This window comes from Glossina fuscipes, unplaced genomic scaffold (genome assembly GCF_014805625.2).
Source record: "Glossina fuscipes isolate IAEA_lab_2018 unplaced genomic scaffold, Yale_Gfus_2 121, whole genome shotgun sequence".
In the NCBI taxonomy this organism is placed as follows: domain Eukaryota; kingdom Metazoa; phylum Arthropoda; class Insecta; order Diptera; family Glossinidae; genus Glossina; species Glossina fuscipes.
The window spans coordinates 2009066-2081154 of NW_023998464.1; the positions used below are offsets into that span (position 1 = coordinate 2009066).

General features: G+C 34.4%; 3 protein-coding genes across 9 annotated transcripts in view; 2 read left to right on the forward strand and 1 right to left on the reverse strand.

The window, feature by feature from the left end:
- The first annotated feature begins 3008 nt into the window (after positions 1-3008).
- On the forward strand, positions 3009-24113 carry LOC119640431. 7 transcript variants are annotated; one of them, XM_038038470.1, is made up of 7 exons: positions 3009-3190; positions 13762-13978; positions 14044-14263; positions 14383-14444; positions 16117-16270; positions 16399-16613; positions 23248-24113. In XM_038038470.1, exons 3-7 carry the CDS (start codon positions 14244-14246, stop codon positions 23937-23939), a joined length of 1143 nt encoding a protein of 380 aa, XP_037894398.1. In that variant the 5' UTR covers positions 3009-3190; positions 13762-13978; positions 14044-14243; the 3' UTR covers positions 23940-24113. The 7 variants fall into 7 exon arrangements, with proteins under 7 accessions (XP_037894398.1, XP_037894399.1, XP_037894401.1 ...); XM_038038471.1 differs by lacking the exon at positions 13762-13978; XM_038038473.1 differs by lacking the exon at positions 13762-13978 and having other exon boundaries at positions 3009-3137.
- A 2904-nt stretch (positions 24114-27017) lies between these two features.
- Positions 27018-28028, reverse strand: LOC119640495. Its single transcript, XM_038038581.1, has 4 exons — positions 27998-28028; positions 27763-27941; positions 27522-27694; positions 27018-27462 (listed from the first exon to the last, which is right to left on the reverse strand). The coding sequence occupies exons 1-4, from the start codon at positions 28026-28028 to the stop codon at positions 27018-27020; spliced, it is 828 nt and encodes a 275-aa protein (XP_037894509.1).
- A 28097-nt stretch (positions 28029-56125) lies between these two features.
- LOC119640384 (semaphorin-1A) overlaps positions 56126-72089 on the forward strand; it is a 338686-nt gene continuing 322722 nt past the window's right edge. The window contains exon 1 of the mRNA XM_038038370.1: positions 56126-57456. The gene's annotated coding sequence lies outside the window, so the exon portion shown is untranslated. The remainder of the gene's footprint in view (positions 57457-72089) is intronic.

A 72089-nucleotide genomic window follows, 5' to 3' on the forward strand; every position in this document is an offset into this window, starting at 1 on the left:
GTGAACGCGAAGTTCCTCGTGCGAATCTTATTATTATCTCTATACTGCCACTTTCCCAATCTGTCCAATAGAATGTTTGATAGGAGCAATATTACAAAAGATGCGAAACTCTTAAACCCATGTGTAGGAAAAATATTCACCAACTTTCGCAACCGTCTCCAAAAAATGTTTACAGACATATATAGGCTTGGTAGAGCAAATAGTCGGCAATACAATATTGCAAGTGGACGTCATGCCAAATGATGGGATACCCTACCTATAGCAATTTTTAAAGTACGATAAACTTTTTTTGGTATCTTGTTGACATCAAAGGCTGCAAATTTTTTTGCTAGGCTTTTTGAATCATGCAATTTCATGTTATATTGAAATACTTATTTTGCATGCAAGTTCAGCCAAACTATGAATTAATGGTAGTCGAGTGAAACAAGTAAGTAAATTAATAATTTTGGTTACTCTGATAAGGAAACACAATACGACAGAAAGCAGCTTTGATGAGCGCCAAAATTACGTTCCCTTCGCAGCCCTCACGCTTGTCCCTCTAGAAGTGCCATAGTAACATCAACTCAAGACTACGGTAAGCAAACACCACCTAATTTCCTTTTGTAACAACGAGAATGTTTTTATTTTTCTCTCTGATGGTATTTGTTATTTGCTGTTCCACTAAAACGAGAGTTGCAGAATTGTCTTTGTCACAAATGTTCATAAACTTATGTGTAAGTAATGCTTCAACTTGATTTTTTCTTCCCTTTCATTCTCACCCCTAAATCTGAATGTGTCTACGTAACATTTGTAGTGTTCATATTTTTTATGTTTCGCCTTTGCCATATCGTGAGCAATGGCAAGAAACACTCACCGAAGTGTTCATCTCAGAATATTATATATATTTGATCTCTGCCGTCTTTTGTTGAAACTTTCAACGTTGCAGATATGTCTCTACGAAGCAAATGCTGTTAGTGTACATTCATAGATCATCCTTCAAGGCATGGAGTGGTAAAAACTTAAAAACAATCTGTTCGGATATAGCCAAGGGTTTCACCTTGATTGGTTTGGCCTGCTTTGCCGCAATAGCATACGATTCTGTTGTGGGGAAAAAAATGCCGGTAGAAAAATCTTAATGTGCTGGGTATTTAATATTCGTTGCAAAGCGAACGTATCTTCTTTACTTGTTTCCGAATGCTTTTGTGCAAAACAGGAAAGCTTTTAATTAAATGTACATATAAGTGCAAGATATGTCGCGGTATTTTGCATGCTTTATATTTTTGCGAATGTTAATAACCTGGGATGATCTTGAAAATAACTGGATTGAATTTGTCCCTCTTAAAAACGAATCAAAAAACAAGTTTAATGTAACTTTTGACAAAAACATTCATAACAGTTCTATAAACATATCTATTTGTTTAATTTAAAGAATGAGAAAGGCAAACGGAGAGCCATCAATGGTGGTTATTTCAATTCACTGGGTTCGAGTTTGAAGTCAACTATTAGTTTTATTAAGAGTGCAAATAATTTATTGGGGAGAGCCATAAGAAATTGATTACTTTGAAATCTAAAACAATCTCTGCAGTAAATTCATATTTTCCTCCAGCTCAGTTTGCCATTTTTTTTGCAAATTTTCAATTGCCTTCTTATAGAAATTCAGGACTCCTGAAGCAAAATAAAACTCGAGATGCCTGCTTCACGAGCAAAATATGACTCAAGATGCCTCTTTGACAATCTGCTTTTAGGGAAGGTATTGCGATATGATTTGCTTGTGCTTTATATTATATTATCAAAAAGAATCTATTTTTTATCTTCGACAACGATTACTCTAAGAAATGAATCTTGGCACAATCTGGAAAGCAATAAAGTGCAAGTTGAGCGACGAATATTCCTTATGTGCTTATACACGTATATTGCTTGTAGAGCTTTCCAATTCCGTGTGTCTTTATTTAATTGACTAGTTGGATTCAAGGGTTCTCGATAATTCTTCTACATTTAGTCTCCACTAGATATTTAAGGGTGTCATTGTTAAATTCAATTGGTCGCGAAATCCGAGGGCTCTCAGAGAGATCATAATCATCGGTAACAAACTTTATGAACCACTGGGCGACTTTGAAGACATCTCCATAAACATCGTCAAGTCTCTTCTACTACATGGTACTAATAAAGTTCTAGCAGAATTTGGCCTAATTTTGAAAAGAAACACCACGGAGATGCTCCTTGATTTTTATTCTGCTTGCCTATTTCTCTCAAGTGAATTCCCTGTTCATCTTTAATGGAATGACATGAATATTCCTTTGGTTGAATTCGTCTGTGGCTCAATTGCTTTATGCCGACTCGTAACAACTTTTTGACAAAGTCTTTTCTGCAACATGAACCGTAAAGTTTTTTAATGGAGTCAGTCAATCGGCGGTAGAAATGTTGCATCTAACCTGGCAGTGTATCCGTATCTCTTCATTACCGCCGCTGTTCTATTAAATCCCACATGAGAATGAAAATGTTTGCAATGATCTAAATCGCCATTTTGTTAGAGCGTTGGACAAAAACATCAGGTCCTTTAGAATATTTTGAATACTATGTGCTTTACCGACAGACAACATTAGATCCCGTCTCTATTTGAATTTCTTATTGTTAATCGAATTATTGTGTGGTATGAATAGAAATGTTGCGCTATTTTTTCTACCTACATTTTGTGATTGAAACAATCATGTAAAGGAATCGAGAGGAGAATAAATATTGGGATACGGAGAAAATCGATTAATTTTGAAAGTTACACTAACCATGTGCAACAAATCACAAAAAGATCATTCGTTCCCAACTCTGTAGTGCTCATCCATCGAGTAGTGCAAATAATATATACGCTCTCTTTATTGTATCTTAGCACAACTTGAAGCAGCTGGTCACCTTAAATATTGTTAATATCGAAATATGTGTACACGAAAGATATTTCTGGCCAAGTCAGTCTGTCGCTAACAACAGCAACATCAGTTATACGACGACTGTTAAGCTCATAAGTGATTTAAGTGATTGAAGTGGGAAAATAAAAGTTAATACTTTAAACTTTATTTCCCTTTTATCGAGTATTAAATTAAGTAAAAAAAATTATAGTGATCGAGACAACTTATTTATGGCATGAAAGCCTAAGCGTGCATGTGCGTGTACGTGTGTTTTTTCTTTAGTGGTCTTTCGCATTGAAAATAAACATTGAATGGTGAAGATTAGTATTTAGAGAGTAGAATGAGAAAAATAAATAAAGCAAAACACAAATAAAAAAAAAAAACAAATGAATAATAAATATAATGAATAGAAGCTCGTGATTTTACCGTTAATAAAGCATTGATGATAGACAAAACAAAATCGAAAACAAATAATTCGTCAGAAATATTTTCTCTAATGATTTATTATTTAATTTAATTTGAAGTGTATAAGCGTGTGTGTGTGTGTGTGTATGAATTTTTAAAATATTTGAAAAATCATTGGAGTTGATTACATTGAATAAGACATAAAAATAAATTGTAGACAACAAATTGTAAAAAAATGACAAATTAACGATAGAAACCATCGAAAAACAACGAGAACAACAAATCATTCAGTCATATCTGCTGCTCATGCGTAGCACATTAAATAAATCTTGTGGAGTTCAATACTTAACAAATTTGTGTTGCAAGGAGCACGCAACTTTGCCATAAGATTCATTACAGTGCAAAATTGGCGAACATGTATATGTTTTTATTTCGGTCGGTTTTTTTATTGTTGTTAATTGATTAAGCCTAAAATTTCCAAGGATGGACTTATTTTATCCATATTATCTTTTATGTCTTAGAGACAGCCAAAGACCAAAGTTAAGTGCGATCATCAAGTCAACTTCCGCTGATTCAAATCGCAATACGGTAGAGTTCACTTTGGTCGTAGCTATGTTGAGTGCTTAATCGGTGAAGGCATAACAAAGGCATAATACTTGACCGATTGGAAACACACGCGTCAGGCTGCGGTCACCACCATTCCCTTACTTCTTGCTCTTTCTTCATTTCTTTCTTACCGTATTGTAGACATATATATATATATATATATATATTATATATATGTGGCCAGCATGTTTTCATTAATAAATGATGCTTTATAGCAAATAACAATCGAACATTGTTGATTGATGAATGATTGATAGTTTGAAGATTTACTAGAATCCTTCATAGGGACGCAGAGTCAAATTATAGCGGATAGAAGGCAAGAATGTGTTAGACGATAGAGATCTCGTCAAGCTCATCTTTCCTTGAGCAAAGTAAACGGTTGTATACGTATTTCTCTCTGCAGTGTAGAAGTGAACTTCGTTTTTTTTTTTTTTTTGAAAGTTCGCTCAACTTTACACGCATTGCATTGAAGCACACTCTTGCAATTATGAAGTTACCCTGTTTGTGCATTCATTTACAGGACGTGCGAGTTGAGTCTTTGCATTCAAAATAATCACACACACAAGTGAAACGCCAATGCAAGTCACCTCTTTGGTTTGCTTTCTCTGACACGTACAAAAGAGTGTGTGTATAGCTTACGCAATATGCATTTTTTTAAATCATTATTTTTACACGTGAGAGCTATTGAGCGCAAAAAAAAACGATATTATGAAATGTCAAAGTAAAAGTGCAACTTTGGCATGCATTCAATGTCATTCACGCAAAGCATCTGAAATCTTGTTTCCCTCCACTACCGCAATCATAATCTTACATCAAAATTGAGTCTTGAGCAAATGATGGGAGTAATTCAAATCCGTTTCTAGTAAGAGAGAAGGTATACAGTGCTTGAATTGCAACGTCTAAGGTTTTTTTTTTTATATTTTTAATAATCGCATAAATCAGAATCTGGACGTTGTTGCAGTTCGTCAAGTTAATTAAATTGATGAAATTTATTCAAAAAAAAAAAAAAAATATAGACGATTTTGAAGCTTTATTTTAATGTAGTCACGCCGTTTATGTAACTGTGTATAAAATAAATTATAATCAACATTCGAGTGGCTGTATTTCTACAAATACACCCAACAACACTTAAAGGGGACAGACCGATCATTGTAAATTTTTGAAAAAATCAATATTTTCTTTTATTGATTTAACAGCATAAAAGATAATTGTAGGCGTGTGACAAAATTTTACATCATAAAAAAATTTAATTTTTGTTACGTAAATGTGTGACAGTATACGGACACTTGAAACTGTAAGGAAATTTTTTTCGAAAACGGCAGGCAGCGTAACTTGCACAATTTTTATTTTTTTCAAATAAATCCTTAATGAAGTACGTATGAAGTACCTAAGATTATCTTATAAAATAATTTAAACATATTTTTACGCTATACAACTCATTGTATAAGGGCATCCTAAGTTTGTGGGTATGAATGCAACACTCAGAACGATTTGAGATACATCTATTCATTTCACTATCTATTCAGAATTATTTTCTGATTGTTGATCTGTCCGTCTTTTCTTTCGTTCACCCTAGAAGTTGAAATTGTTGGATATTTTAATGATAATTTGCGGCACCGATAGGTTTTGGACCAAGGGCGAACGCTACTGAAAATGGTTCGGATCGGTCCACGTTTTCGTCTCCCACTTATATAACACCTTGTTTTGAAAATTACCGGAGGGTGATGCAGTGTATTTTTTGATGGACCGAGTCCCACTAAAATGCGTTGTCATTTGTTTATTAATAAAAAGGGTTCCCTGTTTTTGGTTAAAAAGAGAAAGTTTGGTTCATTGAAATAGTCAGTGCCACTAAAACGAACTACGTATTTCGCTAGACATCGTGATATAGATTAAAGGAGTTTTCTATTATTTCAATTTGCTGCAATACAAAAAACCTGACCTTAGAACAATAAACATATATTAGAAAGTTAAAACAAAATTATTGCACAAATTATAATACAAATGCAATAAAGAAAAAAAAGGCAAAAAATAATACAAATGTAAAGAGATCAAAATAAAAAAAATTGCAAAAAAAACGTCCTAAAGAAGCAGCTACAGCAACACGGCAACATTAAAAGTTGGCTTTTTTTTCTCTTGTTCTTCTTTTATTTTTTAAAATTCGCATTTGGACCAGTGATGCTGCTTGTCCCAGAACTTTCTAAATTAGTAATCATCATCGCAAAAATAGCTTTAGTTGTACCTTTTTTTAAGATCTTCCAAAACCGTTTTTTTTTTTTTTGGATACTTTAATATGAGCCTGCCTTATAACCTCCCCAAATATTATTATTCTATTACCTTTTCTTCCACCCAAACAAAATTGCCAAAATAGCCCTTTAATTTGGTTGCTACACTCGTCGACCCTTTAATTAATCAAAGCGATAGTGATATTATCTGCAAAAGTTAAAGTCAGATAGTGCAAGAAACTATCAAAAATTGTTTCACAAAACGATATAATGTGGTTACGTATGACCACAAACGCAAACATCATACGATGAAGAATAAAGAGGGTTGAAAAGAAATGTAAGGCAGCCACAGAATGAATCTTCCTTCGTTTTCTACTACCAGCTTCAGAATACTTTCCAGGTACTTTGGATGATATGTAATACTAATCTTTATTAGTTTGATTCGCCACTGAATTCTATACACGTTATCCAAAGTGCTGTTCTACGGATACCTCGTTACCATCGCGGCTTTGTCTCTCATTTTAGGCAGATTTTCCTATAAAGACACTCCGTGTACTTGCACGATTTAGTGAAGTGAATTATTATTTTTTGGTATTTTCCGTTTGCTGGAAATGCACCTGTTCCTTTCTTTGGCTTTATATATTAGTTTGGGGAAAACGAAATCCATTATTTGTATATGAACTTCAAGACTTTATTTAACATGCTCCGGATTGTCCGATTTGGGTCAAATATGCACCGTTTTGTTGTACGATTTGTTACCATTTTAAAGGTAACTTCAAAATGCCTCTCTCATAGAAGTCCTCGTCTCTATTTGCAAAAAACTCTAGTAGTTGATTTTCACAATCCTCACTAGATTCCAATTTTTTATCATTAAAGAAATTTTGCAATGCAAGAAAAAGATGATAATCGCTTGGTGCCAAGTCCGGACTGTATGCCGGATGCATTAAAACTTCCCAACCAAGCTCCCGAAGTTTCTGGCGAGTCACTGCAGATGTGTGTGGCCTAGCGTTGTCCTGGTGGAACACGACACCTCTCCTGTTGGCCAATTCTGGCCGTTTCTGGTCAATCGCTATCTTCAAACGGTCCAGTTGTTGACAGTAGAGATCAGAATTTAGCGTTTGGCCTTATGGAAGCAACTCATAATAAATAATCCCCTTCCAGTCCCACCAAATGCATAGCAAAACCTTCCTGGCCGTTTGAGGTGCTTCACCGCTCTTTGACCACGATCGTTTTCGCACAGGGTTATCGTCTGTGATCCATTTCTCATCTCCAGTCACCATCCGTTTAAGAAATGGGTCTATCTCATTCCGTTTGGCCAAGGCTTCGCAGATGGAAATTCGATCCATCATGTTTTTTTCTGTTAATTGCTGTGGCACCCAAACATCGAGCTTCTTTTTGAATCCAGCTTTGTGTAAATGGTTTAAAACTGTTTTATGGTCGATTTTTAGTTCTTGGGCGATGTTACGACTGCTAACATGCCGGTCAACTTCGATCATTTCTCCGATTTTATCGACATTTTCGACGATCGGCCTACCTGTGCGAGGTGCATCTTTAACATCAAAAATTCCTGAACGGAATCTACGAAACTAAAATTGCACATAATTGGCTGTTACAGTATCGGAACCATAAACACCATTCACAATTTTAGCCGCCTGGCTTGCATTTTCGCCTTTGTCAAAGAAAAACTGTAAAATGTACCGAATTTTCTCTTTGTTCACTTCCATTTTTAACACGCTGTAACTCACAACTGAATGCACCAAACAAAAAACAGCAGGAGAATTTTTTTCACTGCGAAATGTCACCTTTCCAACGAGCATAAATCTGAAATTGTTTGATCGATACTTTACGAGAAATCTATCAGTGCAGCTATCTACCGAAAAAATAATGGATTTCTTTTTCCCCGACCTAATATATAAGCCTGAAATAATTAATTAAAAATCACTTATTAAGTAAAAAGGCTTTAGAGGGTATTTACAATTCAAGTTAAATCGAATATAGATTTGTCACCGGTTTCTTAATGTGTTGATAAATTTTAAAGTAATGACTTGTCATTAATTGATAAAAAACAAAAACACATTTTCGAAAGTATTATCATGTGCTAAATGCTAAATGATTAAGGTCGTTATTGACAGCTGGTTTTGAATCTTTCTATCATATTGCATTGAGCACTGCACTGCAAACAGATATTGATTTGAATTTACTTTAACGAAATTGCGAAACAATTGGACACTTTTTTGCGAAACTAAGAAAGCTTTCACTGAGAGAGAAGATCTTCGACAAGCATTTATAAACAAACCATTTGGTTGCGTCTCGGTTTATTTTCAATTTATAAACAACCATTTGGTTGCGTCTCGGTTTATTTTCAATTTATAAACAAACCGTAAAATAAGAGAGCAATATGAAAAAAAAATAGAAAGACAATGTTGAGGAAAAATTTAGAAGAGGAATTGAAGGGTTATAAAAATGTAGTTTAAATAAAATAAATAAAAATAATTTAGTTAGATTATTGTTCAAGTTGTTTGATTATTTGCGTTCTGCTTCTTCTTCTTCGTATATATTTGCATGTATATTCATTCCTGTTCACGTGCCGATGATAGAACATATGCAACATTGTTGACATTTCTGTTGAAGCACTTTTTCCGATTCGAGTTGTATAAACTCATAAAATAAAATAAATCGGGAATGGTCGTCAAAGCCAGTTGAGAACCGTAAACCGATCCCAGACCTAAAACTTATATTTTCCTAATAATAACAGTAATAATAACGATGATATCAATTGACACCTTTAGTTGAATGAAGGAGCGTTATTTGCTTACGTAGAGAAGGGTACAATGATGGTCAATAGCACTTTGACTTATGAAAACAATTGTATTTAATAAAGCAGACAGGAAATTATTATTGCAGGCAATAAAGCTAACAAAGTGATGACATTTTAAAACTTTTAACTGACTTTCATTTTTTTGTTTCTCACAAAATTATTGAAAAAAACTTGAAATCGCAAGCTTTTGTTATATATCTTTTCCTTTTATAATAGCACCATTAGCATCCTACTCCCAAGGCGTCTAGGAAAGAAAAATTAAATGCGTCAGCTCATCACTAACGTCGGAAAATTGTGAACTTGCACTACAAGTCGTAATAAAAAGACTTCTAAGAACTAAGAACAGGAAACTGATTTTGATTTTTTAATAAGTCATGCTATCAAACGCTTTTAGAACGTACGGAGCAGGGGATAGGATCAGAATTTTCTTACTGATACGAAATGTCTGATAAAATTTAACTTAAGCAGCAATACTTTCTCTGACAAGTTTTGAAGGAACTGGTAAGAAACCTTGACCTTGACATGTTTGCTTGAAAGTTCTTCCCCGACATTCTTACCTCAGCTTAATAGTATTTTATTTTTTTTCAATTTATTCTTAAAACAACGCAACAAAAACAGAAAACCAAACCAAAAACCACGCTCAGCCCACGGAGGGAAATTGTCGCTATTCTCCTTTTCTGTTAGTAATTGCGTATCATCATTGATAATACGAGATATTGCATCTAATATAAGCGTTTGCAAAAGCTTTGATTTGAAGTAGAAGCACAGGCATAATGCTTATCGATTGGCCATTCATAAGCCACTAATCTGCGGTCACTGCATGCTCCTTTCTCTATCCCTCCTACTTTCTGGGTGTAATCGTGTTGTACGTGCAGGAGGCATCCCTTGAGTGATGGGCCATATTATATAGTATGAATCTAGTATCCAATGGAACATAGAACGGCCGAAATGATTGGGTTTTTTGAATAATGTATGGGGAAAGAAATTAATTAAGCCTATCTTCTGTATATATGTTTATTTTCTTCAGCGATACATGCCGTAACCCGGTCTACTGTGCCTACACCTTGAGCTATGCAATGATAGATATGAAAGCTTTGCCATCTGACAGTATCATAGCTCTCTCGCTGGGTTTTTCTTCTCGCGGTCGTTGTCATAAATAAAATTTTTAAATATGCATTTCGTTTACGCTATAGATACACTAACTTTTTCAATTTCTTTGTAACATCTGAAAAATCCTATACAAATTGAAGGTCGAAAGAAATAATAATTCTCTTGCGTTGATTTAGACATATTCCAACCTACAGAAGTTAAACCCTGAGACTGGCACTCAGGAACTGAAAAATGTTTTTAACAGATATTTATCTATAATTTTGTGGAAATATTGAACAGAATCATGGAGAACGGAGAACGGTGCGTAGGCAATCTTCCACTTAAACAAAAATGGAACATTTCGGCGCATACACCTTGATGATAGGTATTCAAAATTCGCTCAGGAGCCAGCATACATACATATTGCTCGTTATCTAAACAAAAAAAAATGTACGTTCTTTTTTCTATAATCTCCTAAACCTGTTATTTGTGAAAACAACAAAATTGTTATCTGCACAATCTTTAGTAGCTTAGAAAGTCATGTTTAGCTTAGAGCGAACTTCGAACGACTATCCGTTAGATGTTTGTGTCAATTTTTTATCAAAATCTTTGCAGGAAAACACACTTCTCTGCAAGATATTGATGATTATCGCTGCGAGATTATCACTGGCATTGCTTTTAAATATAACTCAATTAATTTACAATCATCCAAACATCAGGACAATCGCAGAAAATAGTTAACAAGGCTTTGATTATTGTTTTTTTTTATTTTTATTTTGAATTCCCCTTAGCATAATATTCGTTCAATTATCGAGCATTTACTCGATTATAAGCATAAGTTTTATATCCCATCGTCAGTAATCATGCATTTCTCATCATCATCATCACTCATACTAATCAGTGCAAAATAAACATTTTTCAACGAATTTGTTTTTCTAAATAACAAGAATAGAAGAAAATCTCGATGTTGCAAATGGCTTAACAAACTTTGAGGAACCTAAACGTGAATCAGAATAGCTCGTGTGTTATTTCATTTTCCTTTGGTTTTGTTTTGTTTTTGTTCGTTTTTATGAACTATTGCTGTTTATTTTAATCATTTTTGAGAAACCGTGAATAAGAATAAATTACGATATTTTTTTCTTTTAAACAATTTTATGGAATCTTTCTACAGTTTACTTTAATATAAACTTTGTTAAGTGATGTAAGCGTGAGAGCTTTCTCGTCAAGAAATAATTTTTTTACTCTTATTGAGTAAGTACTTTTAATAACTTCGCAAGGCGAATCATATCTACGGGTTCTCGTAACGAATTGTCAACTTTCCCATATCGATGAAATGTGCAATTAAACAACTTCCGTATGCGTAGAGAGAGAGAGAAAAGCTATGATTAATATTAAACAGTGTACGCTAACTACGTCTGTATACGTATGATGACGACGCACTTTTGCACTTTTTAATATAGCGTAGTCCTTTGCATACAAATATGGAAATGATCGGCGACATTATTAATGGAGTTCTCAATCGTATTTTGATACATTTCATTAACGACATTTTTGCAACATTTTGTATTTAGTGTCTTATGTTTATGCAGAGGGATACTTTGGCCGAGTTTCGCGGTGATAGGCCCAGGACACAGTAATGAAATTAGTTTTTTCTGATAGGTTTTAGCCTCTTTTTAAAACATATCAATAATCTGCACTTGAAGAAATTCGTTCCAAATTTTTACAATTAATTTAGTACGTTATATATATGGAGAGGGCATATTTGGAACAAGTTTGGCGGTGATGATCATAGTAATGGAATTGGAGTTTTCTAGTACGTTTCAGCATTTTTCACGGCATATCAAAAATCTGTAGTCACGTAGTGTCTCTGCAAATTATCGAAACTCGATGTGGACATTGTATTTTTCCCGCATTTGTATTGTAATTTTGTATGAGAATTAGTGGCAATAACTTAGCTTTTTTGGTTTTGTGATCGTAATTAAAGGCTTAGTTTGTTTTATATGTGCATTGTTTATTGTTAATATTGTTTAATTTTAGTACATATTTTATCGATAAATCGTAACTTAGCAACGAGCTAGCGAGCACATAACCCTTCAAATGTGAGTTTTCTAAGCGAGCCATCTTCACGACGGTAATCGAAGAATGTTTACCACTGATACTATACTATACAGTTGGGTAGACGGCCAGATGGACAAACGGTAAGACAGGCATGCTTGGGTGGATTCCGAATTTAAAAGCGATCAAAAATTTATATAGTTTATGAGAGTTATAAAGGTTTTGAAAAAAAAATTAAGCACTATAAAATTGAATAGAGAAACAAGAACTGCCAATATTTCTGCCAAATTTGAAGTTAATTGCTTAATTTTTGCAGCCAGGAGAATGTTTGCAGCAGGCATCACGAAGACGGACAGACGGACATGCTTAAATCGGTTTAGAATTTTACCCTGATCAAGAATATATATACTTTGTGGGGTCTATGATGTTTCGCTTTGAGCGTTGCAAACGTTTTCACAACACGAATACATCCCTGATCGTCTGGTGATGGGTATAAAAATGTAGTGGCACAAACGACGTTCACTTCTTCGCACTTTGACATACACTGAATGGTAACTTGTAAACAAGTGTAACTGATAACGTGCAAACACCAATGTCCAAGGTATCTATACCTAAAATTTCGAAAGAAATAAATCAATCAGTGCGGCCCGAAGCGTTTGCCTCACTTATGTTATATTTGAAATAATTTACTTTACCTAGGACAATACATGACAAGAATTTTTATGGCCCGTGAATAATATATGGTTTTTTCCACCAAAGAGAGATTGAGACAAATGCCTGAAAATTTGTCACTTTTGTTCCATTCGTTTATCGTATTATAGGATTCATGCGAGCCTCTTTTACGGTCACAATTTTTTCTGTCGCGTTAAAGGAAGCCTTCTTACATGAACACGTGTTATCGGGAGGTTGCATGTGCTATTGTTTACATTTCAAAACTGGTTGTTGCAAATTCTAATTTTTGTTTTCATAGTTAAATTGTGAAATCCTAAAAGTATGCGTAAATAAATTTCTAATCTACTTGATGTTTTGTTATCTACTTGTGAAAACATGAAGGTATACTAATTTTTCTGCTCCCTAACCCCTTTATATGTAAACATCTTTCTACGGTGGCAGAAAATGAGATAAGAGAATGAAGTTTGTAGAAAAAATGGAATAATGCGTTTCTCGTCGGTAGACGGTGGACGGTGTTGTCGCTTCACCGTTTAGCCTTATTCTACAGAAATGTAATTGTACAGAATACAAAAAGGCAAATTCAGGTAGAGGTAAAGTGATGAATAACTTTCTCTCTCTCTTTCTTTCTCTCTCGCGCTCTTTAGCCATACCTCTCTCTTAGATCGTTACTTGCAAAATTGCAAAATACACAGTTTTAAGTTTTTTGAAATGTCAACAACTATGTGGAGTGTACCGAAATATTTATGACGGATTCTCCCCCGGACAAAACCAACGAGCAGAATATGAAAAGTACACAAAAATCGTTTTGTTGTTTAAGTTGTTGGTAATTGTTGGTAATTTTTGTTATATGTATAGCTTATCAGTTGGGTGTTAAATATTTAGTAGTAGTCAGAAAAGTTATTATATTCATAGCTTTAATGATTAACTTCGTAAGCACAAGCATACGCACACAAAAGCACTCACATTAATACCATACAATATATCGTTAATAAATAATAATAAAAAAGAACATTAACAGTAGGAGCCTACAGTTTTTGTCTATATCGAACGAAAGAAAAAGGAGAATAAGAATTTTCACTTACCATTCACCTCAGATTCTCTCACTTTACTTTGTACAAGTGAGCTGTTAAGACAAACTTTGAGGAATTAAAGCTCTTGCTAGCTCGACATACAGACGACTGCAGTTTAAATGTATAAGAGATCAGAAGCAAAAACGAAGAAAAGAAAAAGCTAATGTAAATAAAAAGTTGATTAAATTTTCAAATTTATTGGAAAAATATTGTTTTCCGCTTTTGCTTAGACAACAAAATATTTGAAGTGATCGTTGAGCGGGAGACAACCATAAAACGCATAACAACAAATTACTTGGGCATTGAGAGGGTATCACAGTGATATCTAAACGCTTCGTGGGTGTGTGCATGCGTTGGTGTTTTGCAACTTTGTGTTTTTTTGATTCGGCTTGTTAATGTATAGCACTACAGCATAGAGATTAATATAAAAATGTGTCGTTGCTGTCAAATGTAAGTTGTTGTTGTTATTGTATTATTACTTTAGTAAGATTTAATTTTATGTAATTACCATAATATGAGTGTTATAATTACATGCTGTTTGTTTTTAACATCATCATTCATTCGAACAGCTGCTGGGAGGATTTTTATTGGAATTGCTTTGAGGAAAGGTTTTGCTATGACGAATCCATTGGTAAGTACTATTAATAAATTACCTATTATAATGAAACAGTTTTTCCACGAAAAACAATCAACCGCTTAACTTATGCAATATCGAGCTTTAGCAGTTGATCAGAGATCGCGCAACAATTTCTTCTAATATCACTTTAGTAACATAAAATTTTAGAAAATTGTTTGTACATGTTTTCTACTTAGTCAAAGTTACCGTTAATTTGCAAGTCGTCGTCGTCTTTTTTCAATTTCAACTATGTTTTTTTCTAAATAGGCACATACTAAGCTTTGTAGCTCGGTCTAATGTAAAAGCGCGATAGAATAACTCAAAGTTTGTCAGAAAGAACTGAAAGAATGAGAGGAGATAGGGAATGATGGCAGCCTGGGGATGTGCGTCCAATGGCTTTATTAACTGAGCGCTCACTATACCAATAACGCTGTGCAATCCACCGCTCTGAGAAAAAGGTAGTTTTGCGAAATTCGGTTTTCTCAACTCAAAGGCAAACATTCCTAAACCTATATTCCTTTAGTCAATCTTGCTTCTTAAGCTTGTAAGGAAAATCCATGTGTGAAAAAAATGGTTCATCTTTAAAATTGGAGGAAATCAAATTTTGATATTAAAATAATTATTATTCTGATTCGCCTGAGTGGCCGAGCGGACAAGGCGTCTCGACCACCAACTCTCAATAGTCGTGGGTTCAAATCTCAAGTGTCGTAAAGTTTTCAATAAAGCCGATGGCCTTAGTGCCTTAAGACTTCAGTAACAGAATTTATTTCTCTTGCTAAATTACTTACACTATTAATAATTTTATAATAATAATTTACACTTTTGCTGAAATAATCAAAACTTTGTAAAAGCAATATGCCCTTGCTTATGGGTTTCCGCAACATACTCTGCGGATATTTGAATAAGATCATTGACAGCAGTTTGAAGTTTTTCGACTTTCCATGGTGCGTCTATCTCTTCCAAGGCTCCAAAATATTTCTTCGAAAAATTCATGGAACCTTCATATTCATATTCTCGACAAGCGTATGCATGCATGACGATTTCACAAAGTCCGTTCCATTTCTCTATTTCTAACTTGTTGGTATTCCTAAACCTGAAAGTTTACTCTTTAGCGGTAATTAAAAAATAACCTCAGTTGAAATGGAAACGTTCAATATATTTATTCAATAACTTAAGATCTATATAAAGCTACAAAGAAAAAAAGAAGGTAAAAGAGAGAAAGAAAAAAGAAGCTTAGTGGAAACTTATATCAAGGCCTTACTCAATTATTTAGTAGCAGAAAACATTGTCTCAAAGATTTTCTTATTTTATTATTATTATTATTATTATGACTAATTTAGCCAGAGATTAAAATTTTAAAGCACTAATATTTAAGGCTATCGGCTTCACTGAAAACTCTGCCCCACCTGGGATTTGAATCCATATCATCATTGAATTGTTAGTCGTGAACGTTTGACGAACAAGACGAATCTAGCTTCATCACTTGCTTAAAGTGAGAAAGAAAGTGATGCAAGAAATATAACTACATGTAAGGAGCAATATACGCAAATAAGTTCAAAATTTTGGGGTTATAAAACACGTCTATAGCATGCTTTTGTCTTTCCTGCAATTGCTGGCAGAAAGGGGAAAATTGTCTCTTTGAAATTAATTAAAAATTCTTGATATGATAATTTAACGATCTTTTTAGCTAATTATAATCCCGAAGATGATGAAGATTACATTGTCTCGCAGAAGAATGGCAATATATTGGGACAGATACAATCGGCCGATAATAATAATTTGAGAGTACCTGCAATCATCTGTGATCAACCGATACGACGCAATCATTCCAGTATTTTAAGGTATAATTAATAAAATAATTTAACTGAGACATCATGTATTCATTTATTTATTTATTTTTTGCTTTTATTTGAGTCTATATATTAATTCCATTTTTTTCCCGTTGTATATTCACAACTCATTAACACAGTAATGCTAAAATTCATGAAGAAGATTATCGCCGTGAGACACAAACAAATATGCCAATGCTGGGACCTGAAATACTGGCTGTTTTCGCCAACTCCCAAATATTTCAAGATCATCAGCCAACGAAACTGACGCGGATTAGTACAACAAAATCGAACATGATCGGCATACATTCGCCAAAAAGCGAACAACAAGATCGCCTAATGAGACGACTGGAAGGTAATGTTGAGTCGACAGCCTTCCTAAACAAAACACAAAATTCATCTTTCACGAGTAGCAACGGAGGCAGCAGTTGCAATGATAGCACAGCGTACAATAATAATAATGTGCCGCAGACTAAAGTCAAATTTTATTTAGGTTGAAAAGTATTTCGCTTTTTTTTGTTTTCGTATTGTTTATAGATATTATTTGCTTATTTATTTATAACTTCGATTTCCGGTTCGAGAAAAGTAAAAAAAGTACCGATTTTCATTGAGTGCTTCCTATCCGGAATATATATTTGTACATATTTGTAGATACTTGTAGAGTAAGATAAACCATGCAGGGATACTCAACTATGCTAGCGATAATTAGCTTTGATCATTATATCCTGTGATTTTTACACCGCGAACGGATAAAGATCTACGTAATAATTGTAATGTTTTAATGTCTTATAAAGAAGTTTTTAATTTACCTCAAGAGAGTTCTTCGTTTAATTGTTTTCCTTTGTCTGTCTGTCATCGGTATTTCGCAGATCTCATACAGAATGCTAGAAAACTAAACGTTTAATCGAATCCTTAGGTTAAATGTGATTCGCATATGAGAAAGCCGGAAAAAATGAATATTAAACATCAATATTTGCTTGCGATCTATAGAGAGCCTAATGAACACCTGCTCGAATTATTCGATATATTCAGATTGATTCAAGTACGGCTTTGTTCCGAGTAGGCAAAGGATCTCGCCTAACAACACACTGGTCGTGGGTTCAAATACCAAGGGGCATAGGATTTTCAATAAAGCCGGTATTCCTAGGAACTAGTTCCTTGAGACTCTAATCTTAGAATTTATTTCTCTTCCTAAATTAATTATAATAATAATAATAATAGCCGCTTGTTAAAATGCTCTGAGTTTCTTCACTCATGTCCAAAATTTCGATTGATAAAACCTTTCATATATAGTATACAAAAATGCTATATATCGTCTTGGGAAACTTGTCGATGAAAATAGTAAGTGTGCATAACTAATTATTAATACGTACTTTATGGGTTTAAAACTCATTTCTAAAATATTTCAACTCAAAAAAATATAAAACTCAAATCATTACACCTTACAAAAATTGTGGTGCAGGGGTACATTGAGTTTGTGCGGATGTACACAACACTTAGAAGGGCTTGACGCAGACATATTTTTTGTTCAGAATCATTTTCTGAATTGATCTAAGCTTTTCTGTCCATCCCCGCTTTCTTGCCTTCAAATTGAAGGCCACAATTTCTGAGATAGGTGAACGCCGTTGGAAATGGGAATTGAGATCGAACCACTTTTCCGACTACTTCCTCTATATAAGGCCGTATATTAAAAAGTCAGTATATGTATAACTGTAGGGGGATGAAGGTTTTTAATGGTCAGTCATGCCATACTATAGTGTTTTTGCTTGCTTTCAATATAACTCCAATGTATTTTTCAAAAGAAGAAGAAGAAAAGGAATGGGAAGCATATAAGGTATGGAGACTTTGCAGTGAACCTCATATGCCTCTCATCTCGAATGATTACTGAAAATATTTGCCGTATTCTTCTGATATGTCAGTTGATCTATCAATAATTAGAAGATTTTCAAATTATGCCAGATATGTTTTTTTTCAATTCCCCGCAGTTTTTTTTGAATATGAGTATTCTGGATTTTTTAACCAATGTGACTCTGCTGCAGAGGTACGCAATTGCTTTAAGAATACTATTGTGTTTAAACTATAGTAAGACCTTTTCATTTGTGTTGTCTATCCAACACAATTAGGTTTCTCTTTCTTACGTTCCGGTAATTTACCAGACATCTACGCACAATTCGATGAAAATAATTTCAGTTTTTGCAGTAGTGGTAATAAGACAGGTTTTTTTTCTCTCACCTGAAAAAGCTCACTTCCGATTTTTAAATTGAGTGAAAAAGTTTAGGAAACGATGCCCGAATTTTACTTCATGTACGTGGAAAAGTTCAATAAAACATATTCCAACTTTAATTTTGTTATGGAATTCGGTTTACAAAATATTGAAAGAAGCTTTTTGTGCCAATGCACTGTCCATTGTTTTAATTGGAATAACTTGTTTAAAGGAGACGACCCACATCCACCCAGGCTGACTCGATTAAAGAGATAAAATCGAATCGATAATTGTGTTTGTGCACTGGATACTGGTAGATGGAAAAGTCGTCCAATTGTTTGGTCATAGCCGCACATCCGTAGGCTTTCAAGGAATTGAGATTACATCTAGAATTTTAAAAGAGACATCGATAAGTTGACTGATATCGACATGCCTTATTAAAATATATCTTACAAATTATATGTTTCTAAATACTTTCCAACCTGACTATGCTCGTTGATGGTCGCAACTACGTCTATATCAGTCGAGATGAGCTAAAATAAAATCGGTTTTTTATTGTCTCCTCTGCAATATCTAAATTCCTTTAGAAGCTAGCATTTACATGTCTGATTGACCTGCAGCGATCGGCCTAGTTTCCCCACATGTTTAATTTGCGATACTTTTTAATTCCGACCGATAAAGCATTGTTAACCATTATTCGCTTTCATCACTTCATCACACCCGCGTCTTGAATATTTCGTTGTTAAGAAACATTTGTACGCTATTTTTATATGCATTAATCTTGTAAAATATGTTATTTCTGTGGCAATATAGTAATAATATTCCGCAAAAAATTGGAATCGCCGTTCAAGGCCTATGGGACACATGAAATTCAAAACCAATGTATTAAAAAATATGCTCAGTAGTAGTAGCAAGTATGAAAAAGAAATTTAATTCAATACGAAGCATTGCGAAAATACTTAACTCTATTTTAATTAAAGGACAATAAAATACGTTTTTCGAGCACTTCTCTTATACAATACAAGAAAACAAGGGAAAATTTGTATTCATTGTGTGTCAACAAGTCTGTGGGACCTTTTTTTAATACTGACTTTCTAAGAAATATTTCTACCCTGGATTAGTTTGATAGGACCACTTTTCAATTTCTGCAGTCGTGAATGTGTTACCAATATGAAGACCGGACGGATGGACAGAGCTAAGTCAAACTAAAATATATATATCTTATATGGCATGTTATCCGTATTTCTGAATGTTACGAATGCTATAACAATTCTAGTGTGTTCCGGCCCTGGAGTGATGGATGTAAGCAGCGAGACTTAAATGCGTTTATTTAGAGAAAGACTGTAAAATATATTATCAAAGAATAGAGGAGAAAGCAAAAAACAAGCGCAATACCAAAAGATAACATTGCATATGATAAGGGAAAAAATTCGAAATATTTTCTTATACTAAGCGTATAGGCAAACCGTCTATACACTACATAATTCCACCTCTTCCCAATTTTTATATATGACATCATTATTTAGACGTCATTCTTCAGGTGTTAGCATTCAAGATATTCCACCACCATGTGGTACGTAAGTAATTGAACGTTCGCAATGTATACGAAATACGAATATGCGAAATAATCCTAATGGGAGTTCAGAGTAAACATATGTCTGTATGAAATTTTAATATTTTCCAACATTGTTCAGCTATAGTCGCTATTCTTCTTATGGATCACGCACAAATCAAAATTCGATCGATTATATTCGCTCAAGTTTCAGGTTTCCGTCCCAAACCTATAATGTTGTGAACACCACATGTAATTGTACCTATGGACATATTTATATCGTCTTAAATTCCCAAGCTAGGCGCTTGCATTGTCTGCATTAAACATGACAAAAGCATTAGCGTGCGCTGAAAGGTAACAAATAAGAAATTTATATTCGGCTATAAGCGAATCTCTTACCATCTTTCTCGTAACAAATACGAAAATTGCTGTTCGACTGTAACCGAACTTTTTACACCTGCTACCTCGATTTTAACAAAAAGTACAAAAGAAATGAAAAAATGAAAAACAAAAAGTAAAAGGAAAAATCATACACATTTTAAGTGGCTAACAGCATTACGGAAAGTTTTCTTGTGTGTCTGCTGCACTGAAAGTTGAAATGTCAAATTTGAAATCGCTCTCTTGATTTTTACGGCCAGGCTTATTTTTATCGCAGGTGGACAGATGGACATGCTTAAATCGATTCGGGAATTGATATTGATTATGAATATATATGAATTGTGGGGCCTCTGAAGCTTCTTTCTATGTGTTGCAAACATTTGGACAAAATGAATATGTTCACTTTCGCATTCTTCGGTGGTGGGTACGAACACATTACGCTCGAAACTCAGCAACAGCCTTCTTTAGCATATCTAACAACCTTTTGATCTACGGCTGAAGAGATCATTAAGTGTGCCAAACCTGATTAAATATCCCTGTTGTGCCTATTACAACCGGATCAGGAAATTTATCATATTGTTGTGATTGTGATGCTAGAGGTATCACTGCATTTATTGTCTTTGTACATATTTATTAGTAGATAAGCCTACACATACGTTTATTACGTTGAGTTACACGGCATCTTGCACAGATTGCGAACAAGAGATTAAAAAGCAAAAAAATTAATATTTAGCTGCGACCGAATTTTTCACACCCACCACTACTCTGGCTTAAATATCTTGCAAAAAAACAAACGGGAAAACTATATTTCCAGACTTTATAATATTACGTGTGTGTGGTTTTTACCGTGTGTCTGTTGCGATTTATCAATCAGCAGTAGATGTATCGATCAGCGTAATCAACGAAAACCCCACAAGCAGAGGTTTTTTCAGCTTAGTTTGTCTTTGGACAAAAATAGAAATATTTTCTAGGGTCTCTGAACTTTTCTTCCAGGTGTTGCAAACGTGTTGATAAAATGAATGCATCCACATTCTTCGCCAGAAACATTAAATTAATTAACATTCCGAAGTGATAGCTGTCAGATAAATAACAGTTTAACCGAAGCGCAAAGGCGATGATCTCATATTACCCTACGTTGCTTTAAAAGACGTACAAGGAGTGTTTTGAATTTTGTACATCCGCTTTACGAGCAGATAGGGTGACAAATAAAACTTATAAGTTACATAAGCTTTTCGTATAATATTTTTAAGTAAGCGTCGTAATGTTCACCTCCACCCTGTGAAACTCATTTCTACTAAAGACGAGTACGCGGCAAGTCCCGCTCCTACAGGGAGCGGGATCTCTTAAATTTAATTATTTTTCTACTTCTGATTCTTGGAAATCGTGTTTCTCTAAGGTTACGACGTGATATTCATTTATTATGCTCCACACCACTTGTGGTGCAACAGTATGTTAAGTTGATGCGGATGTCCAGAAGAACTTGAGGTAGACTCATTTTTTATTATAAGTTTGTACGTTCGTTTGTTCATTTTGAGATCTTGTGCTCAAGCAATGTGCCTGCAGGCAATTTTTGTGATATTTTAATGGAAAATTTGATTTGTCTTAATCCGCAATATTGGACTTGGCTTGCTGTTTGCTAAGCTTAAAAAAGACATTTAATGAAAGTAGTGTTGGCGCCGATTGCGGTCTGCGCTTTTGTATTTTAATTATGTAGCTTATTGGATATTGCGAGCAATAAAGATAAATCTAAAGATAAATCTTTAGCGTGGAATTTAAGTTTCTGTTAAATAGATATTAATAAATTTAGTGACCGAATTTTTATTTTTTCAAATCAGTGATTGGAGTCGGATGACGCCCCTCTAAAATTGACTTTGCATCGTTACTTATAGACATTGAAGTTAATAACAATAGGCCTCGCTTTCGACGGTGGCACTTGGTTACATGAGCTTAAATTCTTAGCTTATACTTAAGTTTATACTTACTCATACTTATTTTCTAGGAAATCTAGTGTATATTTTTGACCCTTACCATCGGAATAATGAGCAAACGCAGTAAATGAAAATAGCGTGCGGGTAAGGAATAAGGCGCCTAACTACTGCCCGGTTTTTCCGATATGTCCTACTAGTTGCAATTAGGCATTATAATAATGTAGTAGTTAGAGGCACAATTCATTTACTTATGATTAAATAACTTCTTGACATAAAAAAGGAAACTCCAATGAAGAACTTATTTAGCTTATAGCAAAATTCTGCCGTTGTGACCGGTCATTGATCGTTGGGAAAAACAATATATACCTTCTTGCCATAATTTTTAGGAGTTAGCATCAAATTTCGTATTCGTATTGTGCTAAAACAAGGTCGATAATTTACGGAAACTATTCCGAAAAATAATGTTTAAGAGGTCTCTCATATCACTTAAAAGATCACTGTCAATCTCAATTTTGATCGCCTTTTTCTCTAAAAGCCATTGGACGTACGTACTGTTAACCTTCTCAAAAGCCGGTACATTAAGATACAACAGTCTGGTTTGTTCAAACCAATCCCACAACACCGTCCCATACCATCGCGTTACTATCCACATTACGTAAGTAAGGTGTTTACGCCTATCCCCTTTTAACAGTGCCTCTTCATCATAGTCTTAATTTGGACGAAACTAAACCAAATATGGAAATAAATTCTTCGACCTGAATAAACCCTTTAAATCTCTCAATTCAGTTGACAATTCAGTTCAAGAACTAATGCAACTTGTAAAAAAAAATTTATCATTAAACTTTAACCGTACATAGAAACTTTTGCTACTTGTGATCAGTAAATAAATAAAATATATTTCTCTCTTTCTCTTTCTTTGCATTTTTAGGCAATTACGGTAGTGTCACGGATGTAAATGCTGATATAAGAGAAACCTCTTCGGATAAACGCATCATCTTTACTATAACCAGTGAATCCTCACCGGAAGGTAGTCAAATATTAACATCGAAAAAATTCGATTCCATTGTTGAAGAAGATTTAGATGGCGTAATACTAAGACCACGATTAATCGATCGGCATCAACATTTATTGCCTGTGATGTCGGCGAGTCCACGAAAAGTATTACGAAATGCCAAAAGTGTGCCACATTTCAATGTACGTCCGACTGCTAGTGAAACGGATATTTTCTCAATAACTGGATCAGGTAATCCTATAAGTATGACGCCAGAGGTCCCATCAATCTCGTACACGCATTTACCGAAAAATTACGAGGATACGCCAACGATTGAAAAATATCGTGTTTCGCAAAGTTTGTATTCAATACAAACGACAAATGCAGCTATAGCAACGAGTAGAGATGACTACTCAATGCCGCGTTATTTTCGACGTTCGGCTTTAATGTCACAAAGCAGTGAAGTGCTTGTCGATCCATCTGCTGCATCATCACGCGAAGAAATACATTCACGTCCGGAAAAAGAAAAAAGTAAACGTTTACAAAGGTTACGTGGTACACTCCCGCCATTGCTAATACATTCCGTGTCGTTTCGTAAAACTCGAGATGAAACTAAACAAGTTCATTGAGAGATAAGCAGAATAAAAAGAGCAGAAAGTCAGATTTCCTGCTGCTTGCTTTAACTTAAGTTATTTATTTAACTTTTTTGAGTATACCTTCTAAGCGATGATTAATTGTTTCCCATAAGCTGAGTAATTAATGCGAAACTTAACTTAAATGGCTGTATTTTGATTCGTACTTGGATGAAGTATTGCGCTCATATAAGTTAGATTGTATGTATGTCCATCTAAATTGAATTAACCTTAAGAAAAATGTAAATAAAACTATTTGACATCTGAAATGTTTGCAAAATTTTTAATACAAACACTTAGAAGTGTGCGTCTACTTATATTATTTAAATAGTAATTATTGTGTGGGAAAAGGCCAACCGTTAAATACCCTATACGACTTGGCTTAATACAGTTCGCCCAATAATAAAAATAAAGCCTTTTACGAAGAATGATCGAAAACCTGGCAAGATGCGAATCATTTTCAATAGCTGTTGTCCATGGGTCAAAATAAGCCCGTGTTGTGAAATTTCATCAAGATATCTGTTTAAGCTGAACATAAGAAAACGAACCCGACAGACGGGCAGACAAGCTTAGATTGGTGCAAAAACTGACTCGATCGGTATAATAAAAAGGGTGGGTCTACCTCAAGCCGTTCTGCGCATTGCTTACGTCCACACAAACTTAATATAAACGCCACATCATAAGTAGTGTTGGGTATAGAGAGCTTCCCGAAGCCATTGGAATAAATGTGGAATTGTAAATAGGAAAATAAAATATGTTACTCTTGAAAAAATTAAACTCATAATTATTTAATTAGCAGTAATTCTAGTGGGCATACAAGCGCAAAAAATGATTGACTTACTAACGGGGAAAATAACTATAAGAAAAGAAGCGGTTTTCTTGGAAATTTTTCTATAGCGGAAGGAAACATAATATAATATTGATGATATTCCACAAAATTATTAGGCAAACATTACGTGTATTGGAAGAAAAAATATTTTTGGTAAAAATTTAAAAAAATATTAAAAGTCGTCGCGTTCTTGCGAAATATCTTTGATTTGCGGGGGCCCTGCCGACGACACTTTTTTTGGCGCAAATTTGAATCTAAAGAAAAGGGACATTTAAGCTCTTCGAAGACGATGTTTTTCTTTTTTCTATTTTATCTTTTATGCCGACTATATCAACCAAATGTATACCGTAAGTGTATTGTTATAAGAATTGCATTTTTCTGTTGAAAGAATAACTTGATATCAAATTTTTCTGCTCTTTATTAATGATAGTAAGAATAATTTGAAAAAACCGAAACGTGCACATATGTGATCAGAAGTGTCAAGAGATTAACTTTAAAGACTGTAGCTAGCGGGATACATATGCATGTTTTGCAAATACTAAGTTTTGTAAAGGTGACATGAATGAAAAAGCTCAATTCGACGGTCATATTTCACTAAGGACAGATATTCAAATTAACCTACCGAAAGTCTTCTCAACAAGCAACTCCAGCCAGAGTAAAGCCTAATTCTTCAATCTTCTCCGTGCTGAGTCATTCAATCTTAATATAAAAATATCTGGGTATTCCATTTATCTTCGAGATTCTACGCAATATCGTAGGACAATCTTTGATCGCAAGTTCAACTTTGGTCGGCACGTTGGCAGTGTCTCTGCTACAGCTTTTCTTACGATCCATACAAGAATGTGCAATCTAAATCTATATCTGCCTCTAAAGGCTAAACATATCATTCTCTCCTCATGAAGCATGTTAAGCAAGTGTTAAGCAAGTGTATTGAAACCTTTTCTGGATGCCATGCATTTTGTCTACAGCGTCGAAATTAGAGACCAAATCTCCTCCTTCCTTCCCCTTATTGCATGAAGTTTAGCAATAGGATGGTAAAGAACGACTATTTAGTGCGTCAACACACAAATGATGATTGTTGCTTATCAGCAAGAGAAGAGTAATCCGCAATCAAACATTGCTGCTTATCACTTCACTTAAAGATGTCGGATTTTCGAAGCATATCGTGCATTTAAACAAACGATGCAAATTATTTGCCTCATCGCGGTCAAGTTGAAAGTTAAAATTTAACTTAACCCCACTGCAGTGTATTGCAATAAAGTGTACATTTTTATTGATTCTTTCTTTAGCAAAATTAGCAGCCAACAACGCTGATGCAATGTTTAAAAGAGAGCAAAAGATGGAACCAGCATATATGCTATGTAATGCTGTATTACTTCATTAAAAAACTAGTTGCGTTAATATTTTGAAACTTATAAGCAAATTAGCAAAAGTTCCTTTCCGGCCAGTCAACGTCGCAGTATTCGTCCTTAAATTTCGTTTCAAATACTGTTACGCTATACTACTCTACTTGTCGTCGATCTAAACTCGTCTGTCCGTCTGACTTTGTTTTTCTTTATTTCCAATCTACACGATGCACTTTTTGAGATATTCCAAAGAAATATTGCACACCGACATGTTTTGCCTTAAGAACAAACGCTATCGAAAATGGTACGGAGCGGGCGACTTTTTCGATCATTTCTCATTCAAAACGTTATTTTGAAAAGTCGTTATTTGAATAACTATATTAAGCGCAGAGCTGACGAGCAGTGTCCCACTGCAGTCTTTTTACTTATTTTGTGATCTCATACTACTCATAGTAATTTCTTTAGGTATTCAGATCTAGAGCGTCACAAAAACTGCTCATGTTATAAAATATTTAAAGAATAAATGTTGTCCTGTTTTTTTTTTTTTTTTTTGATTACATTTCGTTCTCATTTCTTCATTTATTTGATTTACATTTGCTTGCAAGCAGCAATAACACAACTGAATTTACAGTAAATCAACTACAGATAGGATCGAAATGGAAAGATTATTTTTTAAGGATGTGCCGGTAATGTGGCTAATGTGTGCAAATTTTCGAAAGCAGGGAATTCCTCACATGGATTTGAAACTGTGGAGCTTTTATTTGCGAATGTAGAAACTTTTAGTGCAGTGCAAATCGTGAGTATTTTTCACTAGCATGTCTATAGTACGGTATGGTAGTATGGAGTAGTGTTGAAGAACAACTTTTCAATCTTCTTTACCAATATAATTCTTCCATTGTTCTATAGGGAGGAGTATACCCGTTTTAACTTTGGTTTTGTTATATACTGTGATAAATAATTCTCTAGGTTAATTTTATATATAAGTGTCTTCGTAGGCATAATCTGTTCAGCAGCGGTTGTTCCATTATGTTCATGAAAGAAGCTGCAATAACGGCGATACCTATATTCTTCCAATTTACGCCGTAGGCTTCGTCGTTTAGTATTGTCGATTTGACAGCTATGGAAAATGGTCCTTTTCGCAGTCATGCATGTACGGCATATGTCTTGATTATCATTAGCATTATGCCAATAATCACCGATTGGTGTTTGGCGACATTCTGCACACACGACAATGTTATGTGGGAAACATTTTATTTCAACGTGCGGTATATATTTGTGTTCGCTACCAAAAGCTGATGAGATTTTCAATTTAAGGGTTGGTTTATCACAAGCATAAGCCGACGGTCTACGACCCAAGAAAATTAAAATTTAACAAAAATATACTTATCGAAACTAATAGCTTACGGTGGTGTCAAAAAAGTAGAATAATGCATACGTTTCGCGCCCACGTTGAACGGTTTTGGGGCCTTTTTAAAGGGTTTTGGGACTTCATCTAAGAAACCATGTCCATACTTGTTTATTCGTTGGGGTAGCAGACGTGTGCCTGCAAATGCTGAGAAGCCAAGGAGGGATGGACACTATAAAGAAATCATTGGAGCTTATTTAAGCTTTCAACGCGATTACATAGAGGATGATAGTTACTGACATCCTTGTAAGTTGTTTTAACCATATAAGCAGCTGGGCCCGGACTAAGCGGATCATCGCCTTGATGAGCGCGCATAAACGAGGATAAACATGGTCCGGAACGTGGTAGAACCAATCTGGGCAATGTGGTCCCAAAAGCTATCTTTTGCATGGTTGGCGGATTAACCACATACTGAAAATCTACGCATGAAACCTAATTATCATTACTTCTAACATTTCGGAGCGAGAATGCATACCTTCAATTTTGGAAATCTCCTCGGTAAACATTTGATAAATTTAGAAAATAAATTAACGTTACGCGAAAAGCCGCCACTAAAAATGAAAAAAAAAAATAAATATCAAAAAGTTGCAGCTATGTTTAATGCAAAGCAAATGAATATTAAACAAACTTCAAAAAGTGTTTCAAATCATTTCTGATTCTTCTTCATCTTCTGTGAGTTATGCTTGCTGAGTGAAATAAAAAAGGCTCAATGTGAAAACGAGGTTCCTTTTTTCTACCTTAATTAATAAAGTTGGCAAATAGCTTGATTGCGAATGTATACACACATATACAAATACATTGTGCGTGTTGTAATGACCGCCACCTAACTAAAACCTTTTTGGTCTTCCCCGAGCTCTGAGATTTCTATCTTCCTTTTGAATTTTTTGCGCGGAGACTCCTTTATATATATATATAATAAAATAAAAAGCTAAGAAAGGGAACAACCCTACCTCCCCTCGCAGAATTTTTCTCACTCAAAGCAGATCGTACACACTCCGACTCCACACTCCAAGTTTCTGCATTTGGCTGTTTATTATCTCTGGGTTTGTATGCTCAATCTGCGAAGTTTGGTTTGGCCACAAGGCCGCCCTATCTCTCTCGAAAGTGGGGATCTAACACTCCCCAGAGCCAGGGCTTATGTCCACACTAGAAGAGAGTATTCCTTGTTTATCCACTCCGAAAATAATTCCTTACCGATAATCAAACTCGGCGGAAATTTGAACTATGAGTCCAATTTAGAGATTTCCTTTGTTTCTAACAAAACATTAAATTGTCATATCAACTTCCGCAATGGGATTAATTATTTATTGATAACTATCTATAACTCTCATATTGAATGCATTAACGTAATTTTATATGCAAGTATCAAAACAGCAAAAACAGATGAAATTATTTAAAAACAATATTGCAGCCAAATAATACAGAAACATAAGGTGCTCAGACGTTTATTTCGATCTCTAATCAAACGCGAAATTCCTTCTGTTTAACACATAACATATTTAATCTTATGAAAAACTTAACGTTCCTTTATTCATTTAAATTATATTTGAATAATAAATAAATTTTAATGACTTAAAACATTAATAAGCTTCCCCTTCTTTTTTTGCTTTTTGTCCAGAAAGCACATCACAACGATATCTGCGATTTTCAAGCTCTATCCGTCGAAACTATATTATTGTCTCAACAACTACGCCAGTCAAGCTTACATGTCCAGAGATTGTCCTTAATTTATATGACTCCTGTAATTATATACGAAAGGGTGCCATTGTGGTGTGTTTTCATTGAAATTTGATTGATATTACACGAATCTCGCTTTAATGTGCTTTTCTTTAATTTTATTTGTCAATTCTATTTCTTTTTCTCATCTTCTTGTGAATATTTCGCAAAGGTTAAATTTACCAAACAAACTCTAATGCAATATTTCCGCGCCTATGCACGGAAACAATTTAAGCTGTCTTGACAACAAGTAAAACTATACTCAGGTTTATAGTTAAATGCGTATAAAATTTTGTAAACAAAATTCTGACACAACGCATACAACTGAGTAAATAACAACAAATATTCTAAGAAATTTTATTTTAAAATTTTCAGGAGAAATTTAAAATTTATGAAATCAATGACTGCAACGCAATCGAGACATCAATTTATTATCACTGACTTGGATCAATCGGACACTCAAGAAATGGGGGCAGCAGCAGCATCAACATCGGTAGACCTTAGGAATGAAAAACAATGCAAAACGCATAAAGCGTCTTTCCCTTTGTCCGTCTGCGCCTTTTGTTTCTTTTATCCAACCTAAAGGTCGCAATTTTTCAGAGATTTTGATGACGGATTTTTGATCAAAAGAAAATGACATTTTCATTTATTGCGAAAAACGTAACATCGTCCTAAATTGAAAAAGTAAGTGCAAGCCGGTAATTCCGCAAATGTCAAAGACTTCGGGTGAGTAATGGTTTGTCTGCATGCTTCACACTTGACATCCATAGCATGTTCCGAAGTTATGTAATCGCTTAACAATTGACGTCATTGAAACATTATTATGCCAAAGGAACAACTACATAATTACTTTAATTGGAAGAGTACGATCAGGTCTGAAAGTGAAAGTGAACATAACTCGAAAGTGCTTTCTCCAATTTTTTCCTCTTAGCAACGATTGTATAACATATCCAAGCACATTCGGCGATTTTCTCCACTGCTGCAAGATCCTCTTGTCCGGAAAAAGTCAACCCGTTCCACAATGGTCGCCTGTATTCGCGTCCCTATTTCCGGATCCGGCATATGCTGCTCCATAATGGAGTATAAGATGTCGAAGGCGCTGTGGAATGCTGCATATACTTCTTCTTTAGGGAACTTCTCCTCTAGGTACTCACTTGTCAGGATGTCATTGTCTTTTTTGTCCTGGCTGACAATGTCATCGTCCACTTCCTCGCACGCCTTTTCCTTCCTCATGGTCAGGTCGTCGAGACATGGGTGGCATCTTAGCTGATGACGGACGTATTGAGCTATTACATAACCCGTGAGCAGTCGCAAGTAGTCCTCATGCTTTGCATTTAGTTGGCCAGTCACCACCATCCCATCCAGGCCGAATGGTCGGAACTCTTCTTCGGTCTCTACTGGAATCAGGTAATACAACTTCTCTATTAGGTGGTACTCGAGAGTTGTCGTATCTCCGCTTCCCCAAAATTGCGTCTGCGAATTGATCAACCGTTTCGAAAGTTTTTAGATGTGCACCTCTCAGCTTCCTCCTGGACTTCGGGCTTATGTGCCTATTTCTCTGCTCTTCTAGTGCCTCGACATCCGGCACTACGCTGTCAGCTTCCTCTTGGACTTCGTGTTGAATGCGCCTTTTTCTCTGCCTCCGTTGATGTTAACGGCCCCTCGTCGTACATATTATAACTGCTACTATGAGTGCTATATATATTATTATAACTATAGGAACTAGCAGATTAATTGGCGTCTGTTCCCCCGTCATTTCCTCTATAAGTTCCTCCATTATTTCCTCTACCAGTTCCTCCGTCATTTGCTCTAACAGTTTCTCAATCATTTCGTCTATCTGTTCCTTAGTCATTTCCTGTAAATGCGGTAAGATTCGCTTGTCCATTACGTCCGTGGGAAAACATCATTTTAATTCATAACAATTTGGAATATATTAGATTCCTACGTACGGAAGGAATATACAATTTAATTCACAATATAAATATTGAAGAATTCACAATATAATGTTAAGGTGAAAAAATCACCAGATAGCGAACAGGCATCACACCTAACTACGGCATACAATAGTATTACGACATTCTAAATTAATCTGAAAACATTGAATCGGCATTGGAGTTTTTTGAGCATGGATATATAGAATATATATATATTGAATTTCACCCAGAATTTATTGAATAAAATTACCACTAGTACTACTTACTACTACTACTATCCTGGGATGCGTAATTTCTGTTTCCAACGAATATATATTGCAAGTTTCTTAAAACAATTTCCATTTCGAGAAACGTTGAATCAACACTCCCCTGGATGCCTGCTTCAGTTCCGTTTTGCATTTCATGGTAATGAAAAATGTTGCTTTCTAAGAATGTTTAGTTGGCAGTTTGCTACCATTTATTTCATGTCCAAAGTAATACTAAAAAGCTCTTCGCCTTATCCGCCTTAACTGTTTACTCATCAATCACATATTTCATTTCATCTAATTCTTCTTAAATCTCAGAACCAACTTCGACATCTCGAGGCCTGACTGAAAGCGTTTGTGCCCCATAAAAGTCGCTTTTTAACGTTAGCAAAGCTTCACTGCACTAATGTTCGTTTTAAGACAACGTTTTTAAAACCTTTCTAATAAGTTTTAGAGAAAATCTTCCAAAAATACAAAAGAAGATTATTTATTCGCTTGCAAACTAATCGTACCAATTGCATATAGATTGTTACATATATTACTGGCAGTAATAGCATATTGCACTAGAAAGAAACAGCTCGGTATTTAAATTAAGCAAGTAATTTGGAAATTCTCATTGGCTTTAGATCAAGCCATATATTTCATTAGCTTGCTTTATACGATGGAATTGCGTAAATAAATTAAGACATCATTTTATATAATATTACGTCTACCGAAAAGTTCTGTTCGTTTCTAAAATCCTAATTTCCGGATATGATCCGAAATGGTTTATTGAACTGCATCAAGTATTTCCGCAGTCTCCGAACTTGGCCAAAAAGAAATTCGAAATAGTAAAGAAAAAACATCTCTACCTAAAAATAGTACACAAAATAATATTTTTATAAATAAAATCCTAGCACAATCAGCTAAAAAAGTCAAAGTAAAACCCCCTCTTCTATACTCAACATTAAACCCTGATGCTAATTCTGATTCTCCTTCAGCAAAATCAAATGGAGTTCGATTAGTTTCAGCCAATGAAATTCTAAATCATACTAAAGATACAGGAAATATAATAAAAAAAAAAATCAAATGAATAATTGATACTTATAAAATAATAATATATTATAACTTCCAATTAAAAAAATAAATCTCAATAAAATTAACGCCAATCTTACTTCATATGAAATATTTTGATCAACTGCACGTAATCCTCCTAATAAAGCATAATTAGAATTAGACGACTATCCTGCTACTATAACTTTGTACCCCTAAGCTTGTACAACACAAAAAAAATATTAAACCTAAATTAAAAGAAAATAATTTAACAAATATAGGCATACAAAGTCAAACTAATAAAGATAAAAATAAAGAAAAAATTGGAGAGAAATAATAACAAATATAATTAGATATTAAAGGACAAGTTTGTTCATTAGTAAATAATTGAAGAGCATCTCTAAAAGGTTGTGGAATTCAGCAAACTCGTCTTTATTTGGGCTCTTATGAGTTTGAATATAACCTAATTATTTTTGCTCTAAAATATGCTACTTAAAAATGCTACTCTTACTAAAAAATAAATAATTAATAACAATCTTAACAATAAACAAAATAACTTGAAAAAAATACAATACCAGTTGTGATTAGTCACATATATAAATTCTAAATTTATTACACTTTCTGCCAGAATAGTTTAATGCTATTCAAATAAAAATAATTATTTATTTAATATTTCGTTCTTTCGTACTAAAATATTAAAATTTAATAAAGATCGAAAACAACCTGGCTTACGCCCGTTTGAACAGACTTAAAATTTAAACTTTTGCATTTAAATTATTATCTTAATCCAACATCGAGGTCGCATTCTTTTTTATCGATAAGAACATTCCAAAAAAATTACGCTACAAAGGAAGTTACTTTAATATTGTTACGGAAATCCCAAATCCTGTCCATTCCAGCTAAGTAATAAAATCTCTAAAGAGGAAAATACTAAACGCACATCCACAGCGCGTCATGCAGCTGCCGGCCGAGGAAAACGAGTCCCAGAAAAACAGGTTAACGAATTAAAAATGAAACTATAAAATTAGGTAGTAGTAATATGATGGTAAAAATGTATACAAATAGAATATTTGTGGAAGGGTAGGATCAGTAGAAAAAGAATATTTGAGTTACGCCGTCGAAAGTATTGCCAAAAAAAAAAATGGTAAATAATCCTACATTTAACGAAATATAATTGTAAATAAAAGAACTTTAAAGTGTATTTTTCTTGAACAAAATATTCACGATCCAGTGATACGGACTGTATCTTAGAAAAGTGTATTTTATAACAACTGGTTTCAGAAGTGAGATCGTGGAAACCAAGAGAAATGGTGAAATTAGAAGAACTCAAAGTAGATCAGCTCAAAAAGGAGCTGGGAAAAAAAACGTTCGTACTGTCGGTAGCAAAGCTGAATTAAAACAAAGACTAGTCGAAGAGTTAGAAAAAGGCGGACAGAACCCGTCCATAATTGAATTCGAATATAACATCGACGGAAGGGAACAAGCCGACAACTTGGGAGGAACAGAAAATTCAGCTACAGCAGGGGAAAACACAGCGAAGAAATGGGCGAAGATGGTCCAACGTTGTGCAGTTTATGCAGCATATGCAACATCAAATGCAACAACAAACACAACAAATGAAACAACAAATGAAACAACAAATGCAGCAACAAACGCAACAGATAGAATCAAAAATTGACGGGGCGACAGAAAAGATCGAGAAAGTTCAGGGAAATCAACGCATCCTGTAAACACATATAGACGAAACACACCAGCAATTCGAGGGCAAAGTTAATGTCCTGGAAGAAAAAGTTGATAATGCGATAGGCCAGTTGGATGCCAAAATAAAAGCCCTAAAAAAGAAATGGCTCAACTACACACTAATGGCGTAACCACCAGCTCTATCAAAGTAAAAACCCTATTCGACGGCACCACTAACTTCAACGCATTCAAGCTACAATTTGGTGTTGTTGCAACCAAAAGTACGTGGGATGACGACGATAAAGCGGTCGCCTTAATAACCTCCTTGAGAGGAGCAGCAGCGGAAATTATCCAGATAATTCCGGAAGGGAAAAGGACGGAATTCGCTACAATTATGGATGCATTGGAAAGGAAATATGGTAGCAAACATGTACGGCAGGTAAGCCATCCAGAGTTGTCTTCGCGCTGCCAGAATCTGAACGAAAGGATCCAAGATTACGCTACCGAAATCGAACGCTTGGCCAATCTCACGTATAACGGTATGCCCGACGACATGCTGGAAAGAATAAATATCGACGCCTTTGTTAAAGGACTGCGCGACGCGGACTTTAAAAGAGCTGTATGGGCTTCAGCGAACACTACGTTTACGGAAACTCTTGGCTTCGTACACAAGAAGCAGCTAGTGTGCTGTGGACGTCAAGCATGAAGGTAAGACGCATGGAAGCTACCAGCGAGAACGATATCACGGATGTGGTCTGCGCAGCGGTTCGACAAGCCCTGCGCCAAAAAAATATGCAAATGCCGGGTTCAAAAACACGCAATTATTATGTCTGCCAAAAACCTGGTAATTTTGCACGGGAATGCCGATCAAAGCACAAAAGAACACACTCCACGTCACCTACACGGAATATTAGTGAAGGTGCCAGCAAAATATTCAACAAACAGTCGTTAAACTAAAAAGAGTCAGCACAGCGTGGCAACGGCTGACTCAGAAATTTATTAACCCTAGGGTTGTTATTACTTAAGTAAAGAGAAGTAACTGCAGCCTAACGATCGATGGGAAGATCCAGGGCTGTAACTACAGTATCACGCTGAAAACTGGTGCTTCTCATTCAATTATCAACAGTACAATAGTCAAAGTAAAATTGGACCCTTTAGTTGGAGCATTGTTTCGAACGACAACAGATGAGGAAGCTGCTATTAAAGGTAAAATTATGAGAAACATTTCGATTAGCGATGTTCCGATGAAGCACGAATAACTTGTTGCAGATATAATGGACGAATTATATTTGGGGATGGATTTTATGGCAAAGCACGGCTTCGTACTGGACATGAAAAGGAAAGTGTTACAATACGCTAATGTGACTTTGCCGTTCACTGTGGGATACGACAGACAAACCGAAGAGTTACAAGTTGTAGTACAACGACAACAGAAGATCCCTCCAAACTTCGAAGCAATGGTGCGGGCCACGGCTAACCAAGAGCTAAGGCTAAACAAGCTATGGGTTGTCGAGCCGAGTAAAGAATGTATGAAAGACAACATTATCATTTAAAAAGCGGTCGTCTCACCTGTCAAAAATTTAACACCAATACGGCTATTAAACTCAACCAGCGTTACAACAAAAATTCAAAAAGGGAACATTATAGCGCAATGCGAAAAAGCTGAATATGTGGTAAATCACCAAGCCGAAATTCCGAACACATGCTCAAAGGTATTCCCAGAGGCTGAAATTCTCTAGCAATCTGGATGAGCAGCAGAAGAAATATGCCAAAAACTTTTTGCTGGAAAATTAGCCCATCTTACAAATTCGTGTGGTCGTACTAATGCTGCGACACATGTAATCAACACTGAAGGAGCTAATCCGATTCGGCAATGGTCTAGAAGAATTCCACTGGCAAAAAGAGGAGATCAAACATATGCAAGAGCGAAAAGTTATGAAACCGTCGAATAGCCCTTGGTATTCGCCAGTAGGTTTTGTTAAAAAAAAGATGGGTATACCAGATGTTGTGTGGATTATAGGAAGTTGAACGAAGTGACCAAGAAGTATAGCTACCCTTTGCCTAGGATCGACGACACCTTAGACACGTTCGCTGGTTCGTAGTGGTTCTCAATCTTAGATATGAAGTGTGGGTGCTGGATGAGCACATACCAATCTTTTTAGGGGCATACAAGTCGGCAGTGCACAACACCATTGCTTTAGCTCGCCTGAAATTGAACGTATTCCAATGACAGATGAAAACAGATATTTCAATCATTGATGACCATTTTACAATATTTATTTACACCACTTCTTTGCAAATCAAATTAGCTAGAAATAGTTGTTGGGTCGAATGCTGTGTTCAAGAACATTTGGTAGGCAATCCGCCACAAAGTACTTCAAAAGTGATGAATTATTTCAAAGAGCTGGTAAGGAAACTTGAAATTCTTAATAAAATTTACAAGCTCGGCAAGTTTCTCTTTTGTCAATTCGGTTTTTTTAGTTTGCACCTCAGCCTTTTGCCGGCACACATCCAACTGAGCCTGTAAACATGTTTTTTCCTCGCGCCAATTGCCTCCATCCCGTCTAAGTGTTTCGATGTCCCTTGCCAAGTTGATTTTAGCTCCTGCAATGCTTGCATTATATTAGCTTGTAACTCTTCTTCTAGACACATGATTTGCTGACTATAATCTTGTTTCAATGAACAGTTCGTTGCACAACCCAACACTCTCTTGCCCTTCTTGCTTCACCAGGGTAAATATTGCGATCCTTTACATCGAAAACAGTTGACGGAATCTTTGGCTTACTGATTCTCATATCTTGAACATTTAACTCAACTCTTTCTTCCACTGACTTTTCAAGGTATTGTGGAAACCGCTGTTAAAATGCAAAGTCGTCGAGGAAACGCAAACATTTAGTGGAAACCGCTGTTAAATTGCGAAACAAGTAGCGGACACCTCTGTTAAAATGCAAAGCCGTCGGGTAAACGCAAAGTAATGTAAGAAAATTCTGTTAAAATGTCAAATCAATCAAAGGTTTTGAAAAATGTATGATTAGTTCATGTCTTCTTTGCAGGCATACGCATTGGGAAAATAATAATACAGACAAATAAAGAAACCGAAGAACCAGAATTGTATTGTCTACAAATGCCAAAGTGGTATTAGATGTTTGTAGTAGTTCATTGTCTGATTTGTCCGTTCACGCGTCCTTTCACTGAAAATGATCGACCTCCTCCCGCTCAAACAAACATATAAGTTACACACATAAAAATGTATTCCAATTATTCGCATATAACATACACAATTGTATGAGCTAATACAAATACAAACGCATAAGTTATATATAAAAATAGGTTCAAAGTATTAGCATGTAACTGTATTCAAAAAGTATAAAGGCGCGTAAATTTGCACATAGGATAGATACCTAACCTAAGTAAGCATACCTTTACCTAAGTAAGCATATTGCAAGCACAGACCTAATCATCCGAGTTGGTACCTGGGTCATTGTTTTACAAAAGTAGATTGAAAGTATCAATAGGCATGCGAGTAAGCATAGCAATAAGGAAAAAAAAAGGGCAAAATAGCTATAAATATCGGGCAATAAGCACAAATATGTAACGGAACCGCGGTGGTGATTACGGACTACTTAACTAGTACTGGTAGGTTTTTTTGTTGTTGACTTTACGGATAGGGGATGGATTGGTTTAGCTTAATCGCCATCCCGGAAGGACTGATAGCACTGTTGGATACTCCTTTTGCGACGTGAGACAATTAAGGACATACGAGTGGCCCTGAAGGCCAAGTCAGGCTGTTATGACACTCGCGGCATATCCTCATCTCTTGTAGAAACTCGTAATACGAAAACGTGGAAGATAGTCATAGTCGGTCGGAAATCATATCATTAAAGTAGAAAATTTCATATGCACAATAATGAATCAAAACTCTTATATATTTCCACTAAATATATATATGTTTAGAATAAAATTAATGCCGTTGTTTAGAATAAAATTAATGCCGTTGTCTCCTCCAACATTCTAGGTTTCGCTTTCTGGAAGTCATTCACGATTTTGCGTCTATTCTAAAATGTTCATATCTGCAACTGATTGCACAACTGTTTTTATTTTTACATCGTTATCTCACAATTACCACCAAAGCTGCATGACCACCTTGTCCTTCTCGTAATGTATTATTATCTATTTCCAATCTTTGCAATTTTTCGACAAGATCAGTAGGCTGCAGTTCTTTCGACGTAGTTCTGAGTGTTTCATCTGTCAAAAACAAATCTCGTGTAATGATCAAGTAATAATTGTATGAAATGCTTATTACTGTCTAAATTAGTAGACAACTGACCACATTTAAACTCATCTATTATTTCAAGTAGATTATCGCGCTCTTTTAACAAGTTATCTTTGCTACGTTCTAGCGCAGTTATTGTACGTTCCTTATTTTTATTTTCAAATTCAACTTTTTCATTTTTACTCATTTCTTGGTCTAATTTGACGTGCAACTCCTGAATCTAAACATACCGATAGAAGTTAATAAAGGGATAAATAACACATAAAATTTAATGAAATTGCAACGTGGAATGGAAGTTGTCAGTATCCAACACAATTGGTAGCACAAAATCAAGGGGAAACAAATAAAAATATTCTAGCGGGTCATAAGGTACTCTACAGCACGTAGGCTACCGCTTGGCTGTACGGGGACTGATGAGTACTAATACGATGAGGACAAATTGCAATGAACCTAATACCATACAAAAGATGCGTTGTACGTTGCATTAGGTTTTTGAAAAGGTATGTAACACCCAGAAGGACTTAAGACACATCCATTTAGGCTTCCGTACGTAAAAAGTATGCTGTTACATGAAAACAAGCAAACAAACAAACAATATTTGATTTCTATCTTATCGCGAAAATTAACGAAGATTTGTGATAGACGAAATATTATAGTGGTCGGCCTTGCCAGGCTGTAATATTTTTATTTTTAAGTTTCGTCGGAACCCTCTGGTGGCCATAAACGTTTATTTAGGCATGTTATAAGCTAACACACCCGTTTGATTATATCGCCGCGCACTTGTTACGCATTAACACTGCTTTTTGTTTCTTTACTGATTAACTGTTTCTTTCTTCTCTTTCAATATCTGAAAAAGACTGAACAAGTGAGCATGGAATCATTTGTTTAATTGTAAGAAATTAAAATATAGTTTTTTTTGTTTTATTTTACGAAGTTGTTTGAGCCGCTCCTTATTTTCTTCTTTTTTTTCGCTTTGAAAGTCTGTGAATAGTGAAGCGAAATAAAGTTGATTAGAATGCCGTTTAACGGATGGTGCCTGTGATTAATAAAAATTGCGTAGAACAAGTTCTTCTTTTAGTTTTTAAATACGAAACTGGATTAAAAAAGTTTCTTCTTTAAAAAAAAAACACTTTTCATATACATTTAAATCTAAAACGCAGTTTTATAATACGAATAACATTAAACAGCACCCAATGTAATGTCGATTAACGAATATTATATATTGAACTTAAGGATAAACTACACTTCAATTTTTTCGTAATCTGAAGAAAAGACGCTATTTAGAAAATAAACACAACAAAAAAATGTTTTTTAGCCTATTTTCAGTGTTTTATGTCTATTTCGAAGAAGGCAATAAAACTTTTGCATAATGCGTTAATAATATTAAGTTCCACTAAATCGATCCAGATCGATCGTAGCTATATATCACGCATACATATTTTTTTTACGAAGCACAAATGAAATGAATTATCGGAGAAAGCATTGGTTTCAGCAAACTGTTGACATAGCCGGATATATATCTATGATTATTATTATAAATTTAGCCAGAAAATAAATTTCAAGACTAAAGTCTTAAAGCACTAGCATCTAAGACTTTCGACTTTATTAAAAACTCTACCCCACTTGAGATTTGAACCCACGATCATTGTGTTGCTAGTCGAGACTTTTGCCTACTCGGCCACTCAGGCGAATTGGATATATATCTCGGAATGTACATCTGTCGTAAAAAGCAGTACAAATAAGAATAGTTTTAATGGCTTCTTCAACTATGATATATAGGATGTTAATTATTAGGATGTCATTTATTAATGAAAGAATATCAAAATTGTAAAATATTATATAAAGTGAATAGGGCGAAGAAGTATTTCGAAAGAGGCAGGCAATCACAAAAATCTTTAACAAATGTTCTTAGAATGATCTGCTTTTATATGATCAACCTTAAAAATATACACTTCAACAGAAATTTTTACCTTTGTATGAGAAAATATGGGGAAAAATGAATCAAAAATATGATATGTGATGGAAAGCTCTTTAGGTCATCCATTTTACGCCTCCGAAAATATACGTAAACAAAACACGGTTCTAATTGAGATGTGTATCAAATTTTTTTTTAACATTTTGAGTGAACTTTGCCATTATTGGTGGAGTACATTACATACATAGTCGTACTGCGTAGAAAAATTGTTAAAACTTATTACGAAAACAACTAACATTCGGTTACATTTCACCCAAGTGGGATGAGGTTCATATTTGTTTAAATTACTTCTTAAATCAGGATTGTTGCCCGTTTGGTGTAAAGAAAACAAATCCGATCATATCCGACTTTTATGTGTACAAAAATAACTTTTGGTCATAGTTTGCGTGCCGAAAATGTCATTTTACAAAATGAAAATGCAAATGAATTATAGTTATGGTCAATGGGGAACGTTACAGGGAAATCATAATTGATTGTTTGTGACAAATATGGGATCATTTCGGGGTGGATTTATTGCAAGAAAAGTTCAATGATGTCAATGTGTCAATGCAGATAGAAGAATACCTAATCAAGTAAATTAAATATAATAGGAAGCCCCTTTTTAATTGAAGTTTTGAACATTTAGATCAATTATCTTAAGGCTTAGGCAATGGTTTGAAGAATTTTGTAAGTTTCGCTTGCTTGGCAGTTTTTAAAAGCTTCTGATACGCAGACTGATACACAGCAGTCGCATTAGCAATTTGCCTCTTAAAAATAAGACTTTGTTCCATAGACAAATCAATGTTTATAAAGAAATCGCCAAGGCCATTTGCCATTCTTAAACCTTCAGTAAGACTTTTCAAATTAAGTCAGAGCAGGCCACAGTATTTTCCAGTAAACTTCAATGTGTGTGGCTTCAGTTCTTCCAATGATTCTTTTATGTTTACGATGCATTTTGCTATGTCAAATTTCTTCCTGCATTACATAACATTCAGATCAGGATTACCTTCCATATTATCTAATATGATTTTGGAGGTTCGTCTAATGTAATAGAGCTTAATAGCCTAAATTATTCCTTGGTCCATAGTTTGAAGCAAAGCCGTCGTGTTGGGTGGTAAAAATGTCACTTTTATATTTGGATGCATAGTTTCAAGTTTTAAGGACGACCTGGTGCATTGCCCAAAAGTGGAAGTGCTTTAAAATTGAAATTCAGATTTTTTTAAATAAGTTTCAACTTCAGAAACAAAATAATTCCGGAACCAGTCACAAAAAATCCGCGAATGAAGAAATTTTAGCCGTGAATATGGGAATTGGGTCGCACTTTGTTCATCCGCGAATAGTGAAACCGCGAATAAAGGCAACGCCAATAAGGAGCTTTTATTGTTATTATTGTAAGTAAAGGAAGGTGATACAAACAAAGACGGTATTCACTTATTTTCTATACATTCTACAGCTGTTTTCCGCTCCAATTCAGCTGGCACGCATTATTTCTATACATTCTACGGCTGTTTTCCCGCCAAAAAAATATGACATGTACTTCTCATTATCATTTTTACCAATTGATTTCAGTGATAAAACTACATGCAAGTATTCATTATTCTTATATTATATAATATCTTAGTTTAATTAAATAAAAAAGTATCGCATAACACACCTACAAAGCATACCAGTTGAATTTGTATGAAGAACACTAGTAAAATATAAAGAGAGAAAGCATGCCAGTTGAACTTGTATGAAAAACACAAGTAAAGTATAAAAGCATGCAATTCACTCTGTACTTAATCTAAAGAGAATGAAGCCACATAAGCAAGTCGGTACGAATTTCTCTAACAGATGGCGCGAAAAGTTAAAAAAAATTAAAAACTTTCTTTTAAAAGTACAATGTTTCTTATATAAAACAGCAAAAGTTTAATTTTTGTGTGAGTAAACAAACAAAACGGAGTTGAAAATAACTGCTCCCGTTGCCCTGCAAGGGTCCAGTTGAGGCCTATCCTGTTTAGTCCTTTTTTTAATGATTTAATTCCATGTTGCCACAACTGTCACGTGCGTAGATCCATCCATTTTAAAATTAGATTGCAATAATTTTTATTATCAAATTAAACAACGCAATAAATTTTATTATCAAATTAAACAAAGTCCTCGCTAAATTCCCTGTTGAAAGGCAAAGCACAGAGTCGCTTATAATAAATAAATGGTTAAAAGCCCAACTTAACAACTTAAATGGTAACGCCAATCGGCTATGTTAAATACCCAACTTTACCGACAAAAGGGATTCAATTTTGTTAAATGACAGACCAAATACCCAACTTTACCGACAAAAGGGGTTCAATTCTGTTAAAAAACAAAACAAATACCCAACTTTACCGACAAAAGGGGTTCAATTTTTTATCAAACTATACGCAAGAACAATTCACTTAAGCAGAGTAATGCTTGCTGGAAAAAGAAAGGAAGCGACTAAAAACAATAAGCTGATGACTGTAATAATTCAGCAGTTAGTGGAATTCAGAAAAATTCTATATCAGAGTTGTTAATGATTTGCGATAATTCAGAGTCCAAGAAAAAGGATTACTTGGCAGCATTGGGAATTGCTCGCATTGTTATTGCAAAATTTTGTTTGCTCTGAGAGAATCCACTTGGCAGCATTGGGATTGAATTTCATAAGCGTTCGTGTAACTTTGGTGTTGTGTTTTTTCGGTGTCGTTTTATATGTGTAAATAATCTATAAAATAAACCCAAAATAACTGAAATCACTTTAAGAGTTTTAACTTCTCAATTCATTAAAACCATAACGACAGAAATTTTGTGTAAGCATAAAAGTTTTCATTTAAAAACTTATTTGAAAAGAATTGTATAACAACACCGCCCTTCATTTTTGAAGATTTATGTGAAAAATCGAATTTATTGGAATACGAAAAGTCTATCTAAGACAAAAATTCGTATGCCTACATTCATATAAAAAAGAAAAATCATAAACCAAGTGACCCGTGCGATCCATATTTAACAAACGTACCGTCAAATGATTTATTCTTATAAAGTTTGAAAATAACTTCTTTGTTTTTGTTTTGAATGCTTATAAAATGTAAGGGCAAGGCCTGCTTTTTCTGAATTTTTTATTTTATCTTTCTTCTCTATCCATCCATTCCTTTCTTTTTCTTACTCACTAATTGGAATTTTCTGCTCTATTGGAGTTTTGAGAAACTTTTTCGAGTTTGTTTTAATTTACCTCCTTATTGTTGTTATTGCTCTGTGCTTATGGAATTGTAATATAAACAGAGAAGGGAACATCCGGAGAGAATAGTAGTGGAGAGAGAATGTAGTGTTTATATAGTTTTTCCTTTCCAATTTATTATTTTCCAAATTCCAGAGCTGCCATTACTATTATCTTACGAATAAACAAATTTAATCAAAAAAGAGATTGTGATGTGGTACAGAACGAGACAAAATTTGTTAATTATGTTCATTGTGGATAAAAATAAACAATGTTAAAGCGAGAATTATTTGTTATTAGTTTTTCTGGAACTTCATACACAACTTTTAGCCAAACTTCTGCTTTCTGAGCCAAACTTCTGTTTTTTTTTTATAATGAACTCTTTAATATGATTTATAAAAATAATAATACTTAAAGTTTGGCTGCAACTTAATTTTTATGAATTGTTGCCGGTTTCATTTAGCTATTGCAATTTTTCTAAATAAAAAAAAAAAAGATTTCATATTTATTACCAATGCAATGTATACAATTTGGATCAAGGATATCATACGATATATACGGATAAATATGGGCGGGAATTATTGCGATTAACGTTCTACGTTCACTTGGTTCTCCTCTTCCGGTTTTTCTGCTTTACAAACTTCCGAAATGTAAAAATTACATGCACATGTAGTGGACCACCGCGAAGTAGTATTGAAATACCCAACATTCGAATAGGTTTTCGCTAATGATCTTTCGCATGGGCGTAGACCGGTCGGTATAAAGTTGATAAAAGTAGTTTATTGCGACGTGAATAGCATGCAAAAAGAAGGGAATATTTTTTTCTAATAGAAATTGCCTTAAATATCTTATACTTTATAGGAAAGTTTTTCCCTTTTTCTTAACATATGTTGACAATAAATAGTGTGGCAACCATTTTTTTCTATAAATCTAGATACCAAGGCAAAATTTATCAGATACAAAGAGTAATTTAGAAAATTGAGAGAATGTAATAATGGTTTAAAAGAGACAACATGCTAACGACCGCGGAAAATGCGCAACTTCGATGTAGTAATGTTTTGAAATGAAACACTCCTTGGTGTTGACATGTGAAAGAGTTAATGTTTCTTTGGAGTTGTTTTTGTAAAATTTTGTTTTATCTGAGAGGAGATTTCTTTGATTACTTGGCATCATAAGGGGATTAATGGAATTGTTTTTGTAAAATTTTGTTCGCTCTGAGAGAAGATTTCTTTGCTTACTTGGCACCATCGCGTAATTGCTGGCATTGTTTTTGTAAAATTTAGACTACTCTGAGAGAAGATTTGTTTATTGTAAATATTATCTGAAAAAGAGAGAAACAAATACAGAGAGAATCACCACTTTGTAACAATTGCTTATGAATATAATGAATATTTTGTAGATTTCAGTTCGTGGAATACTCTGAGAAATTGAATTTTAGTTTTAGATGAACGCGCATAAAAGGAGGGTATGTGTTAATAATGTACTTATAAGTACAAAAAAGAAAACTAGTGATAATAATAAATCGTTAAGTGACTTTAAACGGTTAAACAGAAAAAAGAAAAAGTAGAAATCAATTGACCATAATAATAATAACTAATAATAGCAACGGCAAATACATGAATAAAAGGTATTAGCAGTGAATTATACAATAATAAAAGATATATGTTTAAGTGCATGCATAAAAATTAAATATCTTGTAAATGGTTAATGAGCTTTGTTACTTCTTTAATAAGTGACCACCATTTTTAAAGGTGAATAAAACCAAAGAAGCGTTCTTTAAATTAATAAAATTAAAAAAGTGAAATGAAGAAAAGCAAAAAATCTCCATATTAGTACTGAAGCGAATCTTTAACGCCCATCATTAGGAGTAAACATACGAATGCAGTCTTTACTTTTTTTTGAGTTGTTTGCAAATTAAGAAAATTTTAATAAAGAATATTTGCTTAATATCTCTATATAGTTGCGCTAAATTTCAGATATCAGATCTACTTTCTCAAACGTTTTCAATGAAACGTTTTGTTTTCCTTATTATGTTTCAATGTTTCAAAACTAATCCATAAGCGTTCATTTACAAGCCAACCACTAACGAAAATGGCTTATAAAATGCTAACAAGAATAAACGTGAAGTTTTGGTTTTTTAAAGAAATTTTTTGTGAATATCAATAACGGGCTTGAAGCTGTTTTATGTGTTACTTGAACCGATCGACCACGGCTGTGTATATTTTGGAAGTTACGTGCTTAGCTGCGTTGTTATAAGCTTAACATTTTGATGTTGGATATCCAAAATTTAACGAATTTCATTTAAATTAAAAAGTAAATAAACGTAAAATTTAAAATTAAACTTAAATGTGAATTCAAATATTCATAAAATTGATACAAACTAAATATGAAACGCTTTAGCGCTATTTTTATTTCCTCACATAATATAAAAGTTGCATTATCGGAAAATTGGATATAGCGGCTGGACTAAGTATACTGTGTCTTAATAATTACTAAAAGTTACTAATTTGTGGAATAATTAAATTATAAGCACCGTTGGACCTAATTTTAGAAATCTTTAACCCCTTATCCGTTTTCTGAAATTTCATCTTTGGTTAAAATCATATTTTTTCTATTATATATCTCCCCAAAAAGCTAGATTGTGTAACCTTAGTCGGTGTCTGCAGATTAAAGCGTGAACATGGGCATCATTCGCAATATACGAAAAAAGACGAAAGTTTACATCTTTCGCAAATATTAACCTAAAACTTGGTAAAAATAACGCCACCTAAAAGCAGAGTGCGAAGATGTTGGTGATCAGCATAAGGTCCTGATTTCAGCGTCTTGCGCTTCTGCGCTATCCTTTGTTGTCATAAGACAAGGCAACAGACTAAAATTTGTCTTTTGAAGATATTGATCTAAAATTTGAAGCAAACGATTCTCGTTGCAAAGCCATCTACTTAAAAGTCATGCAAAAATGCCTTAATCAGTCAATTGGAACGTCCTTAACTAACAAAAATATTCCATATCACATTTGATAGGGCTTCCTCTGTAAGAGAATGCAGCTTACTAACTACCGTTGAAAGTTAGGTTTTACTTAGTAAAGACTTTCTCTCTGGCAGAATGCGTCCTACTTACACCCGTTGAAAGTTTGATTGTACTTATTAAAGATTTAGTAAAGTTATTATTAAGTGTGCAACAAACTCTTGAATAGAAAACTTATCAATGCCTTTTCCAATAAAGGAAAAAGATTCCTTCGCACCTTATCTGTCATAAACTCTAACGTTTGCAGTGTGTGTGTGATAAAACTCTTTCATAAATCGATTACAAAAAACTCATTCACTTTATAACGAATCAAAGTAATTTCAATTTCACAATTGCAATCTTGTGCTTTTGCTGACATTTTATGCCCTGGCTTCGTTAATGTTTTGGCTTTGCTTATCCTTAAAGCTTTCGAAGGTAGTTATAGCTAACCGTAATCGCATAGATCGAAATGGGAAATCATTAAGAGCAATAAGGAAAGTTATGTTCATACGCAACCACTTGTCGTCGTATAACTCGCCGTGTTCGACGCTGTTCTGTTAATTCATCGAGAAAATTAAAAAAAAAGAAGTTGACTTAAGTGTTATTAAAAACAAGCTTAGGCAATGAGTATGGGCAGTGTTTGTGCAAAGGCCTTTTATTTAACGCATATTTTTTTGTCATTGTTTTAATTAATAGTAGAAGCGTTGCGATTCGTGGCCCAGAATCGCTTATATTGCTATATAATGCTTTACGGCTTAACTGTTTGTAAAAATTTATAGTTAAATAAGCATTGCGTGTGTAGTGAAGTTTTCTAACGTAAGCATATTGGTTATGTAAACTTAAAGCTTTATACGTGATTAAAACTATTATTATTATAATTGGCTTAGCCAGAGAAATAAGTTCTGAGACTAAAGTCTTAAAGCATTGGCCATCTAAACGCTATCAGCTTTATTGAAAACAGTACTTGCAATTGGAAGCCACGATCCTTGAGTTGCTAGGCGAAATCCATTGTGCACTCGGACACTCAGGCGGAATGGTCGTTTCTACGCAAGCAAAATTACAAAGAAAGGCCGATCGCATACTTCGCTATCAAAACGCTGCGTTAGCTTTAACTTGCCAGGAGCTTTTAAGTTTTTTTGCACGATACTTCACGATTAGGGCAAGACGGAAGACGGAAAAATCGCTTGGCTGCGCATCGACTTTTATCAAATCGTTCATAATTTCACTTTTCTTAAATTTTTAAGATCAAGATCGGTACCCACTTTGAGGGTTGAGTGGCGTGGGAACAAGACGGAATTATTGTATCGCCATTCGACTACAATTTTATTCGATCAAAAAATTCGGTATATCAAAAAGAATTTTATATCTGTGGTTCCAGTTAGATCGGTTTTGTGGTAAGAAATAGGCTATGTACATGTGTGTAGGCATGAGAAAAAGGTAGTGTGTATACATTGGAGGATTGCTGTTCGATTCAAAGAGAATTTTAATTAACTATGTTCTATTGCATTGATATCACTTTACTTAGGGTATCGCTTTATATGCTAGGGATGCTAAGTAGAAATTCTACAAACTCTGTTAAAGTCAAGCACTTTAATATTTAAAATTTTTTTAGCTTTAGACACATGTTTCTTTTTATCTTTTTTTTTTTTTTTGATTAGTCGGAGGGTTTATGACGGACTGAGAACCGTAGAGTTCAGTATACCTTTTAAAATCACACCATGTGGTGAATATTTTATACTTGTTTGTGTTTTCTCACCCGAATAACTAAATTCTCTTGGTATATGCTCTCTTTACTCTCTCAAATTTGATTGTTATTTTGTGCCTTTCGACATGCTCCTGTCTATGAGCCTTCGAAATTCTCTTTTCGTTGTGGTATCCATTTTGCCGCATAAGGTTTTGTTGTTACTGTTTACCTATATACACTACTCTATTATTCTTGTGGTTTTCTTGTTACAAATTTGCTTTAAGTTTAATTTTGTATGCGTTTTTCAAATTCTTCTCTGATTTGTTCTATCAATCATTTTTTCTTATTGTTTAATATTGTCATTTCCTTGGCATTTTATAACCCAGAGAGAGAGAGAGAGAGAGAGAGAGAGAGGAAGAGAGAAAGAGTAGATTTTGTATACACCCGTAGCTGCTTATTTTTTTATCTTGCTTTTGCTAATACTTGCTCTTTTGGTTTCCATCACTGCTCTTCTCCCCATCAATTTTTAGGGTGTATTTCAACGATATTATTACCAATCCGTTTATTAAATATTTAATGAATTGTGTATTTCTGTTATTAAAATTCTTATTGGGTTTTAAATAGGATGGCGTATGCACATATAACATACAACTGTTTGTTTTCTAAGAGAAATGAAAATTGAAATAATTTGTTTGCATACATTTCTGACTCAATGGATTTTTTCATTTATGGGAAATTTAGTGATTGTAATTTTTAATGCTCCTCTGGGAATTACATTTCGTTGTCTAGTAAGGCAGTATTTGTGAGTGCCATTTTTAAAATTTTGAATTCTCATTGTTACCTTCTCGTTTATTCAGTCAGATAATTTATTTGAGTTTTCATTCAATTGCGTTTTTAATTAAGATTAGGTTTGCCTTTCCAGTAAATCTTCAATATACTTCGGGATAATGGGCGCCTAAATAGGAAACGACGAATGGATCATAATTGTATAATTCGCTCAGTTCTTGAATTGAATTATGTTTGTAGTCAATATCATAAGTTAGTGCGATCTTCCACCAAATATCTATACAATTGGTAATAAAAACGGGGAAACCTTTTTGCCGATAGTATAAAATACAAAGTCATAGTTAGCGTAAAGTCCAAGTGGAGATGATGGGCATCTAGGATTTCTTTCTCTCTCTCTTAGAATATCTTCTCCTCTTAAGGAATCTAGAAATACTATTCTTTATTAAAACACTTCCTGACCAAAAAAAAAAAAACATTATAGTGTGCTCTTGTCGATGATTAAATAACCTAGTGCGCCCTAGGGCTATTGATATAACGAGTTTTCACAGCACGGCTTTGCAATAGTGTTCGTCCCTTGTCCAAAATATGTCAGTTTGTCAAAATATGTCAGTTTGTCGAAATATGTCAAAAATTGCAGAATTTACTTGAAGAAAGGAAAACAAAGCGAAAGGATGGACAGACGGACAAGCTTCGATCAAGTGATTTTAGAACGATCGGTGTAATAAAAGGGGGATCTATTTCAAGTCTTTGAGGGTATTGCATCTAAAGGATGTTAATATGCCGGTGTACCACAAGTGATATAAAGTACAACAACGGTAAGCTTTGTGGCAGTTTTACCATTGCATTCTTTTCAAAACCTGCCGTCGTAATTTTTCTCTGAAATTTTTGGTAATTTGTTTAATGCTTTAAGACGACTTGAAGGGATCTCGCGTTGCTAAAATTATCATACGATTATCGAAAGAAAGAGAAGTTTTTTTAATTGCTCCGCATTTCTTAATACTTTTGCTGCGAGTTCAAAGACTTCGAGACAAAGCTTTGTGACTGATCTACTGATGTGGCAATAAATTTTGACGTTTTTCTATGATTTCGGATCTCATGAGCTAGCCGCCCTTCATCTTCGATGCCATGATGTGGTCGATCCATATTATACAAATTTATTAATTTTACATTTCACGTGCCGTAAAAATTTCAATAAAGACAATCGATTCAGATGCTAATGCTAGTCTTTAAATTTACTTCTCTGGTTAAATTAATTATAATGATAATGATAATAATATTGCAGTCCCTTTTAAAGAAGTATGATTTACTTTTCACAGTTTCAAAGGCGCGCAACTATTGTACTGTCCGCTTGAGAAGCTACTGAAAAATACACCTCGCACCCATTTTCGTCTCCACCTTTGTCTATGGGGATGTGTCTTTGGATGCGGTAGACTAATAAGATGGCCGAAGTAGTAGGCTTTTCTGATAGCTTTTAATGTCCTTTGTGACATATCTAAAATCTAGAATGCGTTTATTTTACTCTGAAAATTTTTATACCTTCTTTCAGTGTTTACACGCAAACAGATTGTGTAACAGTTAGTGGAAATAACGTAGTTCTACGATTAGGTCCGCCTGATTTTGTGATGGTATTGTAGTATTTATAAACCTAATCTGAGTGGCATTAGTCAGTAGTAGTCAGAGAATTAATTTCTAAGGGTAAAGTTTTCAAGCACTAGCATCTAATGTATGGCCATTCAGTTGCCAGTCAAGATCCTTCGCCTGCTCGGTCACTCAGGTGGATCATAATTTCTAATTTTGGTTGGTATTTTACCGGCTTTTTATACCTATCAGTGTAGGGTGAGGGTGTACTCATTTTGTTTTTTTGTAACGTATATGTGACCCCCAAAAGGAGGCTTCAGAGACCCTACAAAGTAGATCTATTCTGTGTGTGTGTGGTTTGCGTTGCTAGCACCCTCTTGGTCGCAAAAATGAAGATATCGACTTCAAATTTGGTAGAAGCATTGGAAGCTTCTGCACGCAGGTTGTTATTGAAAATGGCCTAAATCGGTCGGAGCAGAAGAGCGCAGTCGAGCGTAAACTGAACGCAACTCCGTTTTTTTACAATAAAAATTTTTGGATTTTTGCTCTCTATTCAAAAATTACTAAATTTAGAAGGCAGAAACTTTCCGCATGTGCTTTACGAGGCACTTCAGTCTCTAGGTCCAAAAATGGAACGAATCGGTCGTGTCCACGTAAAGTGACGAGTAATTAAATTTAATTTGTTCCACTCTTTTGAGGTTTAAAGCTTATTTATCATAAAGCAAACAAGACAAAACGTTAGAAACTATTTTGTACACTCCTCAAATGAAGACGTATTATTTGCCTAGAAATGGGTTAATTTTAAAATGAAAATGATGGACACCGCGATTAATTTTTTCTTAATAATACGAGCGATATGGGTATCAAATAAAAGAACTTGAAGAATAGAAAGCCAAAAGCATGGTGGTGGGTATGCGAGAATTTGTTTTTTATTTTTTTTATTTCATTGTTAGGTATATAAGAAAGGTGTACATTAACAAAAGGGTACAAGCGTAGCGTACGCAAGCTAGTGAAATTAGCAGATCATTTCTGCGTCAGATCTTTAATTAGTTCAGAAAAAGCTGTGATATCTTCTATATGAATATCTGTATAATTTACAAAACAAATTCTAGTTTCTAGTCATTCTATACGATCTTATCAATGAGTTATTCTCATTTCTTAACTTTATTTAGTTGTCTGAAATTTCCTTTTTATTGATTACATATTCTTAGTAACATATGATAAATGAAGTTCGTCTACCTGGAGTATGCACTGCTTAAAACTGTGTTTACAAGATTGAAAAAGCTGTTTGCAGAATACAATTTACAAAGTCACAGCGCACTTGGTTACAGGGATTTGTTATTCCACAGCGTTTTACTTCACTGAGTGCCGAAACACATTTAAACTCTCTTGTCTTTTATCTTGTAAATTCGTCCAAAGGCATTCAGTCCTAATGATTTTGCTCTTATCCTCTGGGTTTCCTTTTTTATTCGTTACCAAGATACTTTTGTTAACCCTCAGCTGCCTGAGGCGGGTAAGTATTGCATATTTTTGCCTTTATTGCTTCCCTAATATCTCAAGAAATTTTCAAGAAATTGTCACAGTTTTTCTGCGCAAAGTGTTAGTCAGGCAAGGTCAACCAATACTTCGCTGTACTTCGGATACCATCGTGAAAAGTTAAAAAGTTGATTAATTTTTGGTTTTTAATATTACTTTAATGGTATAAAAGAAAAATGAAGCAAGTCTCCCGTTGCTATCATGTGCCAAGACACTAATCTTCAAAGATTTCCGTTGACCTAAATAGGACATATTTTTTTCATATTACGATTTATTCAAAATACCCTGTTATATGAGGAGTGCTCCAAAGAATGGTCGAATTCATTCCACTTACAATAGACCTCTTTTCATATTTCATATAAACATTTTTAAGGGCGTAACTAATACTTTTGAAATTAAAAATAGATGAGCGAGATATTAGATAGATGGATAAGTTTAAACCTATTATGTACATTTATTAATATACGCACTTTTTTTATATGCATGTCTTAGATCTCTTATGGCGATAGATGTGAAGTTGGTAGCTAGGGAATTGTATATATGCCCTAGCTTGCACAATATTCAAGAATATGCTAGAGGTTTGTATTCAGATTGAAGGTTTGGGCGAGCCTACCTATTCGTCTGTTATGAAGACGATTACGGTAACAAAACTGGAGGTCTGCGGTGATCATATTGATGTCTACAAATTAAGTTTGCGCTTAGGAGCAACCAACATCTAACTTAGAACCTAAAGCAGATGTTGTAGTAGGGTTGACGGCTCTTAAAAGTCAGTACAATTCGAAAATTGACGGGAATCAACTCAGGTTGGCAATAGCGAGGCTGTTGCTTATAGCTTATACCAAACAGATCTTAATCTCAAAGCTGGTGAAGATATTAGGTTGGGGAAAAAGAAATCCATTATTTTACCCAAATCGGACAATCCGAAGCATGTTAAATAAAGTCCTGAAGTTCATATAAAAATAATGGATTTCTTTTTCCCCAAACTAATATTATTCAGTGACATCTAAAAATTTTCCCCGCCAATTAGTTTTCTTAATTAACAATAGTTTTTAATATTGGTTTGTGTTGGTGGGTATCAAGATTTTCACTTGTTCAAGAATAAGAATATGTATTCAGGAAGGGCCCATAAAGATAGAATTCAGTTGTTCTCCTTGACCGTAGATCATCTAGATTATCTCTCAAAGGCTTTCTCTTGTCTCGAAAGTAAGGCGTTAGTCGTTAATAGAAATTACTTCTCTAGAACTTCGTGGGATTATTTGTCATAGGCTCTTATGCTTTCACATAATTGTTGTCTGTATTTCTAGAAAGTTGTAATTGTGTTTTCCTAGCCCAGCGATTTGACGAATTTGTCATAATTTTTTTAGATACATTTGTCAACAAATTTACATTGCAACCAAGACCAACCAAGTGCATCTTTCGCGCTCTGTTTGGCGATGTTTACATCAAAAAAAAAAAAAAATCTTTTTTCATGCGATATGTGACAATGCATCGACTTCAGAGTCCAATCAACGGTCAGCAACTGGCAAAATCTGTCCACAGCCAGATCAGATAAATAGCCCAACTAAAACCAACGTAACTTATAAACCAACGCTTGGAATTTGATGAAATTTTGACACGTAACCTTTGAAGACCGATACTATCCAGAAATAATGTGAGCTTTTTAACGATATTGCTATATAAGTGTCAGACCGGAGACTTATTGAGTGACGTGAAATCTGCTTCTATTATAGAGAAGAGAATCTGTTTGTGTTATGAGCTGACTTCTCAAATGCAAATAAATCGCTTAATATCCTTACGTGGTAGTATGTTTCATATATATACTATTTTCGAAAATAAAGACTTCCATTTTAATAATGTTGACATCCTCTTTGAATTGCGTAGTAGTGGTATCGCGTAACATTTTGGTTTTATGGTTATGCCCGTTCCAGATCTTCACAGTTCGTTTTGTCCTTGAAGAGATATTTATGGATCTCTTTTACATCTTAGGCTTTGAATAATTCGAAAGATACATACAGTCGTATGGTAAGCAACAGCATTTAGGCTCCAGAAATCACGAGGTAGTCATGGGCAAAATTCAAATGAATTTTGTGGGTTTTTGAAATTGTGATCTCTCTAATCGTAAGACAATCACAAGCTCTTATTATTGACTACTGAGTGATAACAAAGTACGCGGTTGTTACTTTCTTCTCACTTATACTGCGATTCTATTGTGTTCCGCCGGTTTGCCTCAATATTAATAGCTTTTGATTTTCATAACGTCTATTGAAACATTTATATATATATATATATATATATATATATGTTCATACTCTTCCTTTCTCTCTTAATAAATTTGCGGCGCTTTCTCTGTTTTACTTTGGTTTGTTTGGTTTGTGTTAGTTAAATTGAGAATCTTTAATGGCTTCTGGTTATGCGGTGTATTCCGTTGTTTACATTGTAAAAGTGCGCATTCACATAAGCTAAAATATTTTTAGCACTTGATAAGCGAAAGCAGATACAAGCCATAAATTGCACTTTGATACATTTGTATATGAATTTATATACATTTATATGCATGCAAATATTATTCTGTATCTGTTATAAGGATATCTTGCTAACAACGTAAGCGACTTTATTATAGTTTTATAGCATAACCGCTGCTTGCTACATAGCGTTGAGGAAATCCCACAAAATCTTTACGTTCACTATCATCAACCACATTTAAAGTAAATTTGCTCCGTTATATTTCTCAACGCCATTGTTATCGTGTCATAGGAAAAGGAAAAACAAAAAGGCACAAAATAAATATGTTCGTTGGGGAAAAGATAAAAGAATGGTAAGAACAGCAACAACAATAACAACAACAACAACAATGTTGACGGTAACGGACGAATAAAGTCAACAAAAAATCAATAAAACTTGTTATGTGTACATATGTAAAAGAAAGGACTAGCCGAGAAAATCTCAGTAAAGTGTATGGAAAATATTTTTCATAAATTCCTTTTGATAGAAACTTTTGCTATCCTATCAATGGGAGGCTATGTTAGTTTTATTAAGCGATATAAATAAAAATCGAATGCGGAGATTTCATAAAGTTGCCATTCCGACTAAAGAATGCTAGTCTATGTCTTACTAATCATTAGTATTTATGTCACGACGGTGTTTAGAAAATTGAGAACGAATAACACAACAATTGAATAAAATAAGTAAAAGCATTATAACGGGGAACGGCCCATAACTTCGTTTAAGACAGTCATTATAAGGCTTTTACAAATAAGACGTTAAACGGCAAGTTGTCCAAAAAATTGTCTGATCTGAACCATTTGCGAAAGCATTCTGCGTTGGCGCCAAAACACGTTGGGATATAAAAATTTCAACCAAATATCTTAACAATTTACTACCTGTAGGTTAAACACAAATGTGTACGGACAGACAAACTTAAATGGATCAAGCCCTTCTGGTTCCTGCATAAATCTACACACACTTAATATGCTATAATACCGCAAGTGGTGTAGAGTATTGTAATTGGATTAGCTTCCATTTTCACGAAATTAAAACTTATTGGATGCCTTGCATTCTTGCGTAAATACAATGAACGACAACATCCCTTGCAGGTCATGTTTGCAATATTCTTTTCATATTTCTGGGCATCAAATATTCGTCTTAAGCTGACTATATTTGAATTCGCTGGCTTTGTCTCTCTGTTATGCTGCAGCTCGTTTTAAATAAAATGGCTAATAAGTTCTTTTTTTTTTATTTATATCTTTCCAGATAACCATTAAAGGCCTTTCAAGGAAAAAGTGAAGAGAAATGAAAAAAAAAAAAACAACTCAAATATAGCAAATGAAAACGTTTTGAAAAATTACTTACTTATATTTATATTTATGAAAATTTGTGCAAGTGTCTGCTGTTTTCGTGTTTTTTTTTTTTCAATATAAGCAGAAGTAAAAATAAAATAATTATTACAATTTAAAAAAATTTTATTAATTAAAAAAAAAATAAAAAAAAAAAAAGAACAGATAACTTGAGTAAATTTCGTTAATTCGCCTTTTTATACCCTATTCTAGTTTTCGGTTCGGCCTGTTGTTGTCTCTCGTTTTATGGTCGTTAACGTATGCATGTGTGCGCGTTTTTGTATTGTTTCTACTCACTATACACATAAACGAATTTGTTCACTTAAACATGGCGCTCTACACCGGTAGAGAATTTACAAAAGAGTGACTGAGCGTGGGGAGGACAAAGCAGAGAGCAAAAGAGGGTAAAAACAGATAAAAAGAGTGCGTTCGGCAAGTTTCTTTATATTATCGTTTCTGTTTCTATGTTTTGTGCCACTGTGCATTTGCGAGTGTGCGTGTACTTGTATTTTAATGTAATATTACCGCTGTTGTTTGTTGTTACTGTTAGTTATATATAATACTGGTGTTGTCTCTCTACAAGAAATAAAGTAAAATGAAATAAAATAAAAAAAGAAAAGAAGAACAAAGACAAAAAAAAAAAGGAAAGCTTTCATATTGTTTATGTGCGGATCGGTATTCTAGTTTTTCCCAAAATGTGATTCCATTTCTTTACGGTTGTTAGTCTTGTTCTTGTTTTTCGGTGAGTTATGTGAAAAAAACACGAAAACAAGGAAATCTGCGCTCGAAAATAACATCAACAACAACAACTACTACTACTATTGCTGCTACTACTGTTACCACTACTACTACTACTACTACTACTATTCTACTACTGCAACCACTACTGCTGCTGCTGCTATCACTAACCATTTTACGTTTTACGCTTTGTTACTAGAACAACTTCCCATATCTCACTATATTTTTCTTTTTCCACTTTACTGTTCATAATATGAATGTGTGTATGTATGGCTTTTATCCATGATTTGGAAAACAAAAAACAATATAGTCCACTCAACTCGAGACATTACAAAACGCTGGTTTTCGGTTGGTGTTTGTTGTTGGTCTCTTTAAACTTTAAACAACTTTAACCACACGCAACAACAGCAACGTCGGCTAAGCAACCAACCAACCATTCATTGCTGCCACAATTTTTCAGGAAAAAGGATATAAATTTTCGTTGTATACCCATTTAATTGCGTTCTCGTACACTCGTCGGTCCTCAACTGTTTGGCACCAGGAAAACCTTATATATATATATATATACATATATATTTACGTTGTTTGCCTCCGTTCATGGTTTAGTACAGCGGATAGAGTGAACCATATTTATCATATATCCGATACTCTTCTAACCCTTCGTCATCTCAACTCACCAACTGAAGCTCAATTTTATGGATTAATAGAGTTTGAACGAGATGTACAACAAACAGGTAAGTTTTGGCATTATTCGAATAATTAATATATTTGCTCCGCATGGAGAGCACTGTCCTTACAATACCCACAAAAATGTTTTGTTTTCCATACATTTTTTGATTTAGTTTGCAAATTAAAAGGATTTGGTCTTTTACCAAATTTCCATACATTTTTAACTGGTCGCCTTTGCGTGAATGTATCGATATTCTATAGATATTTGTGTGAATGTGACTTAATTGAAATCAATTACAGATGAATTTTTTACGTCCTTTTAACAAGGATAGTGATTGATTCGCGGCATGTTTGCGCTTAAGCAAAACAACTTTAACATGTTGGGAAGGATTGATTTAGAAATAAAGTCATCTTGGGCGTAAATTTTGTCCCCCTTATTACTAATTCAAAGCCAATTGTTTGTAATTGGATAAATGACAAAATAAGAGGAAAGAATTCTTAGGGGCCCTAAGGTGTATACGATTTTATTAATATAATATCATTATTTCCGATCGATGTATAAGAAGATTGGAAAGCATTTCGTGGATCGATAGTCCACCCTTCATCAGGCACATTCTTGCATTTCGTAGAATGTTTATACAGTTGCTGGCGAATTATCGAAGGTGGTCGAACAAGAACAAGAATGGGTCCTACAGGTCTACATGATGTCTAACTAATTGTAGGTATATTTGTAGTTGTTTGTATGTGTTTGTATATGTGTATATATATATATATATATATATGTATATAGATATATATTCTCTTCATTTTATGACTGACGTAAATATGAATTGTGCAAAGCATTCGTTGCGTATGTGGGGCTCTCAACTGTCGCGTAAATCTCATTTTCCGCTTTACATGAAATCCTTCAGAATTCTTAAGTTAGGCCCCTGCCAATGGATTGTGAATAGTTTAGGGTTTTATTTACAAGTATAAAAAGAATTATTTACTGAAAATGGTTTCAAAGGAGGAGAAGGTTATAAAGGAACTTATCTACAGCAACTAGCTATGTACCATTTCATAGCACTTCATTCCATTGAGCGCTCATTCATTTCTTGGAGTCAACGAATTGGATCCTCTCAGCTTGAGCAAATGCCTTGCTTTTAAACCCTCAAAACGGGTACCATATTTAGTTCTTACGATTTTCTTAATTCGCTTACATTTTATATTTTCTTCGTTATTAAGAAGTTTTAGTTGTCTTCATTCGCATAACGCGTATTTTCTTTACAACGTCTATGGGTAAAAGTCGAAAATCTTTGTTTGCATTCATTGCTTTCGTAATACTTTTGCGAGGTGCCGTTTTAAAGGAGTTAGGCAGCTTTTATGCAGGCTCACTTCATCAAACATGCGATTTTCGTAACAATACTAAAGAAGTTTTCAGAAGGTTTCGACAACATATACGGACGAGTAAGGTTATCAGATCTAATGTAAAGCGGGCACCCATTTGCTTTCAAGTTACGCAACGATCGTCTTATCTACGCAACAAGTTTGAAAAATAAGCGTCGAAATTTTCTTAGATTTAGAGCAGCACTCTGCCGCTGTTCCTTTAGTTAATAACAAATAAGAAAATTATACTGGGTCGTGATCGAATCTTTTATGTCCATCACCGTGGCCCTAAAAAAAGGAAAAGCCAAATATTTCGTGCTATATATTATTGAATGCGCGCGATCGATTTTTTTTTCTATTTTTGTCGCATTTTATGAGTAACAAGTAAAAACCACGGAAAACAAAAGTGTTCACTTCTTGTTACATAGACGTGTGGACGTTGTAGGCTTTTTCTTTCAAAAGTTCGGAGTATTCCCAAATTTTTTGGCAAGTTTGTAGGCGATATCTTCATTTTTGCGAGCGGGCGGTAGTTCACCACAGATACAACACAATTACGCAGACAGACAGATGGACAGACGAATAGACGGATATGCTTAGGTACATTCCAAATTTGAAATTGTCCAAGAATTTATACATTTTATGAGGTTTTTGAATCTTGCTTCTGTGCGTTATATAAAGGTTTTGACAAAAAAATTAAATTATTACACAGTACAAGAAGCAGGTGTCGCCAATTTTTTTAATTTTTGTAGAGGTACTACGGCATTGTTCTTAGAATATACGTTCAACTTTTTGTAGATCTCTGTGCTGTAATTTATAAGTAATGAACAAAGAAACACATTGCTTATTTTCTTTGCAAAACAGAAGTGTTCGATTAGGTCCATTTCCAATACCACCTTGCGTGGAAGAGCTTCCAATCATTTTCCTAATTCGAAGTCGATAGTTTGATTTTTGCGGCCAGAAGAATGTTTACTACAGGCAGTACACAGATGGACAGACGGGTATTCTTAAATGGATTCAGGATTTAATGCTACTCAAGAATATATATATATATACTTACACATATATACATGTATATGAATATACTCATACTTCGGTGATGGGTGTAAAAACGCTTATGATTTTCTGATTTTCTTAGATGTAATTACTTGGGAGCTTGGCGACCTGACACCAAGTTTCGGACTTCGGAGCAACAGTCAAAATGAAGTCGTTCAATCGCCATGTTGTTATAAAACAAGATTATTAAGTTACGAAAACCATAAAGAAAGTCCTTGTGTGCAATGTCTCTGTGACGTTGCTCAGAACTTTTCCCATTTATTTTCGTATGAAAGCAGAAAATACCTTTACATTTAACATAGTTAAGGAAACTGAACGGGATGTTTGTTTTTAATCTTACATGCATATCATTAAAGGCTTTTTATGACACTAATCCTCTTACGTTATTTGAATTTCTACTCGTCCATGATATGCCTTCAGTAAAAAAAAATTTCATTCGTTTAAGAAATTTACTGCTGAATCTTCTTTTTGGCAATGTACGTGATGACACAAGTAGGTACTCTTCTGTCCTCGCTTTAGGACAAGTTTTTCCCAGCAGTTGCCATTATCGTATAACAGTTTCCTCGGACATCACGCCTACTCAGATCCAGAAGAGTGACTATGCAAGAAATCCTTGGGAAGTGATTGAATGCGAAATATGAGATTTTTCAAAAATACATTCTTAAGGTAAAATCCTCACTCTTAACGACTCCTAAGTGTTTCTAAAAATACGAATCTCTTTGCGAAAGTTAACCTTCCCGTCGAAAGTAATGACTTCACAACAGCCTACTGGTATGAAAATGAAGACAATGGTGTTTTCGAATGTCTTTTCAAGTATATGCAAAACGATTTGGGGTTCCAGCACCCATCTTAAAGCTCTCCGAAATCGTGCTGTCCATCGATCTAAAAAAATAATTTTCTTATCCCTATCCATAAAAATAGCAGAAGACATCACCGTTAAACTGAGTCTACTACCCACTGTCCTGAGTTTGCTGTTTACAGTTTGAGTACACTGTTGCTCAGCATTAGCTTTTGTAATAAACATTTACTTCTCTCCGTATCAGCGTGAATTGTGAGAAGAAGTATCAACCAAAGCTTTTAGCATTCCCAAGTCAGATCTTTAAGGCTTTCCCTCGTATGTTGCAAATAGGAGTCATCTACCCAGACTTCAGTAAGTCCGCTAACAGAATTGAGCATTGGTTACGAAATGTCCTCGTTCAATTTCTTCTCAAACACAGTTAAAGGGATAGTGGATTGTGTCTCCATAGCAAATCTTTCAGGCTACACCTTACTCCCGATCATTCTGATGAACTTCCACTTGCGTCCAATGTTTCTCAAAGTAGCTACGTGAACCTGACAACTGTTGTAAATTATAAAATGAACGGTCTTTTGTCATTTTTGCGTTTTTATTCAATATATTTTGCGGATAAGTTCGTACCAATGAATTGTGATTTTTAGGATAGCATAGGCTTTATTTACAGTTCTGTCCTGATCCGTGCGAGTGTTATAATTCAATTCTGCTGACTTTCACTTTGATTTTGCCTTCCACAAATATCCTGCATTTATACCTGATTACAAGGAAGTTATCAGTACCTAACTTGGTTGTGACCTTCGATCTGGTTTTCCGCAAAAGGTTCTGGGAAATGTTGCTAATTTTTTCGATAATCGCCATCTGAATGAAGCCGGTAAAACAGCGTAATGAATGTGTACTTAGTCTTGTCATTTTTTGGAATTTGGTTTCCAATTAAATGTGCGATTTTCGTAACAATATATTAATAATCCCTAGACTGAGATCAATTTATCCTAGACCTTGATGTACACGAAGGTAAAAGTGTTCATATCCTTCAATGCCGAGCCCTACGCCACTAATCTGTAATCGGACTGTTAATATGGTTGCACGGTGTTCGGTCGATTTTTTAACATTAACCTTAAATAAAACAACTATCATTCTCAAGAAGGAGGGTCTCTACCACAGATTATTTCCTGTCTTGAAAACGCGGAGACATTTGCGAATCTTGAGCTACTAATCGATAATCAATTTCAGTTTAATGCACATGCAGAACTTTGGAGTTGGATCTGTGCTTGGTTTTATCAAACACTCGTCGTGTCCACGCATTGCTAAAAAGCGTATACGACTTTTGTTAGACCATACAAATATGCCATATCGTGGCCATGTAGGTTCTATTCAATGAGTCCAAAAGCATTTCTCACTTCTTGCGTTGAGCAATTTGACCCAGGGCCTCCAAGTTTCATTGTCACCTCATGCAAACAGGCCATTGTTACTAGTTTGACGACAGAAACATCAGATATCAGCTTTTTTCTAAAGTTGATAAATGTTGTTAAAAATGTGTCAGCCTTGTTAAGCGAAATTGACTTTAATGCTGCTATCCTTCTATCAAGGAATTTCCGTTTAATAAGACTTGGTCAATGCTAATCTAATTATGAATGATGTAACCCACTTTGGAAAAAGTTTAATGCCATTTACAGCCTAATCCTTTTCATCGGAATCAATCCGTACCAAAAAAAAAAAAAAAAAACAAAAAAATACTCTCCTTAATGCTTGTTCATCCTCGATGTCACACCTAGACAATAACAGTTAACTAACATGGTCGTTCACTGCCGTCAGCAAACCTGAGATGTTTGAACAACGGGTTGCCACCCTTTGGCATGTTTGCGTCGATTTGGTGACACAATTGCACTTCGATGCTCATTGACAATGTTGCCATTCCCGGGGTAGGACGTACACATGACTTTTGCCTTTTCTTTCATCTAATATTTTCATTAATTCATTTTATGTAGATTTTAAATCGATTTCTCTCCACTAATTTAATCTTATGCAATAAAGCATAATTAAAAATTTATAAGCATTTGCCTAATTTATCTGTGTGTGTGTGTGTTAAATTGTAGGCAGATTATATGAGAAATAAAATTTGTATAAAATGAAATGAAAGTTTTGGGATGAACGCAAACGTTTTACTCAAGCACGCATTTCACAAAAATCATAAATTAGCCTAACACACGTTTTTCTCAGTTTTAAATATCGTCCCTAGTCAGTGTTTTGCTGTTGTCCTTCAATTTTCTTATCCTTATTGCATTTTGAAAATGTAATTAAATTGCACTATTTTTTCTAATAATTCTCACGTGAACACGTGAGAAGAACAAATTAATAATTACAGCAAAAATGTTAAGCAAACAATTTCTTGTAATATTTTTACATATATTATATTTATTTAAAAGGCTCTCAGTAGTTGTGCGCCATTCTTGAATAGTTGAAGTTCTTGTTTTATGCATTTTGAATGCTTGGCAACAGTCCTTGGTTCTGCCTAGCAAAACAGTAGTAAACTAAAGAAAACATTATAATGCTTTTGGGTGAATTTACGATAGCCGGGACTTGTTATTTAAGTTATTATTGTAGCAGAAAGGAACTAAATGTCCGACTGTCTTCGCCAATTTAAAAATACATTTCGTTTTTTTATTTTTATAGTATTTGCTTCTTGTTTGTTTGCTCTTCCTATTAAAAAGTATTAGCAAACAACTAAGATATGAACATTCTCATCCATTCACTTGCACGTTTATTTGCTAGGCAAACTATACACTGTTCGTTACCAGCCACTAAAAAGAGCGCTATGTATGATCTGAATCTACAATCAAGGCAAACAACCGCAGTCATGATTGTTAGACAAATTAGGACTTTTTAAAGGCAAAAAAAAAAAAAACAAGAGAGAAAAGTAAAATCAAGACTTTTACAATTATTTATTTCCATTGCTCTCCTTTCCACCTCAATGTCCACTGCAGATAGCATTAAGAGAAGGAGAAGTCAAAGATGGATTACTTGAACATTTGTGGCCAGTCGTTTAAGCCGAAAAAATCTCAATGTCTTAGAAAAAATGCTATCATTCCTCATTCGTCCATTCCTAGTTAAGCCTACAAACATCTGTTTAAAATAAAAAAATTAAATTCGACTGTGGCCGAATCGTCTATAACCGTCAAATTTATTTAAAAACAAGCAAGAACATTATAGTCGGGCAAGACCGCCATTAATTGCCATACACCGCATTGTCTAGCACAATTCTTATTTTTATTCTAGAACGCAAAAATTATATTTTGTTTCGATATTCATGTAGGGATTTACAGAGAAGCGGACCAAAGGCGCAACCTAATGCAGTACAAGTTTAATCCTTACATAGTGCAGGATCCAAAAATAGACGTTACTGGTGTTTATTTTGTAGACTTCATTTTTGTATGAAATTACCATTATATTATGGGTCAATTTCCATCACCACGTATTAAAACTTGGACTTTTCCACTCTATAAAGGATAAATTTCCGCGAAAATCCTTATTATGGCAGGATCCAAAAAATACGCCCAAAATCTCCAGTTAATCTTTTCATGTTAAAATGCTATTATGTCATAATTCTCATCGCGAAGCATTGTCATCATTTCATCATCGTATGAGTTTCAATTTTCTTTATATGAGAAGCTGTTCAATAATTGGCCCCGCCAGACCATAGCTTTCATACAAATTTAGAATGCCCAAATACTACTAGTCAGCCACTTTTGCGGAGAAAAATATTAACATTCTTCCATAAAACGACTTTCCGGAATAGGGCGTTATATGGAAATATTCGATAGCGTTCGTTCTTGGGTCAAAACATGTCACTGTACTGAATTTCATCAAAATATCCCCCTGAGCGCCGCTCATATACCGAATGTTGAACTTCATACGACAAAATGGTGATGAAAGCTATGAATAAGGATTGTCACGGAAATTTATCCTTTGTAGAGTGGAAAAGTCCAAGTTTTAATATGTGGTGATGGAAACTAACCCATAATATTATAGTAATTTGATATAAAAATTAAGTCTACAAAATCTAGATCAGTTATGCCTATTTTTGGATCCTGCCCTATGTAAGGATTAAATTGCGCTACATTAGGTTGCGCTTTTGGTCCGCTTCTCTACAAATCCGCACATGAAGTATATGCCTTTATATAGAAACAAGATATAATTTTTGCGTTCTAGAATAAAAGTAGGAATTGTGTTAGCCAATGTGGTGTAGGATATTTAAAGTTCGGCCTTGCCCGACTATAATGTGCTTGCTTGTCTTTTTTATAAAATTTCGTTATTTAGTTAAGTGAAAAGTTGTCTTTCTGCAGAGCATCGACCGAATCGATTTTCTTAACAATAAATTTTAATCTGGCACAGATACAAACACACGGTTCTTTTTAGAGGCCCATTCAAGTGCCAAGTTGAGAAAGAGTAAAAAGAAAAGAAAAGACGAAGCAAAAGAAGGGGAGAAATAAGAAATAAAAGAAATGCAGTAATATATGCTGGTAGTAATATCCTCTGCAGTGTTGGAATAAACGAAATAAATATGTAAAGATAAATAACTAATAAATAAAAAAAATAATAATAAATGATGACAGCATTTCTCTGCTAGTCAAACTCAACGCTTTTTTGTAATTCGTTCTTATTTATTTATGTACAGTTAAAACGACATTTTTCATAGGAAGTAAAGGAAATATTTACTGTGAACGATAGAATAACATAAAATTAAATAAGGAACATAAAAAATAAATCAATCTTAAACTTTTCAAAGTACATTGTAAATAGTGACAAACTGGTTTTAAAACGAATCTTGGTTACTCACTAGCGGCGATAAATTAATTAAATCGAATTCCTTTCTTTTTCAGTTGGGCTGTGTAAAGTTTTACCAACGATATCTCGCTTCGGTTTTCTTAAAAGTTTCCTATTAAATAGCCTAACTATTAGGCTATTTTGAGAAAATCGAAAAGAATAATTTCATAACAATAGCACGGAGCCATGTCGACAGACGCATAGTAACATAGATAAACACGATAATGCTATCGTTCGATCGGACTACCGTTGTTGCGCAACAATAACCGATGTGAAGGGTAGATTTTTTAAACTCCTAATTTATTAATGTGAAAAATGAATGTTATACTCGTGAGATGTTAATTAGGCAGATCGTACGCTTATTTCACTCTATTTCAAATCAACACTTTTCACTGCAACGTTATGCCAATCATCAACAATGTCGTCTCTTTTCAGTCATTTTGTATTTCTATTGCATCTCCCGGAAAAATTTTTTTCTCAACATCGTTTTATCTTTTGTTCTTCTTTAATAAGCTAGCCGTAAACGGCCACTCGTTGTTTTGGCCCAGTCCGCAGAGAGTGTGAACAGAAGAAAAGAAAATCGAACAATAAGTCTAAGCATCTCATTATAATAAAGATTGGCTTTGCTTTTTTTGCTAAAGTGATGATATAAGTATTGTACTTTTATGTTGTGTTGGATTATACATCCATATAAACCTCAAAATAAAGAGTATGCGGGCTGTATACAAAATCGCGCCTGTGTCGAAGGCGTCTAAATTTCAAAGCAATCGTTAAAGAACGTCCGGAGGTTTAACATTTCGAACGAAAAAATGTGTAAACTTTTATACGCTACAGAGCTTGTGCTACAAGGCTATATTAAGTTCCTGTGGATACATGCAATACGTAGAATAAGTTTAGATAGATCCGCATTTTATTATATACATACCGCTCGATTCATAACCACCTCATAAATCGATTAAAGCTTGCCTGTCCACCTGTCCGTCCTTTTGTTCAACGTACAGAGTGCATTTTTTGAGATATTTTGATGAAATTTGGTAGACATTTGGTTTTGGCCAAAGGGCGAAGGCTATTGAAAATAGTTCGGGCCGGATCAGTTTCGCGGCCACTTTGCATACAACGCTTTATTTTAAAAAGCCATTATATGAATAACTGTAAAACGGCGTAGGATATTTAATGGTGGGCCGCGACCCACTATAGTGGTTTTGCTTGTTATTTATAAAGATAAAATAATATATATATATTTTTTTAATAAATATAAACATATAAAATCATAAACACAATAAAGACTTTATTACGAAAATTCTCCTACTGAACTTCATTATCGGAAAGCTTCCGGTTGGAAGTCACTGTTACTATAACGATTAATTTTAAATTCGTTTATTATTTCTTTTATGTCATACATTCCTTCATTTCCATTATGTATTTAGAGAATAAAGAAATTTTATATTTGAACTTTTGAACGACATGATCTATGCAGTTACACTGGACTCGGCAACTGCATGACTTTAGAAGATAATAGTTACGAAATATATTTGAAAAATAGAGGGATGCAGTTGAGTGTACATGATTATATACTTCGTATATTATAAGTTTTCCAGTGCCTACTTTTTGGCTTTGTGACAATATAAGAAGGCTTATTAATTTAATTATTCCTTTTGTAATATGTGCACATGTAATATTTATGTATTAGTTAGTTGTTGTAATATGTATGTATTAGTTATATTCCATGGATAATGAGAAAAAACCCAAAAAGGCAAAAGTGTTTTTGCAAATTATTTTGCACTGCAAGCCTATCCATTGATTGCTTCGGAATTCAATATTGATAAATAGTAGTTATAATTCACAGAGTATCGGAAGCTTCCTTCTGGGTGTTGCAAATATTTTGAGAAAATGGATAGAACAAAGGCCCAGCCCGCAAAATTTTTTATTTATTTGGCTCACTGGCTGCGCTGTGTTTGAATTTTTCCTTACAACGGTGCATGGAATTCTTGTTTCCATTGTCAGTTATGGAAAAGCACCGCCCATGCATTTTTCTGTCCATTTTTACAAGATTGTTTGCATTTCTTATTTGGCTTTCATAAGCGCATCCCATGAATATGGGAATATGTATGATCGGGCTCAGAGTACTCAATTCAATTTTTTATTAATAACAAAATATGGATCAAGTGTGACCGAATTATTTTGGTTTAGAGACAAAGTCAATTATCAAATGGCTTATGACAATCACCACTTAGTAGTAGTAGAAAGTTTGTATTGCCTCAAGCAACTGCGATTACCAACGGGAATGGATAATTCGCTGTGAATATGTTCGATAGTGACGAAAAATTTCGAATACAACGATTACTTGATTAAGCTTTTGCAGACTTTCAGGAGAGAATGCAACCAACACTATAATGTGCTTGGTCGTAACATAACATAACATAAGTTTTCAAAGTCAAAGTGCTCCGCAGGGAAGTGCAAAACATATTTTTTTGAATTTTGAATAATGAACTTAGAATTATATGTCGGAAAAAAGCAAACCTGGTGCTTTTCGCATTGTAGTCGAAGCAAGATGATGAAGTTTAACGTGTTATAAGATCAAAACATTCAATGGTAATCTCAAACGCAAAGAGTCCAGCTAAAAGCTATAAGAGCAATCAGTATAGACGGCAAATCCGAACATAGGTTCGTCCCTGTACACTGCAGATGAGTATGGAGTAATTTATTGTGAGCTTCTTCAATTGAACGGGATCGCCGCTTGATTAGTTTACCATTACAAAGCTTTACATATTACAAAGCTAAGCTGCTCATTGGGGGCAGAAAGGTTACGAAATGCGTTAATAGCAATGATTGTCCTCTTTCCGCTATATTGATTGGACATTGTTTCTTCCGGGCCCGTACTTATTCCAAACGAATGCTTGCGACATGTCAGAGCCTTCTTTCGCTGCAAACGAGCAGTAATTTTTTGAAATCCATATCGATCGGCGCCAGAAATTTGCGTAAAGAAATGACAAACGGGAAGTCGTACATTGAATAAAATATCTTTGTACCGTTTTCCTTAAATGTACGCCTAATTCTGTTAAAAAATCTGCAAATATTTCATCATAAATAATTGCACATATCATGCGGTGCTGCCTGAACCCACATTTCGGTTGAAATCGACTTGGCGTATATTAGATAATATAATAGTCTAATCTAAACACTTTGCTTTGTTCAGTTCTCGAGTGGAAGTAATATTTTTGAATTGACCAGCATATAGTTGGATTGAATCTGCCACTATAAGGTCAGGATATACTAATCTTATCATTTTAATTCCAGCAATAACATTAGTCATAGACTTGATGCGTTCGTATCGACCCGTTCCATTGCGAACGTTTTCGCGATTTCGTCTAAGTTCTCCTCACTTTAAAGACTACATTTACGAATAATTTCTTTGTTTAGTTTTTAAATTGCAAAAAAAAAAAAGCTTTCCAATTTTGTACTACGGCTTACATTTTTCCTTCCGAATATGTTGTTGTTGTTGTTATGAAGATCAGCTGGGACGATGCAATGATTCATTCAACACAATGAGAGACATACACGTAAGTACGACAAAGTTTCTAAATATGAACGAAAACATTGTAACATGGTATACATTAACCATTTATTTCCGTGCCGTTTACCCGCAAAAATGATATATAATAAGCATAACATAGTACAGACTTGTTGCAAACTATCAAACTGTTATCAAACTTCTATCAAACTTTACTTGACACTGACGCCATTCAGTTGAATTCTACACTAAAACTTCAGATTTCATTTTAAACAGGAACACGGTTGCGGCCTCTAAGCGATGTCCGTAAGAACCGCGGCATTTTTTCTTTGCTTTATGTTGAGTCATAGTTAATTTCTTATGAAGTTTAAACTGTGCACAATATTGGTCTACGTTTTACCTGAAATGTAAGAAATTAAGATAGTATACACGAGAGAGCGCTGACGATGCGACCCGAACTCTTTCAGATAAATAGAAAAATGTGTACTTTTGCGACTGGGAATTATAATAACACATTAGATTATATCCAGTCAATAGTCCTGTATCTCACATATATTTACATGTGGAAATGCATCCACATATGAAAAAAGGTTTCGCACATATATTTGCCTTACATGTTGTATATGGGGGAATGTTTGAAATGCAATATATCCGTCCTGAGCGCGGGTGGGATTTTTATCATTCGTTGACACGAAGCATTTTCTAATGCAATACTCGTTCAACATACATGAAAAAGTAGACATAGACAGACAGATCAAATAATTCGAAAATAAGCAGATACAATAAACATAAAATAAGCGTCAACACTCAAACGTCATAGAATTACAAATACACATACAATTAAATTCTCTGCTTTTATCTACACTCTTGTATCTGCCATAGCAATCATAAAGTAACCACCATCCAGATGTTAGGAAACATCAATGATTAGAGGGTTGACATGAGAATACGAGCACATTGTGTGTGCAGAAGCTTTAAGAGACAGAAAAGCAGTGTAACAGCGCGTGGCGGTTAACACAGGAATATATCTACTATTAAATGACTACTACTTGCAAATAGCAACAATTGCACAACCCCGGTAATAATAACCAGAAATCAGACGACATTGTTGTTAATAGTTTTGTTTAACGAATAAGACATCGACAGTGCTCGCGCTATGCAGTAAACAGAACAAAAACGAGAAAAGAAACGCATTCTAGATGCGAATATCTTGAATAGAGTGAATGCTAACTGGAGTTAACTTCCTTGGTGGATTGAATTGATGTTTAAACGTTCAACGTAAATTGAATTTCCAATTATTGGCGCTATATGAAATGAATTAATGTAAATCAATTCAAAAACATAAACTCTAAAATCGGGGAAAGTCATTTGTTAAATGCCATACATCATCTATCTTAACTCTTCACCTGTGTTCTCAATGAAATATCACAAATTCTATCTTGTTGCCACAGAACCGCTTAGTTTTCATAAGACCCTTCAGGTGGAGGAGGACCAAAAAATAGATCTATGTGGCCGCACATTACTCCAGTGAATTTTCATTTTCTTTTCTAAACCCATCTATTATGGCGGGATTGCATTATCCATTCAGTTGATCCCAAGAAAATAGAAATGTAGTGTAAGCTAAGGCTTGAAAATAAATTCGAATTCAATCAGCGAAGCTATCTACCAACTCTCTTAACGGAGCTCCACAAAAACCATAATAGAGTTCTGTTGAGCAGTTAGGATAAAGATAATGTTGGATTTAAAGGGCTACTCCGTCCAAATTAGAAAAAATTGGATACATTTGTGGACACTTCGTTAATTTATATGAAAATACCTTTCAAACTAGCTAAACAAAATCAAATTCTGCTTTTCGATACTACTTTTATCAAGTTTCAAAATACCAAGATTACTTAACAAACGCCGTCGACGAGCTCTGTCAAACGAGAAGAGGTCAAGCAGATCCCTGGGTACTTGTCTTTGAATAATATTTTAAAAATTCATGCATTCGTGGAAAAAGGTACAGAATATTATTTTTTTATAGGATTGCAGACCAAGGATAAAAACAAACACGATGCAAACCTGCTTTTCTCGTAAAAATGACTGCACCATAACTCGTAGTCTTCATATGCGATTTTTTTGCAATATCTTTCTTTTGTTATTTTTTTGTAAACTTTCTCTGTTAACAAAAAACTCCCCTTTTTGGTCCTAAGCTGAACGTTTTTATTTAAATAGTCGCCGACCACATAAAGGCGAATGTTTTAAAAACAGCGTAAGAATTCTTAGATTAACCGCCGCATTTTTCTGCGCATAAAACCCGGAAGGCACTCATAATCATTTTTATATTCCACATCAAGGGCATATTAGGTTTGTGCGGACGCATGTAAAAAGCAGAGGGACTTGAGTTAGAGCCGCCTTTCTTCATACTGACTGATTCACAGTCATCTCCTAAACCGAAGCTTGTCGGTCCATCTGTCCGTCCGCCTATTTGTCTTATGTTCTTGTGTTCAACCTGTAGGTCTCGATATTCGAGAAGTTTTGATGGAATTTCACACACCGACATGTTTTGGCTCAATGATGAACGGTATTGAAAATAGAACCACTTTTTTTACCACTTCGAATAAGACCTTATTTTCAAAAGTCGCTTTATAAATAACTGTGTTAAGCAAATTGGTGTAGAGTATGTAATGATGCGCCGTGTCCCACTATAATATTTTTACTTCCTTTTTGTAATGTTTGTGACTTAACCATCTCCTTTTGTAACAAAGTGAGGGACTTTTATTATGACGATTGCTCCGGAATAACAATTTTGACGTAAAGTCATAAAAACTGTGACAAGAAAACACATTGTTTTCTTTTACGGCCGGCCACAATGGCGTAATGGTGATGTTAAAATGTGTTTTGTAGAATCAAGTTTGCGCCAATTGCATTCAGGGCTGCAACGCCGCCGGAATGTCTTCGGTATTCTCATTTTTTAAAATTTGTAAAAATTATTAGTTTGGAGAAAAAGAAATCCATTATTTTTATATGAACTTCAGGACTTTATTTAACATGCTTCGGATTGTCCGATTTGGATCAAATATGCACCGTTTTCTTGTATGATTTGTTGCCATTTTAAAGTTAACTTCAAAATGCCTCTCTCATAGAAGTCCTGGTATCTATTTGCAAAAAACTCT

Coding starts and splice junctions, on each gene's coding strand:
- LOC119640431 (XM_038038470.1), top strand. CDS start 14,244: ATGTGTCGTTGCTGTCAAAT. Junction 14,445..16,116: donor TTGCTATGACGAATCCATTG/GTAAGTACTATT, acceptor CGATCTTTTTAG/CTAATTATAATCCCGAAGAT. Junction 16,614..23,247: donor CCTAATGAGACGACTGGAAG/GTAATGTTGAGT, acceptor TTGCATTTTTAG/GCAATTACGGTAGTGTCACG.
- LOC119640495 (XM_038038581.1), bottom strand. CDS start 28,028: ATGTTTACCGAGGAGATTTCCAAAATTGAAG. Junction 27,942..27,997: donor GGAGATTTCCAAAATTGAAG/GTATGCATTCTC, acceptor TTTCATGCGTAG/ATTTTCAGTATGTGGTTAAT. Junction 27,463..27,521: donor TCTACTTTTTTGACACCACC/GTAAGCTATTAG, acceptor CTTGGGTCGTAG/ACCGTCGGCTTATGCTTGTG.